General features: G+C 34.5%; 2 protein-coding genes across 10 annotated transcripts in view; both read right to left on the bottom strand.

Annotated features, from left to right (window-relative positions):
- LOC139842835 (uncharacterized) overlaps positions 1-1,488 on the bottom strand; it is a 2,718-nt gene extending 1,230 nt beyond the window's left edge. The window contains exons 1-6 of the mRNA XM_071832936.1: positions 1,339-1,488; positions 932-1,208; positions 708-810; positions 475-602; positions 292-376; positions 57-201 (exon numbers count right to left, since the gene is read on the bottom strand). Coding sequence (XP_071689037.1) covers positions 57-201; positions 292-376; positions 475-602; positions 708-810; positions 932-1,208; positions 1,339-1,488 — 888 coding nt within the window. The remainder of the gene's footprint in view (positions 1-56; positions 202-291; positions 377-474; positions 603-707; positions 811-931; positions 1,209-1,338) is intronic.
- Positions 1,489-35,897: 34,409 nt separating this feature from the next.
- Positions 35,898-64,094, bottom strand: LOC139845486 (uncharacterized). Of its 9 annotated transcripts, none has more exons than XR_011758354.1 (4): positions 63,735-64,094; positions 36,566-36,625; positions 36,379-36,463; positions 35,898-36,095 (listed from the first exon to the last, which is right to left on the bottom strand). XR_011758354.1 is itself a non-coding variant. In XM_071835736.1 (3 exons), the coding sequence occupies exons 1-2, from the start codon at positions 64,090-64,092 to the stop codon at positions 36,591-36,593; spliced, it is 393 nt and encodes a 130-aa protein (XP_071691837.1). In that variant the 5' UTR covers positions 64,093-64,094; the 3' UTR covers positions 35,898-36,468; positions 36,566-36,590. The 9 variants fall into 9 exon arrangements, 4 of the variants coding, with proteins under 4 accessions (XP_071691837.1, XP_071691838.1, XP_071691839.1 ...); XR_011758353.1 differs by having other exon boundaries at positions 36,386-36,463; XR_011758351.1 differs by having other exon boundaries at positions 36,379-36,625.
- Positions 64,095-72,089: the final 7,995 nt, after the last annotated feature.

Here is a 72,089-nt window from a genome sequence, read left to right as displayed (position 1 = left end):
ATTTTGGATTACATGATTAAAGTTAAGTGATAATATAAAAGGTATAAACAACTAACATGATTAATTGACAAGTCATCACACCCGACACAAAGAACGTTCTGAAACCATTCATCCAGTGGTTTCCCTTTAGGTGTCAATGATGGTGTAAAAGAAGGTGCGAAGGAAGACTGAGAATCATTATCATTTTGTACTGCAAGATACCTGCAGCAAATGAGGGATTACACATATGCAAAAATTTCCAAGGTGGTTAAGTAAACAACAATTTTGTACTAATTGCAAAAATGTGTTTACCTCTTCCTGAAATCTTCGATGACCGGTAAGTCACTGTCCATAAACACTCTTGTGTGAGTCCAGTCAGTACCAACAGTTAGCTGGTCTGCATTTGAATGTTGATATTAACAAAGTTTAATTCAGGCCTTAATATAGACGTGCATAATAACCATAAAAAATTGAGTAAGTGTTAAAAAAATGTACGTTGGAATTTCTTTGTGCGACCAAATTGAATAACCAAAATCACACATTGACTTGAGTCTAGTTGTTTCATGTATGCCAAAAACTTAACCATATATGTTCTAAATAAGGTGCAAGACACTATTGAACCGCTACAAAAAAAAAAAAAAAAAAAAAAAAAAAAAGTTAGCATCAATATAGTAATTTAATAAAATTTAAGAAAGGAATTTAGTGTGTATATGAGTTGTGTAGTTTACTCTAAATCCTTGAGCTCAAGGTTGATGTACTTGGACTTTTCATCATTGCTACTCCCATAATATTTTGGTTCACGATCATAGTAATTGACACAACCAATTACATCTGATATATAGCAAATAAATAAGAATGTTACACATGTATACAAATGTTGGTTTCTGCTGCTATTGTGTTGTATTAGTATAAAAGAGTAGACTTTTTCTTACAAAGAATATAATGCAAATACCTGCCGTGTGTTTCTCTGATAATTGACAGGTTATAAGATCAATAAATGGAATAAACTTGAAACCATCACTTCCAGACCATTGAGTGGGAGGAACTGGCACAAATGTGGTCTTGTTTGTGAAAATAAGTTTGCAATCATGAGTCCAATGATTTAGACTATTATGGTTGCTTAGCTTTAATGTACCAATACTTTTAAAAACATAGATTTGTTGCTCTTTCAATAATTCCTCATATTTTTTCTTATGCGTATTTTTCACAGTAAGGCCAATTCTTTCTCCCTATATTAAAAAAAAAAAGTGAAAATAAATAAATTTGGTTGTAAGTGTAAGCAGAATACAATATGCAAAAAGTTATAAGGTAAGGCAATCAACTTATGTACATAAAATGTGAAATGTTTGAAAGTTATACCTGATCATCAGTTGCAATCACATCGAGGAAAGGTAAACCGTGGTCAAAATAGGATCTTGTAAGTGTTTCAATGCTAAGCAATTTCAAACGGGTGTTGACATGAGGAGCTCTAGGAGTAATTGCTCCGACCATGAGTAAATGAGATTCCATTGAAGAGATGACGGGTATGTTAAAGGAGGATTTAAAGGGTATGATTGGTTCTGCAAAAGACAGATAGTTTAGAGAATATGAGAATGATAATGAATTAGTTATCTGTTATGGGGGCTAATTTTGCATTAATATTGTGATAATGGAAACAACTGAAATATGCTGGGAAGTTTAAGTTTATAGAAGGTATATATTATTGTTGTAGTTGCAATGATAACATTAATTGACCCACAACTACAAATGTCATCACCTTTAGATCTCTTTTAACCACTTTATAACTTAAATTTCGGAATGGATTGGAAGTTTGTAGAAGGTATATATTAGTGTTAGTTACAATGATAACTGTAGTTGGCCCACTACTACAGATGGCGCCATTTTTAGTGTAATTTTAACCACTTTATATCCGAATGAAAAAAAGAATAAGGTATAAGTGGTAAATTTGACCATTTATATTTATATTTACTCTAAAATAGATCATTTAAGTGTTACAGTATCTCCAACATGTGAAGCAATGATAACATTAATTGACCCACAACTACAAAAGTCATCAACTTTAGATCTAAACTAATTTATATATTAAAGATCGAAAGGGTTTGGATGTGTACAGAAGGTATTTATTAGTGTTGTAGTTGCAATGATAAATGTACCCACTACTACAAATGGCATCAACTTAACTTTTAGCCACTTTATGTGTGGGAAAAAAAAATAATAAAGTATAAGTGGTAAATTTGACCATTTATTTACTTTAAAGATCTCTTTTAACAACTTTATATATTAAAGATCGAAAGGGTTTGGATGTGTACAGAAGGTATTTATTAGTGTTGTAGTTGCAATGATAAATGTACCCACTACTACAAATGGCATCAACTTTACTTAACTTTTAGCCACTTTATATGTGGGAAAAAAAAGAATAAAGAATAAGTGGTAAATTTGAACATTTATTTACTTTAAAGTAGATCATTTAAGTGTTATCTCCAACATGTGTAGCAAAAATGAAGTAAGAAGAAAAGTAGCTAAAATATAAACTGGTTGAGCTAGTGAACGATATAAAATGTCTACAACTGTAAGAAACTCTAATCTTGTAGGCTCAAGCTGCCAATGATCAAGAATGAACGAACATATTACTAATGTACAACATTAGGAGACAATAACCGACTAAGTCAAGGATCCATTTGATAGGTAACACTATAATTACAGTTGTAAGTAAGTTGGAGCATCTCCAAGGTTGATCCAGCAAAAATAAAAAAATTATAGTTTTCATTACCTTCCAGTAGTATGTGACTTGCCATCCGTCCAAGACCCATAAAAAAATTGTCTGGCGTTATACAACCGTCAATGATACTTCTTGAATGCATCATCAACCTCAAAGCTCATGGTTTGCACCATCAACATTTGGGAAGCCAGTACAGATTGCTGCCCACTGCCAGATGTATGGCATAAAAGTTATTGTTCCACATTTTATACGTTATCCTTGTTTTGACCCAGTGTATGGCATAAAGCTAACATGTTTGTAGTTCTTGAAACAAATAAACGTAAGTCTTATTGAATTAGATGACATTAAATTCTTAAAACTCATAACCATTAACAAACGAATAGTGAAATTTGTAAATTGAAAAAAAAAAAAAAAAAAAAAAAAAAAATCAAAAACTTTTAAGAAATCAGATTGCGTGAAAATTGATTTTGGCTGATATGAAGATTTAAATTCGGTTGATGTACATGAAAATGCAGTTGATGATTCACTATCAACCTCAGATTGAGCGCCACTCTCTTCAAGTGCACCACCACGTTGCATTTTCCGACCCGAAAACACATCCAAATGAACTGAAAATATGTAGAGATAGATCATATTAAATTTCGGGCTTACTCACAATATTTTTACAATCGTGTCAAAGAACATTACTTATGACAGCAAGCTATATTTTTGTCGTCATTTTTCGAAAAAAACATGAACAAATGCAAACCTAAATCAGGAAAGTATATTGACTAAATAAATTAAAACTGAAAAAAGAAAAAACATTAATTTTACCTTCATAGTTGAACGAAACACACGTTGCCAAATTCAGTATCCTATCGCAAGTGCATGATTGTAACCATTATTACCGTTTGCCTCATGAAGTGCATGATTGTAACTGTTTGATAGACTCAAATATCCTGATCAGAGAAGTATTCTTTATGATTTTATAACATAAAATGCAGACATTACAATTTTAAAAGTCAATAATAAAGACAACGTAAACTTTTAAAAGGAAAAATATTTAAAGAAGAGAAAGGCTCAGATATAGGTATAAAATCAACCAACGGAACATGAATCAATATGGCTGCAACCTGTAGGTTACCCCGCCAATATACCAATCCATTTTTCTCATTGATCAACCCAACTCCAAGATAATTATCATCACAGCCTATTTTTTAACCTTGTTTATGTAAACCTCATCCCGGAGTTGTGGAAAAAATCATGCACTAACTTCGCTTGCCTACAAAGAGAAATGCTACCATGTCGAAGGACCACAGATATACACGGCGGAGAGAATGTGATGTCCAACGACGGCAGCAAATCTCTTGTAGACGAAGAGAAGCCGGTCATCAGTTCCAATAGCCGTGAACCCATACAATCAACAACGACCTGCATTTGGAACAATAAATCAGGATATTATGCATTTGGAATAATATGTATGACCCATCTGATTACAAATAGCCACCGCAATTTAATTTACATTAATTTTTATTATGACAACTACATCAAAAGTTTGCAATTGACAGGAAAAAAAAACACATTAGCAACGCAGAGCTGTTCATAAACAATAAATTTGATAATCAAAATACCCAAATTAGATTACACCACAAATTTCATAATCATGCACTAAATTCTCTTGCCTACAAAGAGACATGCTACCATGTCGAAGGACCACAGACATACACAGCGGAGAGAATGTGATGTCCAACGACGGCAGCAAATCTCTTGAAGACTAAGAGAAGCCGGTCATCAGTTCCAATAGCCGTGTGTTTCTCTGACAATCAACAACGACCTGCATTTGGAACAATAAATCAGAATATTATGCATTTGGAATAATATGTATGACCCATCTGATTACAAATAGCAACCGCAATATAATTTCGGTTAAGTCTTATTATCACAATATCATCAAAAGATTGCAATTAACACGAAAAAAAAACACAATAGCAACGCAGATCTGTACATAAACCATAAATTTGATAATCAAAAGTCACAAAATTAGATTACACGACAAATTGAACCCAAAGTACTAATTTTAGTATAATTAGCTCAACGATCCAGTTTTTTATAAACGAATTTCGAAAGCAAAATAAGAATCTAAAGATCCAATTGATTACAGAGTAAACCAAAAAATGTTTAATTAAATTCAAAAGCATCTGCAGTTTATAAACGATTTTAGCATGGGATGATTAAAAAATTAGGCCAGCCATCGTGTTCAACGTACTTGTAATCAAAAGAGAAATTTATGGCAAATAGAACACTTACCAAAATGTAACGGATTCATCAGATCCATGGTTCCTCCGTCCATCATTCCACCATCGATGGAAGGAACTGGAATCATCCGGTTGAAGTTGATGAGACCCAGAATCACCGGTTGATTTTCGTTTTTTGGAACGGAATGACTATTCGGACTGCGGTATTATTAAGCAGTAAAGAAAATTAATGGTGGATGGATTCCAGTTGCAAACAGATCGAACGATGGATCTGAATGGAAGAAGAAGAAGAATTATAGGAGAGAGAGAGAGGGTTTCAAAAATAAAGATAGGTGTTTGGTTTACGTTTTTGAGCGGAAGTTGAACTCAAAAAAGGGGACGCGTGTTGTGTGTATGAGATGTACACTTGTTGTGTAGATAGAGGTGGTTTGTGAGATACCGACACCTAAGCCTTATTAGGCATGCTTTAGGTGGAGAAGAGATACAAATTGATTGAGCTTATTGAGATTTTATAAAGTTGATTGTGTCCATAGTAAATTCCTTAAATCATTTACTTTCCATGTTTACACATGTCTAAAAATCATATTCATTTTTTTTTTCTTTCGAAAAAACGAAAATTTTATTACTAATCATTTTCACGAAAAGATAAAAAAAAAAAAACAAAAAACAATTAGCAAGAGGCAAACGCAGACATGGTCAATATCAACAAACTAAACCTAACGACAAAAAATGAGCAACAACTAACTAAATTCGAGCATCGCCGAAAACCAACGAACAAACTACAATCAATAAAAAGAGAAAAAAAAAATCTACCAACTAACGAAACAATAACCAAACCAATTATACGACATCGTCCCTCCTGTCCGGTATTGTTAGAAACAATTCCATCTTCCACACAATCCTTAAACGAAAAAGTTGATCTATTTTTCGGTCCCATACCCGGTGTTATTACCCGTGGAATTAAACAGTGTTTTCTAAACTCCTAAAAAAATCCATGCTTTTCAAATGATTGACACGATCCTGAACTCACATAAGACCACTTACAAGAACCGTCCAATGGAGCGTTCTTTATTGAATTTTGGATCGCTTTCTCATATGTATCATCATTGTTGCAATCTCGTAAAGAAAATGAGTTATCCACTACATGCTTCTTCTTTCCCTTTTCCTTTACTTGACCTTTATCTTTGGAACCAAATTTCTTCACTCGAGCCCACAAAATATATTCGAATGTATGAACCAACCCCAGCGAAAACCTTTACACTTCATTTTCGGAAAAATACAATGCAACAAATCTTCACTATTACGCGTAGCAACATTAGATAAATTATCTAACAAACATGTCGAGAGGCTTCTGAGTTCCAGGCTTCTGAGTTCCGACCCTGCTACAACATTGATGGTCTCGAACAATTTTCTTTTTTGTTGACATACCATGACTTTCGAAAGCCGCATCTAACTCCGAATATCGAACATCATAAACACTCGATTTCACACCAATCCCGCCCCCCAAACTTTCAACAAACACTTGAATCCCTTTTAACATTAGCTCTGTACTTGAAAGCGAACCCCTCCGTAATTTGACTGACCTAATAGCATGGGTACATGAATAAATAATAAGTGTCAGATCCAAGATTTAAGGTGATTACACACACATATTATTATATATATATATATATATATATATATATATATATATATATATATATATATATATATATATATATATATATATATATATATATAGTGTTTTAATCAACAGAGAAAAACTTTTTTAGGGAGAAGTAATTTTTTTTCGTTTTTTTTTTTGGATTTTTTTTTCAAGCATTAAGATCACATGAAAATATGAATATTTAAAAATGACACTTTGTGATAAATGTTATTATTTTAGCGGAAAAATGCTAGAAGAAATAAATAATAACATTCAATGCAATGGATGTTTTGCATCTGTGTTTTTCTTAAGGGGTTAAAAATTAAGGTTTAGTAATTATGGTTTAGAAATTAGGGGATTATAAATTAGGGTTTAGTTATTAGGGTTTAGAAATTAGGGTTTTGGGTTTAGAAATTAGGGTTTAGGGTTTAGATTGAATTTTTAACACCAACGGTTTAGAGTTTAGGGTTTTGGGTTTTGCGTTTAGGGATTATACCCAAAATACTAAACCCTAAACCTTAAACTCTAAATCGGGCTAAATTTCGAAAAAAAACTTCACACAATATGAAAACAAAACGATGCAAATAAACTCTAATTAAAACATTACTCATGATGAATGTTATCAATTATTTCTTCGATCGTTTTCGCGCCTAAATAATAACATTTGTCACAAAGTGTCTTTTTAAATGTTCATATTTTCACCCAAATTTGATGTCTGGAAAAAAAATTCGAAAAAAGGAAAACAATTTACTTCCCCCCACTTTCCCCGAAAAAGTGTTTCCTACTTAATGATGACTATATATATATATATATATATATATATATATATATATATATATATATATATATATATATATATATATATATATATATATATATATATATATATATAGTGGTAGGATCAAGAGGGAAGTAACCAATCGGGGGGAAGCGGGGGGAAGCAATTTTTTTTTTTTTTGAAAAAACTTTGTTCACGAACATTATAGATTGGATGAAAATAAGAACATTTAGAAAAGACACTTCGTGATGAATGTTATTATTTTGGAGGAAAAACGCTCGAAGAAGTAATATATAACAATTATCGTGTTTTTCGAGCGTATGTTGAGGTTTTAGACATTAGGGTTTAGATATTAGGGTTTAGATATTAGGGTTTATAAGGTTTAGATATTAGGGTTTAGAAATTTAGTGTTTAGGGTTTAGATTTAGGGTTTAGATTTAGGGTTTAGATTGAGTTTTAACACGAACGGTTTAGAGTTTAAGGCTTAGGGTTTAGGATTTAGGGTTTGGTGTTTTGGGTTTATGGAATAAACCGAAAACACCAAACCCTAAACCCTAAACTCTAAATTGGGCTAAATTTTACTTCACAAAACATGAAGAAAAAAAACGTTAACATTCTTCACGAACAATATTATCTCGAATGTTATTTTTGTCGATCGTTTTCCCGCCAAAATAATAACATTTATCACGAAGTGTCTTTTCTAAATGTTCTTATTTTCATCCAATCTATAATGTTCGTGAACAAAGTTTTTTTAAAAAACGAACAAAAAAAAAGTTTCCCCCCGATTGGTTACTTCCCCATTGATCCTGCCCATATATATATATATATATATATATATATATATATATATATATATATATATATATATATATATATATATATATATATATATATATATATATATATATATAGTGGTAGGGTCAAAAGGGAAGTAACCATTCGGGGGGAAGCGGGGGCAAGCAAAAACTTTTTTTTTCTTTTTCGTTTTTTGAAAAAACTTTGTTCACGAACATTATAGATGAGATGAAAATATGAACATTTAGTAGAGACACTTTGTGATAAATGTTTTTATTTTGGCGGGAAAACGCTCGAAGAAGTAATATATAACAATTATCGTGTTTTTCGAGCGTATTTTAAGGTTTTAGCTATTGGGGTTTAGATATTAGGGTTTAGATATTAGGGTTTAGAAATTTAGGGTTTAGGGTTTAGATTTAGGGTTTAGATTTAGGATTTAGATTGAGTTTTTAACACGAATGGTTTAGAGTTTAGGGTTTAGGGTTTAGGGTTTGGTGTTTTGGGTTTATGGAATAAACCCAAAACACCAAAACACTAAACCCTAAACCCTAAACCCTAAACCCTAAACTCTAAATCGGGCTAAATTTTACTTCACAAAACATGGAAAAAAAACGTTCATATTCTTCACGAACAATATTATCTTCAATGTTATTTTTGTCGATCGTTTTTCCGCCTAAATAATAACATTCATCACGAAGTGTCTCTTCTAAATGTTCATATTTTCGTGTAATCTTGATGCCGGAAAAAAAATTCAAAAAAAACGAAAAAAAAAAAAATTTTGTTTCCCCCGATTGGTTACTTCCCCATTGATCCTGTATATATATATATATATATATATATATATATATATATATATATATATATATATATATATATATATATATATATATATATATATATATATATAGTATCCTAATCCAAAATTATTATAAATACGCACGGACAACAAATTAATTATTAATTAGAAATTTATCATTCGATTAGAATACATATATAAATTAGGTTGACTCAAGTTCGACTGTGAACTTGAGTTTGTTAAGATTTAGCGAAGTGTCTAGGGTTCCATGTGGTCGTTATCAATAGTGAATTAATAATAGTACATTATAATTTACGAGATTTTATTTTTCTAACAATTTGCTCGTAGCTTGGTCCATGATATTAGTGGTCTTATTAGTAATTAAATACTTATGGACACCACATTGATGACGATAATAACATAAATAAAACAGCTCAGATCACATACATCATACCTAAATCAATAAGATTTTGAGAAAACAATCTATAAAATTAGGTATATGTAGATAAACCATATCTTATGAATATACATGTATAATGTATACACGTATGTAGTTTATCTGTTTTAGGTATGTGAAAGTGAATGAGTGACGAGATATATGAAATTATGAATGTGTAAGCGTATTGATGTGAATATACTAGTAGTACACAATATGTAAATGTAATAGGTATGTATGTGTTGTCGATGGGGATGGATGTGGGTCCGTATGGAAGAATAATGTAGGTGAAGATCCAACCAAAGCAAAAAAGACCCGGGTCATCAGCGTCAAGTAGTTTTCACTTTAATTGCCTCTTTAGATTTAGATTTCTTTTGTCTCAGTAGTCTTGGATTTTGGCCCACCCCTCCAGATTTCCACCCACATTCCTATTCGCATTTTATTTTATTTAAATGTGATTTTAAATAAATGTATATTTTTATTAACTAGAAAACTCCACATGAATAAGTAAATTGACTTTCTCATAGAGGTTAAATTTCGGTTAATCAAGCTTCCAGAGCGCGAAACCTGGTATCAGGTGAATTGCGCACAAGACGCACCCTCTGATCGCACTCCATTTCTGAATGAAATGACTTTAATAAAATTCGAACTCGGATGGTGTGCTTCATCAACACATAAATATATATAACAATATTAATTAAATTAGTTCATATTTACAAATATATATAGATGATTTTTTATCAACACATTTATTATTCTTAAGATATATATTATACATAAATTACCATTACCATTACCAATAATACTATTTATGATGAGATTTCACTATTTACGATGTCATTACTGTAAGTACCCCTAACTTCGTAGGTATTTTAGTGATCCAACATTTTATTTATTATTATTATTTTCTCTTTTTAGAAACTCTTTTTTCCCGACATTTCTATTCTTTATTTTTAAACGTCCTATTAACTGATCACTAATCGATTAAAACTACCGACCTTTAACCGATCAAAACCACCGAACTTTAACCGATCGAAAACATCTCGCATCAAAGTGTATATTTGTTTTACTCGTTATATAATAATTACTCTATTATACTAAAGGAGATGGACATTTTAACGACAATGACTATATATATATATATATATATATATATATATATATATATATATATATATATATATATATATATATATATATATATGTGTATATATATATATATATATATATGTGATCATCATCATCATCATCAAGAGGGAAACACTTTTTTGGGAGGAATTAATTTTTTTTTTTTTGTTTTTTCTTATTTTTTTCAAATATTAAGATCACATGAAACTATGAACATTTAAAAACGACACTTTGTGACAAATGTTATTATTTTGACGGGAAATCGCTCGGAGAAATAAATGATAACATTCATCATGAGTAATGTTTTAATTAGAGATTATTTGCATCGTTTTGTTTTCATCTTGTGTGAAGTGTTTTTTTCAAAATTTAACCCGATTTAGAGTTTCGGGTTTAGGGTTCAGTGTTTTGGGTTTAGTCCCTAAACAAAAAACTCCAAACCCTAAACTCTAAACCCTAAACTCTAAACCTTTCGTGTTAAAAGTTCAATCTAAACCCTTATTTCTAAACCCTAATTTATAAACCCAAAACCCTAATACCTAAACCGTTATTTTCAACCTCTAATTTCTAACCCCTTAAAATAAACTCAGAAGCAAAACATTCATTGCAATGAATGTTATCATTTATTGCTTCAAGATTTTTCACGCCAAATGTATAACATTTATCACAAAGTTTTTTTTTTAAATATTCATATTTTCATGTGATCTTAATGTTTGAAAAAAAAAAATTACTTCCGCCCACTTTCTTTCAAAAAAGTGCTGCCCCTCTTGATTAAAACACTATATATATATATATATATATATATATATATATATATATATATATATATATATATATATATATATATATATATATATATATATATATGCGCGCACACACACATTTTTACGTTTCATTTAAGTAAAAGGTTTTGACTAATTGTCGATTGTGATAACCCGAACTAATCCATCCGGACGAAGTCCATATCGATTACAAACGAATTACAGTAGTTGATAACATTGCGAGGTACATGACCTCTATATGATACATTTTACAAACGTTGCATTTATTCTAAAAAGGCAATCTATTATTACATCGAGAGTTGTCATGTTCGCCTAACATTTCATAATATCCAAATGACCTAATCTGCCATTTACTTAATAATAATCTCTATGAACTTCAATGACTCGAATGCAACGTCTTTTGAAATATGGCTTAAATGGTCCCAAGTAGTATCCTTAGTATGAGCTAATGCACAGCGGAAGACTTAATTTGTACCTGAGAATAACATGCTTTAAAACGTCAACATAAAGTTGGTGAGATATATAGGTTTGATGCTAGCAGCGTTATAATTATGGACCACAAGATTTCATATACATACATAATACACTCGCAAGTGTATGGAAAAGTCGTTGAGCACTTGGTAACCATACTTAACATTTAAATCACAGCAGCATATTCTTAAATAAACCCTACACCGTACCAAGTGTAGTAACGAAATGAAGTACTGTGCAACCGTTTAAAACTGGTCGTCCAGCCCGGTTGGGGTTGTCAGGCCCGATAGATCTATCAACAGGATTCGCGTTTACGCTCCTCACGTAAATATTAGCTACCAAGTATAAAGAAATATGCCATGGTACAACTCAACGTAGATTTTATTTTTGATCACTTGTGTCCATAACGTAAAACATTTATAGAAACAGCGCATGTATTCTCAGCCCAAAATATTTAGAGTTTAAAAGGGACTATATACTCACCATACTGTATTTTGTAGTAAAAATACATATAACACCATTGAACAAGTGTAAGGTTGACCTCGGATTCACGAACCTATATCATTGGTATGTATATATTAAAATGTATATTCGTAATCGAACAATTTATAATATCTTAATTTATATATCATATATTTAATTTGTGTTTATATTCAAAATAGTTGTTATTTATATAATTATATTAATATATCCATACTTGTTTAAATGTTATATTTAAAAATCGATAGCTTGTTATTTATAAATATTTATATAAATAATATTAGTAGGTTTGATATATATATATATATATATATATATATATATATATATATATATATATATATATATATATATATATATATATAATTATGTGAGATTTTAATATAATTATAGTTTACGTAATAAGTATATTTTATATACAAAATATTTACCTGCTTAAAATGATAGTGTTAATATTAATGATTTAATAATAATAATAATAATAATAATAATAATAATAATAAATATAAAACTACCTTTAAAGGCTTAAAAATAATAAACCGTCAGAGCTGGGACTCGAACCCGCAACCTCTCATAAACCCAACAACAACACCCAACCATTATTCCATATCAATTAATCTGTTTATAGTCATGTTCGTTATGTACTTAACCCTTTTCCTGTTCTTATCCCTTTTCTGCTTCTCTTAAAAAAATATATATATGCTTCAAACCAGAATTGAACCCACGACCTCCTGGTGATCTAACAACACTCCTAACCAACTGCACCATTCTATGTTTCTGTTTAATATTTCGACCCATACCCATATAACCCGTTTTTCTCACATCTTGGCCAAATATTTCAGTTCAACAACAAAATGAAAACTTTCGGCCCAATCCAAAAGAAATGATGTCACGGCCCAACATCTAAAAGACAATACGATTCATTTTTTTTATTCATTTCCTAAAACCCGTTAAACTACATGATTCATTAATCATTTAATTATAACAACACATGGTGGGGTTCTTCTAATAGTGCAGAACTACAAACAAATCACTTTAATCTTTACAACTCATCATCTTCTTCTATAATGTTCGTTCCTTTTCCTTTTTTTTATCTCATAGGAAACGAAGATAGTAGCAGTAGGGTTATTTGGCTTACGTTTGAATTAAGAACAGATGTAGTGTGCAGCAGCAACGGGACAAAGAGAAGAAATAAAATATAGGAGGTGTTTGTGTGATGGTTGTGAGGTTCTCTCGGACCAAAACAGAAAAAAATACGTGTATAATAGTTGAAATGGGTATTGATGGTTTGGGTTCTTGGCCACGAAAGAAACAGTAACAGGTATTCATATGATTTTCTTGTTGGTTGGTTTCGAAATAAACAAGAAAAAGAAACAGTATAATTAAAATAGAAAAACAGAAAAGAATGAAGTAGCAATAACAAGAGTTATGGGTGTGTTAAGGTGGTGATGGTGGAGTGATGAATGATGGTGTTAAGATGGTGATTATGGTGGTCCGAAGGTGGTTCTCAGTTTATGTTTGTTCCACAAAAACGAAGATGATGGTAGTCGAAACAAAACAGGAGACGAGTGGGAGCAAGATCAAACAGTGGTTCCATGGTGAGGTTGTAAAGGTGGTTTGGGTTTGGGTTTGATTGCAACATAAAAACAAAAGGAGAAACAGAAAATAGCTGCAACATATGCTGCAGTTTTGGCGGATGTAAACAGAAAAACAGAAAAGAATTGAAGAAAAAGGTGTGGGTTTGGTGATGGTTTCATCTATCTACCTCTACACTCATATATATATATATATATATATATATATATATATATATATATATATATATATATATATATATATATATATATATATAAAATAGATAATAAGATAAAATAATACATTTAATAATAATAAATCTAATCACAAACGTGATTTTAAACAGAAATCAGTTGAAAATATCTAGATATTTTTACTTCACGGAGTGCTATATCGTGTCCATTGCTAAACAGTTGACGTATGAAAGTGTTCCTAAAAATCTCAAACTTTTAGGTTAAATATAATTTAATTATTCCACTCATCAACTGTTTGAAACCGGATCAAAAAGATTCGATAATTATTTATTTTGTGTTCCAATTAACATGCACGGAGTACTAAAATTTAAACTAAAAAGATAAAAATATTTTTGACAAATCTACAACCTTCGTAATCACTTTACAGTCCAACTTTTGTCTTAATCATTCATGAACATGTATTATATCTATATTAAACCTAACGAAACGTCAACCGAGTGTCACCGACATTTACTAATTAAGCTCGAAATCAATATATTCTCTTCCTACATGCAAACAATTTTAAATAACAAGTTTTAACTATAAATATATTATATATTTTTAAATAATTAGATTTAATATAATTTTATATATTTACAAGAAATATTTATATATATATATACATATATATACATATCTATATATTTATAATAGTAGTTTTCATTTCATCGCATATTATTTTACATATTTATTTCCTAAAATTAAATCATATAACATATCAATTAATATTTCAAATTATAATTATATATATATATATATATTTAAATATATATGTATCTATTTACAAATAGTTGTTCGTGAATCGTCGAGAACAGTCGAAGGGTAAATGATTTCCTAGATATAGATTTCAAACTTTCTAGACTCAACATTACAGATTTTTGCTTATCGTGTCGGAAATATGTAAAGTTTAAAGTTTAAATTTGGTCGGAAATTTCCGGGTCATTACAGTACCTACCCGTTAAAGAAATTTCGTCCCCGAAATTTGATAGAGGTCGTCATAGATAATAATAAGAGTGTTTTCATGACGAGTATGAGGTAATAATGGAGTTTTATCGTCATTGAATAATGTAGATAAAACAATCTGATAACGCGAAGAGTATAAGCGAAGCTATCGTAAAAGAGTGAAATGAGTAAATATGGAATCATTTTAACCGATGACGTGGTTATAATCGATTTCCGAGAATTAAGGGATTTAAAGAAAATCTTACGTAATAAGATTTGGTTCTTCGGTGATCAGAATCTTCTTTGATTTAATGTGGCAATCTGTTTAGATTTCTCTGTCAGATATATTACTATAAATTCACCCCCTTTTCTTCCTTATTTCCACACCTCACATCTTCTATTCTTTCCTCCTTGATTCATACTTTAAAGTATTCATCAATATGCTTCATCCAATCCTGATTCTTGATATACTTCTAACTTTTGTATCTGTAATTCTTCTTTTCTATCTACCACCAGAAGAATCTATTTACTTCTACTATACTCTTGTGCTCATAGTGTTTCTAATTCTCCCGTGTCTTTATATTGCTATATGCATTGATATACACGGTTTGTAATTTTGGGGTTATTATCGAGCTTTATATTCTTCATTATTTTTTTTCAGGGTTTCATGCTTTCGTTTTCTCTTCCCGACTTCGAGTCAAGCGAGTAATGGTCCAGAATTCGTAGGTATAAGTTTCGGAATGAACATATCTAATGCTCTTGGAAAGAAATGGTAATAGCATGATTTTGATTTGTCAAATTACCAGAATATCCTGGAAAGATAGAACTATCATGATGATATGTTCCTAATATGTTTGAAGATTGAATAGAATGTAAGAGCCGTGTAACATGGCACATGATGATGGTACTGTGGATCATCACATTTCATTAGAAACTCAACATGACTTACTGTAATATAATGACATTGATCAAGTGTCATTATATTATACTAATTCATACATCAGTTCCCAACACTACTTCAAAACATTCATATTTTAAACTCAAAGGTTTCAGAATTTAGAAACTAACATAGTTTCTTTTATATTGTAACGCAGATATTACAGTGAGATAAATGATCTCAGATAAGAATAGTTGTGAAAATATCCTCAGAAATATGGAAAATATGTATAACGGAAGATATGATGATATCTTATAATATCTAAGATAATATGATGATGAAGAATATCATCTGGAAAGGTTTAGAATAAGGCGTAATGTGTTTGCTAATGATTTTAGCAGGCACTGAATCATTTGAATTCTTTGAAGGCAGGTTCAGTCCTTGTGATTTATCCACAGCCTCTTTCATACTTTGTTCAATCCGTTTTCCAGTTCCAAACCTTCTTTTTTTCTGAGCTTTTCCAACACACTGTACTTTATCATCAAACTTTTGATTGTTAAAGTCGTTCACAGTTTTTGCTGCTTCATCAGCATTTCAAGAACTACTTCATAGTTCAGGGTGTTTTTCAGAAACTTCACATTCGAAGTAGGTAATTCTTAGGGATAAACGTTATAGGTATAACTGGAAAAGTTTTGCGAGATTTTCAAAATACTGATTGCGGGTTCCGCCAAAGAGACGACGAGCTGCTGGTACATATTCGGATGATGTCGTGGAATATAAAAGGTTTCTCCGGTAAGGACGGCGAAAGAACAACGTGTATATATCGAGGTTATAATAAGAGTAGTCTTACTGAGAAGTCGAAGTTAACTTGCTAAAGCTGTGACAAAATTAGCTACTTTGAAAAGGAGTCATAAGGTTGTTTTTGCTAATAAATGGTAAAGGATTCAACACGGATATGTGTTAAACTACGAATTTGGGTTCGAGAGTTTTTCAGGTGCATAAATCTTTTCTTCCGTAGATGAAGTGCGGCTGATTCAACTTCCCGATCGAGGTGTTTTCAGATATCATGAAAGATTTGAACGCGGATTGTAATTGTTGAAGTACAAATGAGGTTTAAGATGAAATCAAGTGGCAAGCTTGAAGAAATGTTCAGTTTTATATGTTATAATCAATATTTTAATTCATTTTACTTGTCCAAAGTTAGCAGTCCAATAGTCCAATTGTCCAATAGCCCAATATATTCATATATAATTTAATATATAATATTCGAATTAAATAATACGTATCGTGACCCGTGCACCGGTCTCAGTATTGATCACAACTCAAACCATATATATATTTTGGAATCCACCTCAACCCTGTATAGCCAACTATAGAGTGTCTATGGTCGTTTCGAAATATATATATATAGATGGGTCGATATGATAGGTCGAAACCTTGTATACGTGTCCCGTTATTTAAAGTGCGTAATATAAATAAATATATATCATGACCCGTGCACAACGTATTGTCTCAGAATAAATCCGACGTATTGTGTACATGTGTCCCGATGTAAAGTGCGTAAAAGTAAATAACAGAAATTAAATGACAATAAATTAAATTGCGATAATTAAAATGTAATACGGAATTAACAGTTAGCTGGGAACAGTTAGCTAGGAACAGTTAGCGTGGAATCTTAACAATATTTCAATTAGTTAATCCGTTTGTTTCTAACAAATTTTATTATATCCAATGTTTTCTTCATTATGTCACTTGTTGGATTCTGATAGGTCAAAATCCAAATATGAAATTTGAATGGAAATGGTTATTCTGGGGTGAACGGATACGTATATCGGTGGTTGTAAGTAAATGGCCATTGAATCAGATTCGAAGAATGTACAGTGTAACTTATTAATGTGAAATCTAAATATTCCTCGGATACTACCTACCCGTTAAAATATTTTCATCATTAATAGTTTGTACGGAAGAATTTTAATTACAATCTTTATGAAAATATACTTGCATATATATTTTCTTCAGATGTAATTATGAATTTAATGAGTCAATAGGATATTAAACTCATTTGTTTTATCGTTATTACTAGATTACATGATCTCTAAAACATTAGAGATTACATAATCGTCATATCGAACGAAGATAAATGAGGTAGAACGATATGTAAAGCGAAGATAATAGATGAAGAACGATATGTAGAACGAAAATCATACTCGAAGTACAGATAGTGATATTGAGGCGTGTGATGTTAATATCCGGGGCACAGATTATGATGTTGAGGTTTACGACGCGGTTGTGGTTGAGGGTGATAAGGGTACTGTCGGTGTTGATGATGGTGGTACGGATTATGCTGCTGGTGCTGCTGCTGGTGTTTGTAACCTTCGCACCATATTCTCCAAAGTCATCATGCGAGCGCGAAGTTCGTTAACTTCTGCTAGTACACCGGGATGATTGACAGTTGGAGCGAGTGGATGAATAAGATTCGAAATATAGGATAGTATATAATCGTGACGAGACACTCTGGAAATGAGAGAGAAAATGGTTTCTCGAACAGGTTCGCCGGTAAATGCTTCAGGTTCATTGCCAAGAGGACAATTTGATGGATGAAATGGATTTTCGATGTGAAATGATTTTCGGATATCGGATGATATTCTAGCTATATAGAATATCTATATATATAATACCAAAGATTTTGTAGACTACAGAGGAATTTATGGCATATGTCAGGCAAGTCTACAGATGTGCTAAGATATGAATTTTGTCTATACACTATCAATGCAGTAAGTGGAGTAAGATGTGTCTAGACTTAAGAATGATAAGCAGGTAATTTCCTAAGGATGATAAGCAGATGATTTCCGACTAGATGTGATAAGCAAAACTTTTTGACATGTAGACACGGTCAAAGTTCAGACTCACTAATGTATCCAAACAACTACTAGTTAGACACACTAATGCAAGGCTTGGTTCGCTAAGACCACCGCTCTGATACCAACTGTGATAACCCGAACTAATCCATCCGGACGAAGTCCATATCGATTACAAACGAATTACAGTAGTTGATAACATTGCGAGGTACATAACCTCTATATGATACATTTTACAAACGTTGCATTTATTCTAAAAAGGCAATCTATTATTACATCGAGAGTTGTCATGTTCGCCTAACATTTCATAATATCCAAATGACCTAATCTGCCATTTACTTAATAATAATCTCTATGAACTTCAATGACTCGAATGCAACGTCTTTTGAAATATGGCTTAAATGGTCCCAAGTAGTATGCTTAGTATGAGCTAATGCACAGCGGAAGACTTAATTCGTACCTGAGAATAACATGCTTTAAAACGTCAACATAAAGTTGGTGAGATATATAGGTTTGATGCTAGCAGCGTTATAGCTATGGACCACAAGATTTCATATACATACATAATACACTCGCAAGTGTATGGAAAAGTCGTTGAGCACTTGGTAACCATACTTAACATTTAAATCACAGCAGCATATTCTTAAATAAACCCTACACCGTACCAAGTGTAGTAATGAAACGAAGTACTGTGCAACCGTTTAAAACTAGTCGTCCAGCCCGGTTGGGGTTGTCAGGCCCGATAGATCTATCAACAGGATTCGCGTTTACGCTCCTCACGTAAATATTAGCTACCAAGTATAAAGAAATATGCCATGGTACAACTCAACGTAGATTTTATTTTTGATCACTTGTGTCCATAACGTAAAACATTTATAGAAACAGCGCATGTATTCTCAGCCCAAAATATTTAGAGTTTAAAAGGGACTATATACTCGCCATACTGTATTTTGTAGTAAAAATACATATAACACCATTGAACAAGTGTAAGGTTGGCCTCGGATTCACGAACCTATATCATTGGTATGTATATATTAAAATGTATATTCGTAATCGAACAATTTATAATATCTTAATTTATATATCATATATTTAATTTGTGTTTATATTCAAAATAGTTGTTATTTATATAAGTATATTAATATATCCATATTTGTTTAAATGTTATATTTAAAAATCGATAGTTTGTTATTTATAAATATTTATATAAATAATATTAGTAGGTTTGATATATATATATATATATATATATATATATATATATATATATATATATATATATATATATATATATATATATATATATATATATATAATTATGTGAGATTTTAATATAATTATAGTTTACGTAATAAGTATATTTTATATACAAAATATTTACCTGCTTAAAATGATAGTGTTAATATTAATGATTTAATAATAATAATAATAATAATAATAATAATAATAATAATAATAATAATAATAATAATAATAATAAATATAAAACTACCTTTAAAGGCTTAAAAATAATAAACCGTCAGAGCTGGGACTCGAACCCGCAACCTCTCATAAACCCAACAACAACACCCAACCATTATTCCATATCAATTAATCTGTTTATAGTCATGTTCGTTATGTACTTAACCCTTTTCCTGTTCTTATCCCTTTTCTGCTTCTCTTAAAAAAATATATATATGCTTCAAACCAGAATTGAACCCACGACCTCCTGGTGATCTAACAACACTCCTAACCAACTGCACCATTCTATGTTTCTGTTTAATATTTCGACCCATACCCATATAACCCGTTTTTCTCACATCTTGGCCAAATATTTCAGCTCAACAACAAAATGAAAACTTTCGGCCCAATCCAAAAGAAATGATGTCACGGCCCAACATCTAAAAGACAATACGATTCATTTTTTTTATTCATTTCCTAAAACCCGTTAAACTACATGATTCATTAATCATTTAATTATAACAACACATGGTGGGGTTCTTCTAATAGTGCAGAACTACAAACAAATCACTTTAATCTTTACAACTCATCATCTTCTTCCATAATGTTCGTTCCTTTTCCTTTTTTTTTATCTCATAGGAAACGAAGATAGTAGCAGTAGGGTTATTTGGCTTACGTTTGAATTAAGAACAGATGTAGTGTGCAGCAGCAACGGGACGAAGAGAAGAAATAAAATATAGGAGGTGTTTGTGTGATGGTTGTGAGGTTCTCTCGGACCAAAACAGAAAAAAATACGTGTATAATAGTTGAAATGGGTATTGATGGTTTGGGTTCTTGGCCATGAAAGAAACAGTAACAAGTATTCATATGATTTTCTTGTTGGTTGGTTTCGAAATAAACAAGAAAAAGAAACAGTATAATTAAAATAGAAAAACAGAAAAGAATGAAGTAGCAATAACAAGAGTTATGGGTGTGTTAAGGTGGTGACGGTGGAGTGATGAATGATGGTGTTAAGATGGTGATTATGGTGGTCCGAAGGTGGTTCTCAGTTTATGTTTGTTCCACAAAAACGAAGATGATGGTAGTCGAAACAAAATAGGAGACGAGTGGGAGCAAGATCAAACAGTGGTTCCATGGTGAGGTTGTAAAGGTGGTTTGGGTTTTGTTTTGATTGCAACATAAAAACAAAAGGAGAAACAGAAAAGAGCTGCAACATATGCTGCAGTTTTGGCGGTTGTAAACAGAAAAACAGAAAAGAATTGAAGAAAAAGGTGTGGGTTTGGTGATGGTTTCATCTATCTACCTCTACACTCATATATATATATAATAGATAATAAGATAAAATAATACATTTAATAATAATAAATCTAATCACAAACGTGATTTTAAACAGAAATCAGTTGAAAATATCTAGATATTTTTACTTCGCGGAGTGCTATATCGTGTCCATTGCTAAACAGTTGACGTATGAAAGTGTTCCTAAAAATTTCAAACTTTTAGGTTAAATATAATTTAATTATTCCACTCATCAACTGTTTGAAACCGGATCAAAAAGATTCGATAATTATTTATTTTGTGTTCCAATTAACATGCACGGAGTACTAAAATTTAAACTAAAAAGATAAAAATATTTTTGACAAATCTACAACCTTCGTAATCACTTTACAGTCCAACTTTTATCTTAATCATTCATGAACATGTATTATATCTATATTAAACCTAACGAAACGTCAACCGAGTGTCACCGACGTTTACTAATTAAGCTCGAAATCAATATATTCTCTCCCTACATGCAAACAATTTTAAATAACAAGTTTTAACTATAAATATATTATATATTTTTAAATAATTAGATTTAATATAATTTTATATATTTACAAGAAATATTTATATATATACATATATATACATATCTATATATTTATAATAGTAGTTTTCATTTCATCGCATATTATTTTACATATTTATTTCCTAAAATTAAATCATATAACATATCAATTAATATTTCAAATTATAATTATATATATATATATATATTTAAATATATATGTATCTATTTACAAATAGTTGTTCGTGAATCGTCGAGAACAGTCGAAGGGTAAATGATTTCCTAGATATAGATTTCAAACTTTCTAGACTCAACATTACAGATTTTTGCTTATCGTGTCAGAAATATGTAAAGTTTAAAGTTTAAATTTGGTCAGAAATTTCCGGGTCATTACATCGATATACGTGTTAAAATTATAAACTAGTGAAACAAAGTGTCTTATTAACATGCGAGCATCTCTCTGCCCTTAAATCTCTTAAAACTCTTTTGTAACGATCGTTAATGTGCATATTGTTTTTTTTCTTTAAAATGAAATTTGTTTTGTTGGAGTGCGAAGCGAGTTAAACAAGGATTTGAAAAACGAGAAAAAAAAGTTTATGTTTTGGTTTTTGACTTAGAGGCACGACGCGGCTCCTCCTGGGCGCGACGCGGCTATAGTCTGATGAGGAAGTTTCCAAAAACATGTTTTCCTGTTCCCAAAGTTATTTCCTTGTTGAGCTTTGCTTATTTAAGCATCTTATTGTAACTCATACATGTATCAACGAAAATTATCAATAAAAAGAACTCTCTTTGGTGGCCGAGGATTTAAGTAATCATTTGTGATTACATATAACCTTGTTAAATTCTCTTTTCTTTATCGTTTTTGCTAGTTTCTTCATATACATCAACTATTTTCGTTTATTGTAAGTGGGTTTGATAACCTAGGGTTATCAAGTCTTGTTAGGGCTCACGTGCTTTATTACTAACAAGTGGTATCAAGAGCTTCGGTTCGGTTTCACGGGAACAATGGCAAAAAAGAATGATGTGAAGATTGATAAGTTCTATGGGAATGATTTTAGCTTTTAGAAGATGCAAATTGAAGATGTGTTCTATCAAAAGAAGCTTTACCAACCGTTGAAGGGTGTTAAACCGAAAGAGATGACTCAAGGCGAGTGGGAGTTATTGGATAGGAAAGCCCTAGGAGTTGTTCGACTTTCTCTTGCCAAGAACATTGCTTACAACATCGTGGGTGAAACCACTACGGCGGGTATACTTGTGGCTTTATCTAACATGTATGAAAAGCCACCCCGCTTTGAATAAAGTTTTTTTGATTCGGAAATTGGTGAATGCTAGGATAATGGAGGGTTCCTCGGCTGCGGATCATGTTAACGAATTTAATTTGATTTTAACTCGCTTGAAATCAGTGAATATTAAATTTGATGATGAGCTTGAGGCGTTGTTTTTGTTATCTTCATTGCTCGATAGTTGGGCCGGTACGGTTACGGCGGTTAGTGGTTCATCCGGAACTACTAAGTTAACTTTTGAAGGAATCTGGGATTTGATTGTTAGCGAAGGTATTTGTAGGAAAGATTCGAATGAAAGTTTGGGTTCGGTTCTAAGTGTTAGTCGGAGAAGAGCTAGGTCAAGAAGTCCGTCAAGGAGCAAGAACGTGGTGTTTTGGAATTGTCAACGAGTTGGTCACTATAAGTCAAAGTGCCCAAGTCTTAAGTCGGGTGGGAGCGTATCGACTATGGTGATCGAAAATGCGTTGATGTGCCAAAAAGAGGTTCTTGACGAATCTTGAGTTTTAGATTCGGGTGCCTCGGATCATGTTACCCTATATATGAACGAGATGGTAAACTTCAAGGAATACTCCGGTAAGGTTCGAGTTGCGAATGGGAGTACACTTGATATTGCGGGTATTGGTGATCTCATGGTTAGACAGTTGAATTATCCTTGGATCTTGAGGAATGTGCGGTTCGTTCCAAAGCTCAAGAGTCGGTTAATTTCGGTTGGTCAATTGGATATAATTGTCATGTCCTATTTGGAGATCAAAAGTGAGCAGCGTTTAAGGGAGATTATGTGGTTGCTCGTGAGTTTAAAAGGGGAACCATGTATATGGTTGAAGTTCCTAAGGAAGAATGGCTAGGTGATTTTGTGGATGTCAAAAGTCCTAGCATGCTAATGCTTTTCGGAATTGTTGAGGGATCTTGTTTGAGTGGGAGCTCAAAGGAAGTTGAAGCAAGTGAAAATTCGGGTCGAATTGGGTACACTAGAGCTTTCGGTACTTCGAGTAGATCTTCTCCAATGGCAACTTTGTTGTGGTCGACTAAGGAAGATGAACAAGAGGTTTTCTTAAGAGTCATGATTGATGATACATCCGTACAGTGGGAGTTGGCTCGGGATGGAAAATCGGGTTTGTCAAAAGGCGTGCGCACGTATGTGGTCGGTGTTCCAATGGTGAAAGCAAAGGTGGTTATGTGAAAGATCAATGGTGTCATTGCGTTCTCACATGGTTGCCTTGATGGTTTTATCCACATGTTTGATCTAGCGTTGGGTTTATTCTTTGTTGGAAAGTTGAATCGGTTGGATGATATTGTGTACGGGTGGATCGCTTGGGCGATGGGGTTGATTGTAGCGACCCGACAAAATTGTCATTTGACGGCGCCGTCTACTTAGGTCCCGTTACGTGGTCATAAGTCTTTAAAACAACGTTTGACCAAAAGATATGTCGCATTCATTTCAAATGTAAAGATTGTTCAAAGTTTACAAGAATAGTTCCACCACAAGTTACGATACAAAGTTTTAAGTACAAATGAAACTTATGCGACACAATTTAAAAGTAGCCAAAAGACGCTCCATGTATGCATATATACTCGACATCCAATGCAAGTATCAAAACAATGAGCGGAAGCATGTATCATGTATCGTTCAAGGACCTGAGAAAAACATAGAAATCTGTCAACGAAAACGTTGGTGAAATCATAGGTTTAAGTAAGTAAGTACAAGTGAACCACAAGATTTGCAACCATGAGATAATAGTAATACATTCCAAAAGTTTGTTTCACGAGCACCCAATTATCAATGCTTAACATTCCTTCCATAGAACCCCATCACAATAGTGTTAGAACATACACTGTTTCTCGAAAATACATTTCATTCGTAAACGGTAGCGAACCGTTTGAATGAGGGTTTGTCAAACCCATATGGCCATATAACATAAGTTCTCGCTTACACCCGGCAAGTGTAACTAATGATAATCGAATTGAGGATTTTTGTTCAAACTCGTATGTGAAATGTTTGTTTTCCTGTACTTGTGTTCACTTAGTAAAAAGAAACGTTTATGTTTTTCTCATCCCAAATGTAAGTGCAAAAGAGTAAAAGTGGGACTATGATCTCACCTTGAGTGCACGTACGAAAAGTACTTCACAAAATAACGTGTGCGAAGGATAGTGCTAGTCTTGACCTAAACAAATAGGTCGTATCAATAACGGTAAACACGATAGGTCAAAGATGTTCAATTAGTCCTATGGCTCGTTACGACTCGATTATGTAGCATGTGAAATCAAATTGTCAAGTTTCATGCAAGATACAAGTATATAAACAAGTTAGGAAGGTTGCATAATCATTTGGTTAAGTTTGACAAAAAGGTCAAACTTTGGTCGGTCAAAGTCAACAAAAAAGTCAACACATTCGGGTCGGGTCCCGAACTATTTTTTTTTGAGGTTTTTAATCATGTATGAGCATGTTAGAACAAGTTACATGTGAATCGGAGGTGCGTAGCATAGCAAACATTATTCGAAAATTGACAAAGTTGGACAGACCACATTGGCGCGCCGCGCGGGTATATGGCGCGCCGCGCCATTACCTGTGCAGAGAATTCTGGCAGTTTTTAAGTTTTATGCACGAACCTAACTTCAAACAATCACCATTTATGATCCGCAAACAATCAAGACAAGTATCTTATACCGTTGGGAAGGTAATTTGACGAGGATAACAACTAAACACATTTCATCAATCAATCTACCTATTACAACAACCAAAACTTCATCTAATGCTTAACATTAACCGCATACAAGTTCATAAATGCAATTCAATGATTCGGTCAACCAATTTACATGAATGATATGCCGTTTCGAAGGTAATCAAGCATACAATCCAACTAAACACTTACCAATAATAATCCATGGCATTCAATGCATCAAAAGTCCATTTCAAGTTCATCAAACCCTAACCCAAATTCACCAAAATCAATAATATAGTTCATGAAGTTTTCTAAGGCAACCTACACATCAAATTGAAGCTAGTGATGCTAGTAACACAATTAAAACATCAACTTTTAACATCTAACAACATATGATCATCCTAAATTCAAGAACAATACACCAAAATTCAAGTTCATGCTAGTTACACTAAAACAACGAGATCGAGCATATAAATCATATATTCATGTTAGACTTGAGCCATTGACACTAATTAACACTTTTATAAGTTAAAAACATCAAGAACACAAAATCTAGCGATTTTAGAAAGTTACCCAAATGTAATGAAATCGGTATGGAATCGAAGAGGAAGATGCAAGGATCACGAATTTACAATTTGTTTTGTTGCTAGCTTCCTAATCCGAATTTAGATAATGAATTCTTGTTGGTGTTCTTGAGAGAAAAAGGGAGTAGAAGAAAGATGGAGATGTTGAAATGAGAGGAGGAGGTTGAAGGTTTGACTAGTTGACCTAGTCAAATCTTTGGCCTCTTGGCAAGTTTAGTCCCTCTAATTTGGATCGGGTGCGTGAATTACCTAAACGAGATAATTTAAAATGCGTATTAACGGGAGACGTTATAAACATATAACGGAGTTTAAATTAGTATAACGGAAAAGTAAATGGAAAAAGGCGGGATGTTACATTACCTACTCCTTAAAAGAAATTTTGTCCCGAAATTTAAGTAGGCGTAGTAGTCGTTGTTTCTTCCTCGAGATCTTGTGTTTCCGAATTCACGAATAGATGAGGATACTTCCTTTGCATTTGATCTTGCCTTTCCCAAGTAAACTCGGGTCCCCTTTTGGCATTCCAACGTACTTTAACAATCGGGATTCGGCTTTGTTTCAATGTCTTGACGGAGGTGTCCACAATTTCAACCGGTTCCTCCACAAAATGAAGTTTGTCATCAATAGTAAGTTCCTCGAGAGGAATGACGATATCGGGTTCGGCAAGACACTTTTTCAAGTTAGATACATGGAAGGTAAGATGAACGGAGTTCAATTGAGGCGGAAGATCTAAACGATACGCAACGGTTCCAATACGCTCCAAGATTTCGAAAGGACCAATATACCTTGGATTCAGCTTCCCGCGTTTCCCAAAACGGATTACACCTTTCCAAGGCGCGACTTTTAACATTACTCGATCACCGACTTGAAATTCAAGATCGTTGCGTCGTTTGTCGGTATAGCTCTTTTGACGACTCCGGGTCGTCCTAAGCCTATCTCGGATTTGAACGATTTTCTCGGTGGTTTCGTGAATGAGTTCGGGTCCGGTGATTTGTACGTCGCCTACTTCGGCCCAACAAAGAGGTGAACGACATTTTCGGCCATATAGTGCTTCAAAAGGTGCGACTTTAATACTCGCGTGATAACTATTGTTGTAAGAGAACTCGGCGAGAGGTAAGTGGTTGTCCCAAGCTTTTCCGAAATCAACCACGCAAGCTCGTAACATGTCCTCTAAGGTTTGAATTGTACGTTCGCTTTGTCCATCGGTTTGAGGATGATATGCGGTGCTCATGTCTAAACGCGTTCCCAATGCTTCTTGCAAAGTACGCCAAAATCTAGAAATGAAACGGCCATCTCGGTCGGAGATAATCGATAAAGGTACACCGTGTCGGGCTACGATCTCCTTAATGTAAAGTTGTGCAAGTTTCTCCATTTTGTCCGTTTCTTTCATGGCAAGGAAGTGTGCGGATTTGGTGAGACGGTCAACAATAACCCAAATGGTATCATAACCGCCCGTCGTTTTTGGTAGCTTGGTGATAAAATCCATCGTTATCCTTTCCCACTTCCATTGCGGGATCTCGGGTTGTTGAAGTAGTCCGGATGGTCTTTGGTGTTCGGCTTTGACTTTGGAACATGTCAAACACTTGGAAACATAAGTAGCTACGTCCCTTTTGATGTTCGGCCACCAATATAGTTGTTTAAGGTCGTGGTACATCTTATTGGCACCGGGGTGAATCGAGTATCGTGACTTATGGGCTTCATCTAAAATAAGGCTTCGTAGGTCCCCATAACTAGGCACCCAAATCCACCCGGCGAAATATCAGAGTCCGGTTTCTTTAACTTCGAATCGAGAGGTGAGGACGTTCAAGTGTTCGAGAGAGATGTTTTCATCCTTGAGAGCCTCATCTTGGGCTACCCGAATTTGGCTATTAAGGTTTGTGTGGATGGTGATGTTTAAGGCTCGGATACGAAGAGGCACCGCTCTTTCTTTTCGACTTAAGGCATCGGCTACTACGTTTGCCTTCCCGGGATGGTAACGAAGCTCGCAATCGTAATCGTTCAAAGTTTCAATCCACCGTCGTTGTCTCATGTTTAGTTGCTTTTGATCGAAGATGTGTTGAAGGCTTTTGTGATCGGTGAAGATAGTACTCTTGGTTCCATAAAGATAGTGTCTCCACATTTTAAGTGCAAAGACAACGGCTCCGAGTTCGAGATCATGTGTCGTATAGTTTCGTTCATGAATTTTGAGTTGTCGAGAAGCATAAGCAATGACTTTCGTTCGTTGCATCAATACACACCCAAAACCATGTTTCGAGGCATCGCAATATACAACAAAGTCATCATTGCCTTCGGGAAGTGACAAGATAGGAGCGGTGGTTAGCTTCGTTTTCAAGATTTGGAATGCAGATTCATGTTCGGTCGCCCAAATGAATTTCTTTCCCTTGTGAGTCAATGCAGTTAGAGGACGTGCAACGAAAGAGAAGTTTTCGATAAATCTACGATAGTACCCGGCGAGACCCAAGAATTGACGAATGTGAGTAGGAGTAGTAGGAGTCTCCCATTTACTAATGGCTTCGATTTTCGTGGGATCGACTTTAATACCTTGATCACTTACAACATGACCAAGAAATTGAACTTCCTTTAACCAAAATTCACACTTGGAGAATTTGGCATAAAGTCGTTCTTGTCTCAAGAGTTCAAGCACAAGTCGGAGATGTTGTTCGTGCTCTTCTTCATTTTTAGAATAGATTAATATGTCATCGATGAACACAATAACGAATTTATCGAGATACGGTTTGCACACGCGGTTCATAAGATCCATGAACACCGCCGGTGCGTTAGTGAGACCAAATGGCATGACAAGGAATTCATAACTACCATAACGAGTTCGGAAAGCGGTTTTGGAGACATCTTCCCCCTTAACCCTCAATTGATGATAACCCGAGCGGAGATCGATTTTCGAATATACACAAGACCCTTGTAGTTGATCAAAGAGGTCATCGATGCGAGGAAGAGGATATCGGTTCTTAACCGTCAATTTGTTTAGTTCACGATAGTCAGTGCACATTCGTAGGGATCCGTCTTTCTTTTTAACAAACAAAATCGGAGCGCCCCATGGTGAATGGCTAGGTTGGATAAAACCACGATCAAGTAGTTCTTGGATTTGACTTTGCAATTCTTGCATTTCGGATGGAGCGAGTCTATATGGTGCACGTGCTACGGGTGCGGCTCCCGGAATAAGATCGATTTGGAATTCAACCGGTCGATGAGGTGGAAGACCCGGCAATTCATCGGGAAATACATCGGAATAGTCACTAACAATTGGTACATCACCGATGTGCTTCTCATCGGACTCGACTTTCTTAACGTGAGCAAGGATCGCAAAACAACCCTTACGGAGTAGTTTTCTAACTTTAATACACGAAACGAGGTTGAGTCCGGTGCAACTCTTATCGCCATAGACGATCAAAGGTTCACCATTCTCGATAGGGATTCGGATTGCGTTAAGATCACAAAGGATGTGAGATTTCGTTTTGGCTAGCCAATTCATACCGATTATTACATCGAAGCTCCCTAGTTCCATGGGTATCAAGTCAATTTCAAACTCATTACCCAAAATGTTTAACGTACACCCCCGGTAATATGTGTCGGCACTCAATAGTTTTCCGTTGGCCACTTCAATGGTATAAGTGGTATCTAGTGGACGTGGTGGAGTATTAAAAGAATAAGTCAAAGTCTTGGATACAAAACTCTTATCGGCACCCGAATCGAATAAACAAGTAACATAAGTGTTGTTGAGAAGAAACGTACCCGTGACCAATTCATTATCATCTCGGGCTTCCTCGGTGTTGATGTTGAAAGCTCGGCCGCGCGTATTGGTGTTATCTTTCCTTTTCGGGCATGCATTTCTATAATGGCCCGTTTGGCCACATTCATAACAAGTGCCCTTTTTTGGTGCATTGGGCCCCTTTCGAGCGATGGGGGCAACACTTTTACACTCATTGGCCTTATGACCAACTCCTTGGCACCGGTGGTAAATTAACTTGCCACATTCACCAAAGTGATGTTTGTTGCATTTGTTGCAAAGAGGTAGGTTCCCGGCATAACCCTTCTTGCCGTCGGAGGTGTACGGCTTCTTAGCAAAGTTGTTGTTGCTTGATTGGGAGGGTTCCCACTTTCTTTTGTTGCCGCTCGATTTATCCTCGGCCTTAGGTGCCGAAATTACGATTTCGTCAACCGTTTCTATCAATTTGCGGGCCATGTTCAAAGCTTCTTGATGATTAGTGGGTTTGGATGACATTACTCCGTGTTTGATACTCTTTGGAAGGCCATCCATGTAAAGTTCAACCCTTAAAGCTTCGGGGTTCACAATATTTGGGCACATCAAGGCTAGTTCGGAAAATCGTTGATTATAAGCCTTGAGATCGTTTCCGATCGCCTTTAAAGTTCTTAGCTCTTGTTCGAGCCTTCGGGTTTCTTCACGAGGGAAATATTCGACAATCATCTTTTCCCTCAAGTCGGCCCAAGAGAGGGCGTGAGCTTCATCGGTACCCACCGATTGTACATAAGTATTCCACCATGTAAGAGTGACACCGGCGAAGGTGTGAGTGGAGTATTTGACCTTGTCTTGGTCCCGACAACCGCTTATGCTAAAGACGGCTTCCGTTTGCTCAAACCATCGGGTGAGCACGACCGGTCCCCCGGTTCCATCAAAAGTGTGAGGTTTGCACCCCATGAAAGCTTTATAGGAGCATCCCTCGTTTGAGTTTCCGGCTCCATTGTTGTTGTTGTTGTTGTTGTTGTTGTTGTTGTTGTGGTTGTTATTATTATTGTTGTTGGATGAGTGACCGGCCATGGCCGCATCTACGGCGGTGGATATCATCCGTTCGAGAGCTTGTTCGGGAGTTTCATTGCGGCGTACACGACGAGGAGCCATTGTTCCTTCAAGACACAAGAATATCATTGATTAGTATTCTCAATAATACTAACCGTGATATAGAATAAAGATAAAGAGAAGTTTTTCCTCGACTCGCCTTAAATTCTTTATGTCATAATGTTGGAACGTTCATATGAGTCACCGTAATATAATCCCGGCAATTATATTACCCTGATTCATATGTGCATTCAACATTATTCTATAAAGTCAAGGTGGCGTGTCAATCAATTTAAACAACATGAGATTAAGATGAACTAAGAGTAGATATGAGTAGAAGCATTCGAGTATAAATGCACAAGTAGTCAAGTAATTCCTACTTCAAGTCTATATGCCGGTTGTAGTCTAGACTCACCAATGTACCCTATGACTCGAGGTTGACACCAATGAACTCTAAATCCCTACAACCAACGCTCTGATACCATCTGTAGCGACCCGACAAAATCGTCATTTGACGGCGCCATCTACTTAGGTCCCGTTACGTGGTCATAAGTCTTTAAAACAACGTTTGACCAAAAGATATGTCGCATTCATTTCAAATGTAAAGATTGTTCAAAGTTTACAAGAATAGTTCCACCACAAGTTACGATACAAAGTTTTAAGTACAAATGAAACTTATGCGACACAATTTAAAAGTAGCCAAAAGACGCTCCATGTATGCATATATACTCGACATCCAATGCAAGTATCAAAACAATGAGCGGAAGCATGTATCATGTATCGTTCAAGGACCTGAGAAAAACATAGAAATCTGTCAACGAAAACGTTGGTGAAATCATAGGTTTAAGTAAGTAAGTACAAGTGAACCACAAGATTTGCAACCATGAGATAATAGTAATACATTCCAAAAGTTTGTTTCACGAGCACCCAATTATCAATGCTTAACATTCCTTCCATAGAACCCCATCACAATAGTGTTAGAACATACATTGTTTCTCGAAAATACATTTCATTCGTAAACGGTAGCGAACCGTTTGAATGAGGGTTTGTCAAACCCATATGGCCATATAACATAAGTTCTCGCTTACACCCGGCAAGTGTAACTAATGATAATCGAATTGAGGATTTTTGTTCAAACTCGTATGTGAAATGTTTGTTTTCCTGTACTTGTGTTCACTTAGTAAAAAGAAACGTTTATGTTTTTCTCATCCCAAATGTAAGTGCAAAAGAGTAAAAGTGGGACTATGATCTCACCTTGAGTGCACGTACGAAAAGTACTTCACAAAATAACGTGTGCGAAGGATAGTGCTAGTCTTAACCTAAACAAATAGGTCGTATCAATAACGGTAAACACGATAGGTCAAAGATGTTCAATTAGTCCTATGGCTCGTTACGACTCGATTATGTAGCATGTGAAATCAAATTGTCAAGTTTCATGCAAGATACAAGTATATAAACAAGTTAGGAAGGTTGCATAATCATTTGGTTAAGTTTGACAAAAAGGTCAAACTTTGGTCGGTCAAAGTCAACGAAAAAGTCAACACGTTCGGGTCGGGTCCCGAACTATTTTTTTTGAGGTTTTTAATCATGTATGAGCATGTTAGAACAAGTTACATGTGAATCGGAGGTGCGTAGCATAGCAAACATTATTCGAAAATTGACAAAGTTGGACATACCACATTGGCGCGCCGCGCGGGTATATGGCGCGCCGCGCCATTACCTGTGCAGAGAATTCTGGCAGTTTTTAAGTTTTATGCACGAACCTAACTTCAAACAATCACCATTTATGATCCGCAAACAATCAAGACAAGTATCTTATACCGTTGGGAAGGTAATTTGACGAGGATAACAACTAAACACATTTCATCAATCAATCTACCTATTACAACAACCAAAACCGCATCTAATGCTTAACATTAACCGCATACAAGTTCATAAATGCAATTCAATGATTCGGTCAACCAATTTACATGAATGATATGCCGTTTCGAAGGTAATCAAGCATACAATCCAACTAAACACTTACCAATAATAATCCATGGCATTCAATGCATCAAAAGTCCATTTCAAGTTCATCAAACCCTAACCCAAATTCACCAAAATCAATAATATAGTTCATGAAGTTTTCTAAGGCAACCTACACATCAAATTGAAGCTAGTGATGCTAGTAACACAATTAAAACATCAACTTTTAACATCTAACAACATATGATCATCCTAAATTCAAGAACAACACACCAAAATTCAAGTTCATGCTAGTTACACTAAAACAACGAGATCGAGCATATAAATCATATATTCATGTTAGACTTGAGCCATAGACACTAATTAACACTTTTATAAGTTAAAAACATCAAGAACACAAAATCTAGTGATTTTAGAAAGTTACCCAAATGTAATGAAATCGGTATGGAATCGAAGAGGAAGATGCAAGGATCACGAATTTACAATTTGTTTTGTTGCTAGCTTCCTAATCCGAATTTAGATGATGAATTCTTGTTGGTGTTCTTGAGAGAAAAAGGGAGTAGAAGAAAGATGGAGATGTTGAAATGAGAGGAGGAGGTTGAAGGTTTGACTAGTTGACCTAGTCAAATCTTTGGCCTCTTGGCAAGTTTAGTCCCTCTAATTTGGATCGGGTGCGTGAATTACCTAAACGAGATAATTTAAAACGCGTATTAACGGGAGACGTTATAAACATATAACGGAGTTTAAATTAGTATAACGGAAAAGTAAATGGAAAAAGGCGGGATGTTACATTGATTGAGTCAAGTCGGACTCAAACGACCCGTTATCTCCTAAACTAAGTAGGTAGGTGCCATAGCCAAAGAATTGTTCTTGTTTCCCAAGCTAGTAACATAAAGATCGTATTATAGCTCAGCGGTAATGTTTTGGTGTCGAAAGACTTCACTTGTTCGAAGGTTATCGAATGAAGTGCGTCGTGATTCGGGTGCAAATCAAGCGGTATCAAAAGGAGGTATAATTAGCGGGTCAAGTTGTTATTGTGGGATAATGAAGTTGATGATTTTAGGTTAAGATGGATGATGTTTAACATCTCTTCGAGTGGGAGATTGTTCGAGTGCGAAGAGAGTTAAACAAGGATTTGAAAAACGAGAAAAAAAGTTTATGTTTTGGTTTTTGCCTTAGAGGCGCGACGCGGCTCCTACTGGGCACGACGCGACTATGGTCTGACGAGGAAGTTTCCAAAAACGCATTTATCTTGTTCCCAAAGTTATTTCCTTGTTGAGTTTTGCCTATTTAAGCATCTTATTGTAACTCATACATGTATCTACGAAAATTATCAATAAAAGAACTCTCTTTGGTGGCCGAGGATTAAAGTAATAATTTGTGATTATATATAACCTCGTTAAATTTTCTTGTATTTATCGTTTTTGCTAGTTTCTTCATATACATCAACTATTTTCGTTTATTGTAGTTGGGTTTGATAACCTAGGGTTATTAAGTCTTGTTAGGGCTCACGTGTTTTATTCTTAATATGTTTCAACTTTTTAATAAACTTTTATGAAGTATATCTGTATGTATTTTTGACTTTCCATTTGATAAAAGATTTATATCAATAGTTGATATGCGAATTGTATTTATAGACTAGTGAAACTATATTTAAGGTATGAAGAGAAACCATTCCTCACAGCAACGCGCGAAAACTTCCCAATCCTTATTACTAGCGCGAGAACTTCCCAATCCTTATTACTATTATATTATTTTGTACATGCTATCGTTAACATCATAAGCCCGTGTGTGTTTTATACACGTTAAGAAGGTAATATGTAACATAAAATAATTAAGTATCAAAAATGTTATCAAAAGAGTAATTTTTTCAACCTTTTTACATTTATATATATATATATATATATATATATATATATATATATATATATATATATATATATATATATTATAATTATATGAACAAATTAAGGAGCCCGCGCTTCATAGCGGAACTCCAAAGCAGGCCTGATATCGCATAATTTATACACGTTTTCCTTAGCGTTATCGATCATAATTTAGTCCGTTCGGATACGATTTGGTGTTTATTTTGATAATATTGAGAATGTTCGAGTTTGAAGAGCTATTTGTAGAAGAGATGCGGTTTTTGAAGTTTTTGAGGCATTTTGTTGATCGGTTGTTATTATTGGTGCATCGAGGATTAAAACGTTCAGTACTTATTGGTTAATGAGGTGTTGAGGTAGTTAAAGCAAGTAAAAAGAGAAAAATAAACGCGAGAACCAGATTCAGCTTATGGTCGCGGCGCGGAGATTTATGTCGCGGTGCGACGTTTAACGTTTTTCCAGATCAGAACAAGGTTTAAAAAGGGTTTCAGTTTGCGAGCTTTGTCGCGGCGCGACAATTAGTGTCGCGGCGCGACAGTTGGGCAGTCCAGATTAATTTGGCAGGTATTAAAGGCCCGAAAAATACCCTAATTTATCATTCTTCCATCCAGACGAATTGTAGCAGTTTTTAGGCGATTTTTGGTGATTTTTGGAGAACTCCAATGTAACACCGTACTTTTTACATACACATTTTTTTTTTAAAGACACTCACAGCGGAAGACTTCATAATTTACACATCGTATCTTACTACATGGTAATATGATTAAACGATTCACTGGTGTTACGTTATTAATACAGACCGTTTCAAATATATATTATTTATTACAAAACATCAGAGTTATACACTGTGTCAAACATCTTGATTTGCCTTGCAAAACCCACCTAAAGCTGCTAATACACACCTGCAGGGCAAAACACTGTGGGGGAATTAGCATAACGCTAAGTGAATGAAAATATCTAGATGGACATCACTACAAGCATCAAGCACAGCTTAAAGGCACTGGTCACTATTCACTTAAAGCCATACACAAGAGGACCGGCAACCCATAGCTGATCAAGCTGGAATATACCGATAGTCCTCATTACTGAATCACTGGTATAGTCTTCCAGACGTGACGTACTCGTCATTCACACTATACCACCAATCAGTAACGTCTGGACCCAATACTACTACCCGACACCAAAGTAAATAGCATTGACCTCTTACGTCGCACAAAACACCTCGACGCACGTCGCACAAAACACCTCGACGTTTACTGGGTGCGCACATAATCACATATAGTCACTGCACTGGTCAAAAACTCATTACACAGTATAATCATAAGTAAGGCACAAATCACTATACTTGTCACTGTATAATCACATCCATAAAGATAATCCCACTCACCTGGAAGCACAAGCACTCAGTTGTCTTATATCACTGAGCCTTCACCTTCTCGTCTATCACCTGAGAATCACCACAAAATATCTCAAGTTAGTATAGTGTTCAAGTGTTGAATCACGCTTCATATTTAACAGAAAATATTCACAAAACATATATTCACATATTCCTTACTCAAAATCATTAAAATCTAATACTTATACACAAGATTTAGGATCAAAGTACCAAAATCCCCAATTTTATGTAAGCATGAACCCTAAAATCATCATTAGCAAGCTTAACCTGATTATAGCATACATACATCATTTATACATCATAATCAAGCTATAACCAAACTCAATTTAAGCATACAAACACTATATACCAAGATTGATCACTACCCAACATATAACAAAACTTATAAAAACTTATATATTTTAATCAATATAAATCACAAGTAATTAAAAAGATAGTTACCTTGATTTAATCTTGTTGATGATCTAAAATAAATTATAAACACTCCTCCTTTCTTTTGAAATTCACGAATCACAAGACACAAAAAGGTTGTGTAATAATTGCGATGTATGTACTGTATGTGTATCTTTTGTTTTATGCAAAATAAAATGAAAGGATAAGAATCCAAGGAGCATGTGTGTGTAATAAAATAAGATGGATAATATCAATTACTTATGGACTCTTGCAAACCATAAAGGCCACGTGTAATCCCATAACAAAAGCCACCATCTCATATTTTATTATGTATTTAATTAGTATTTTATCCGTTATTTGAAACACAGTGTATTTGTTAGGCAGTCCTAACGAAGTCCAAATCACAAATACAGATATTTTCTGTGACCATCGTCACGAGCACATTAATTTAGTCACATAATAAATTATCAACTCATAATTTATTATTTCACTCCTTATAATTATTTCATACAAATAACTCACAATTTAAATATCATATTTAAATTATAACAAAAAATAACACAATATACCTATTTCATCTAGACCCATAACTAGGATGTCACATCCAAGATCATTCAATCACTTCAATCATTCCAGATTCAACCTTCAATCCGTTCATCATCCACGATTGCTTATTTAATTAGGTTGATTTCTTTGTCATAAACAATGAATTCTTTCCTTTATTTATTTGTGATTTTGGTTTTAGCCATGATTGTTGGCTAAGCTTTTAATGTTTGTCTAGATTGAATATTTGCATGTGTTTGGATGATACTTTAATGTTTTATTGATTAATGCATGATAATTATGAGTTTTGATTAAGAACCATTCTTGTGGGAGTTGATTATTATTACTAGGTTGATTAGTGAATCTTGTTTGAATAAAGGGAACCCTGTTTCAATTTAGTGATCTAATTTCCAATTGATTTATCTTAACCGATTGGGTGCTTACTGGACCAAGGGGGTAAACCGGGTAACATTGATTGAACAAAATAGGGGTGAATTGTGTGGAGCGAACACGTAACCAATTGAATCTTAATCTTATAATTAGCTAATTACTAAGTCATAAACGAAAGAGGTCTTTGGTGAAAGGGAACCCTAAGCCAATAAATCCTAGTTTGACGTGTTTGCTAAAAGAGAACTCTGGGTAAACCGACTCTGTAATTGCGTGCATTGATAAATAGAACTAGTGCTTAATAACAAATCATCCAACACTGCGAATAGGAGATCTAGGCGAACATCCTTTTATCTATTGAATTCAAACTATCTTTACAACTGAGCTAATTTCGTCAACGAAGCTGTTTCACTGGTAGCTAGAAAATGCGCACTTTTGGTTAAACGATCCACTATTACCCAAATCATGTCATTTCCTTTCTGGGTTCTAGGTAGTTTTGTCACAAAATCCATGGTGATATGTTCCCATTTCCACTCTGGAATCTCTAATTGACGCAAAGACCCATATGGTTTCTGGTGTTCCGCTTTCACTTGGGCGCAAATGTAGTGACCCGAACTTTTCCATGTTTATATATATTAATTGAGATTGATATTTACATGATTAAATGTTTCCAACATGTTAAGCAATCAAACTTGTTAAGACTTGATTAATTGAAATATGTTTCATATAGACAATTGACCACCCAAGTTGATCGGTGATTCACGAACGTTAAAACTTGTAAAAACTATATGATGACATATATATGGATATATATATATATATATAGTTAACATGATACTATGATAAGAAAACATATCATAAAGTATATTAACAATGAACTACATATGTAAAAACAAGACTACTAACTTAATGATTTTTAAACGAGACATATATGTAACGATTATCGTTGTAAAGACATTTAATGTATATATATCATATTAAGAGATATTCATACATGATAATATCATGATAATATAATAATTTAAAATCTCATTTGATATTATAAACATTGGGTTAACAACATTTAACAAGATCGTTAACCTAAAGGTTTCAAAACAACACTTACATGTAACGACTAACGATGACTTAACGACTCAGTTAAAATGTATATACATGTAGTGTTTTAATATGTATTTATACACTTTTGAAAGACTTCAATACACTTATCAAAATACTTCTACTTAACAAAAATGCTTACAATTACATCCTCGTTCAGTTTCATCAACAATTCTACTCGTATGCACCCGTATTCGTACTCGTACAATACACAGCTTTTAGATGTATGTACTATTGGTATATACACTCCAATGATCAGCTCTTAGCAGCCCATGTGAGTCACCTAACACATGTGGGAACCATCATTTGGCAACTAGCATGAAATATCTCATAAAATTACAAAAATATGAGTAATCATTCATGACTTATTTACATGAAAACAAAATTACATATCCTTTATATCTAATCCATACACCAACGACCAAAAACACCTACAAACACTTTCATTCTTCAATTTTCTTCATCTAATTGATCTCTCTCAAGTTCTATCTTCAAGTTCTAAGTGTTCTTCATAAATTCCAAAAGTTCTAGTTTCATAAAATCAAGAATACTTTCAAGTTTGCTAGCTCACTTCCAATCTTGTAAGGTGATCATCCAATCTCAAGAAATCTTTGTTTCTTACAGTAGGTTATCATTCTAATACAAGGTAATAATCATATTCAAACTTTGGTTCAATTTCTATAACTATAACAATCTTATTTCAAGTGATGATCTTACTTGAACTTGTTTTCGTGTCATGATTCTGCTTCAAGAACTTCGAGCCATCCAAGGATCCATTGAAGCTAGATCCATTTTTCTCTTTTCCAGTAGGTTTATCCAAGGAAATTAAGGTAGTAATGATGTTCATAACATCATTCGATTCATACATATAAAGCTATCTTATTCGAAGGTTTAAACTTGTAATCACTAGAACATAGTTTAGTTAATTCTAAACTTGTTCGCAAACAAAAGTTAATCCTTCTAACTTGACTTTTAAAATCAACTAAACACATGTTCTATATCTATATGATATGCTAACTTAATGATTTAAAACCTGGAATAACGAAAAACACCGTAAAATCGGATTTACGCCGTCGTAGTAACACCGCGGGCTGTTTTGGGTTAGTTAATTAAAAACTATGATAAACTTTGATTTAAAAGTTGTTATTCTGAGAAAATTATTTTTATTATGAACATGAAACTATATCCAAAAATTATGGTTAAACTCAAAGTGGAAGTATGTTTTCTAAAATGGTCATCTAGACGTCGTTCTTTCGACTGAAATGACTACCTTTACAAAAACGACTTGTAACTTATTTTTCCGACTATAAACCTATACTTTTTCTGTTTAGATTCATAAAATAGAGTTCAATATGAAACCATAGCAATTTGATTCACTCAAAACGGATTTAAAATGAAGAAGTTATGGGTAAAACAAGATTGGATAATTTTTCTCATTTTAGCTACGTGAAAATTGGTAACAAATCTATTCCAACCATAACTTAATCAACTTGTATTGTATATTATGTAATCTTGAGATACCATAGACACGTATACAATGTTTCGACCTATCATGTCGACACATCTATATATATTTTGGAACAACCATAGACACTCTATATGTGAATGTTGGAGTTAGCTATACAGGGTTGAGGTTGATTCCAAAATATATATAGTTTGAGTTGTGATCAATACTGAGATACGTATACACTGGGTCGTGGATTGATTCAAGATAATATTTATCGATTTATTTCTGTACATCTAACTGTGGACAACTAGTTATAGGTTACTAACGAGGACAGCTGACTTAATAAACTTAAAACATCAAAATATATTAAAAGTGTTGTAAATATATTTTGAACATACTTTAATATATATGTATATATTGTTATAGGTTCGTGAATCAACAGTGGCCAAGTCTTACTTCCCGACGAAGTAAAAATCTGTGAAAGTGAGTTATAGTCCCACTTTTAAAATCTAATATTTTTGGGATGAGAATACATGCAGGTTTTATAAATGATTTACAAAATAGACACAAGTACGTGAAACTACATTCTATGGTTGAATTATCGAAATCGAATATGCCCCTTTTTAGTAAGTCTGGTAATCTAAGAATTAGGGAACAGACACCCTAATTGACGCGAATCCTAAAGATAGATCTATTGGGCCTAACAAACCCCATCCAAAGTACCGGATGCTTTAGTACTTCGAAATTTATATCATATCCGAAGGGTGTCCCGGAATGATGGGGATATTCTTATATATGCATCTTGTTATTGTCGGTTACCAGGTGTTCACCATATGAATGATTTTTATCTCTATGTATGGGATGTGTATTGAAATATGAAATCTTGTGGTCTATTGTTACGATTTGATATATATAGGTTAAACCTATAACTCACCAACATTTTTGTTGACGTTTAAAGCATGTTTATTCTCAGGTGAATATTAAGAGCTTCCGCTGTTGCATACTAAAATAAGGACAAGATTTGGAGTCCATGTTTGTATGATATTGTGTAAAAACTGCATTCAAGAAACTGATTTCGATGTAACATATTTGTATTGTAAACCATTATGTAATGGTCGTGTGTAAACATGATATTTTAGATTATCATTATTTGATAATCTACGTAAAGCTTTTTAAACCTTTATTTATGAAATAAAGGTTATGGTTTGTTTTAAAAATGAATGCAGTCTTTGAAAAACGTCTCATATAGAGGTCAAAACCTCGCAACGAAATCAATTAATATGGAACGTTTTTAATCAATAAGAACGGGACATTTCAGTTGGTATCCGAGCGTTGGTCTTAGAGAACCAGAATTTTGCATTAGTGTGTCTTATCGAGTTTGTTAGGATGCATTAGTGAGTCTGGACTTCGACCGTGTTTACTTGAAAAATGATTGCTTAACAAATTTTGTTGGAAACTATATATTTTTAACATGTGAATATTATGTGATATATTAATCTCTTAACGCGTTTGATATTATGTGATAGATGTCTACCTCTAGAACAAGTCCCATTGACTCACCTAATAATAATGAAGAGTCAAATGTAAATTGGAATGATTCGTGGACTGATTCACAAGTTCCCGAAGAGGAACCGGAAGAAGAGTCGGAACCGGAAGAAGAATCGGAACCGGAAGAAGAATCGGAACCGGATGAAGAAATAGAACCGGTGGGGGAAATAATAAAACGGTTAAGTAAAAGAAAATCCTCAACCAACCGACCAAAGTTAATTATGGTCAATGGTGTTTCCGCCAAGGAAGCAAAATATTGGGAGGATTACCAATTTTCCGATGAATCGGATTCCGACGAGAATTCCGATGATGTTATAGAAATTACCCCAACTGAATTTAAAAAGGCAAAAGAAAATAATAAGGGAAAGGGCATAAAAATAGAGAAATCTAATTCCAACCCCGATGAACTTTATATGTATCGTCAACCCCCGAAGTCCTTAAGTTGTAACAATGACCCGGGAACCTCTAAACCACCAGGTTTTTCTAAACCAATGTGGACAACGACGGCTCGTATTAGGGGAACATCATATATCCCTAGAAACTTGGCAAAACGAACCAAAACCGAAGAAGAAGAAACGAGAGAGTCGGAATAAGATAGTTGTATTTGTGTGGTGTAATATATGTAATATAGTGTTCTTATGCTTTATGATATATGTAAAAATTGCTTGTATTAATAAGTATTTTTTTTATGAATCTAACTCTTGTCTATTTTACAGTTTAAAAATACAAAATGGATAGACAACCCAATATTTTAAGAGACCTACCCGGAGACATGATTGATGAAATCTTGTCTAGAGTCGGCCAGAATTCTTCGGCACAACTATTTAAGGCGAGATCAGTTTGTAAGACATTCGAAGAACGTTCCAAGAATGTCTTGGTTTATAAGAGACTTTCGTTTGAAAGATGGGGGATATCACATTGGGAAACCCATAAGTTACGATGTGTTTACTTTGACGCATATATTGCGGGGAACCCAAATGCTATTTTACGCAACGGGTTAAGAAATTATTTTGACTCAATATATCCGAATATTGGACTTCGTGATTTAGAAAAAGCGGCTAACATGCAACATAAAGAAGCATGTTATGTTTACGGATTAGTAATGTTCGCTTCTCACCAAAGTGAGAACAAGAACATCGGGCTACAACTATTAAACAAAACGTTTCCACAAGTGACGGAGTCGGTAATTGGGGTAAGAAATAAGGTTTTTAGATTATTACGGGACTGTTGGATATTACGTAACCCTTGTCCCTTTGATGACGTTACAACACGCTGTCTTATCAACGGCCATAACGGTTATGTTGCACAAGACCAAGGATGGGAAGTAGTCCTAGTAAAACCAGAATGCATGACTTGTTTCTGGACGTATGAATTACGTGTCTTTATTGCCTTTGCTGAACGACTTGTGTACTAGCTAGAATTATCTTCACAACTATCTTGTATCAAAGTTATTGTGTGCTATATTTCATGCTTTATGTAAAATAAGCGGTATTGTAAGTTTGTAAAATATTGTATAAAAGTTTGAACGCGAAATATTATTATAATCAGTTTTTCATATAGAATTGTAGTAGTTGAATTGTATATTAGCAACTAAGTATGAACTTAACGGGTAGGTACTACCCGAATTTAAACTTATAAAACGCTAATATGAAGAAAAAGCTTTTATAAATGAGTTCATATTATGCTACGAAATACTATTAACTACTCTTAATATTCTGTATGATTAACTTGTTCCATTTAACTATTTTGAAGGAAATGGCACCGACTACTCGACACACCGTGAATATGAATGAAGAGGAATTCCGTACTTTTCTAGCTTCAAACATAGCCGCAGTACAGGCTGCGCTACATACCAACAATAACCTTGGATCTAGCAGTACAGGAAATCGTGTAGGATGCACCTACAAAGAATTCACTGCCTGCAAACCTTTGGAATTTGATGAAACCGAAGTACCGATCGGATTGAAACGGTGGACCGAGAAGGTTGAATCGGTGTTTGCCATCAGTAAGTGTACTGAAGAGGACAAAGTGAAGTACGCTACGCATACCTTCACAGGTTCTGCGTTAACATGGTGGAATACCTATCTAGAGCAAGTGGGACAAGATGATGCGTACGCACTACCGTGGTCAGCATTCAAGCACTTGATGAACGAGAAGTACCGTCCCAGAACCGAGGTCAATAAGCTCAAGACAGAACTTAGAGGGTTACGAACCTAAGGATTTGATATTACCACGTACGAAAGACGATTCACAGAATTGTGCCTATTGTGTCCGGGAGCATTCGAAGATGAGGAAGAGAAGATCGACGCGTTTGTGAAAGGATTACCGGAAAGAATCCAAGAAGATATAAGTTCACACGAGCCCGCCTCCATACAACAGGCATGTAGAATGGCTCACAAACTAGTGAACCAGATTGAAGAAAGAATTAAAGAACAGACTGCTGAAGAGGCCAATGTGAAGCAAGTCAAAAGAAAGTGGGAGGAAAACGGTGATAAGAATCACCAATACAACAACAACAGCAATTACAACAATAATCGCAACAATTATCCCAACAATCGCAACATCAATCGCAACTACAACAAACGGCCCAACAACAACAGCAACAACAACAACAACATCAACTACAACAATCATCCCAACAACAATAATAACCGCAACAACAACAACAATCAGAAGCAGCTATGCCAAAGGTGTGAAAAGAATCACTCGGGGTTCTGTACCAAATTTTGCAACAAGTGTAAAAGAAATGGTCATAGCGCGGCGAAGTGTGAGGTCTACGGACCAGGGGTTAATAGAACGAAAGGAACAAATGGTGTCGGAACGAGTAATGGCGGAGCAAGTAGTGTCGGAGCAAGTTATGCCAATGTAGTTTGTTATAAATGTGGAAAACCAGGCCACATTATTAGAAATTGCCCGAACCAGGAGAACACGAATGGACAAGGCCACGGAAGAGTTTTCAATATTAATACGGCAGAGGCACAGGAAGACCAGGAGCTTGTTACGGGTACGTTTCTTATTGACAATAAATCTGCTTACGTTTTATTTGATTCGGGTGCGGATAGAAGCTATATGAGTAGAGATTTTTGTGCTAAATTAAGTTGTCCATTGACGCCTTTGGATAGTAAATTTTTACTCGAATTAGCAAATGGTAAATTAATTTCAGCAGATAATATATGTCGGAATCGAGAAATTAAACTGGTTAGCGAAACATTTAAGATTGATTTGATACCAGTAGAGTTAGGGAGTTTTGATGTGATAATCGGTATGGACTGGTTGAAAGAAGTGAAAGCAGAGATCGTTTGTTACAAAAATGCAATTCGCATTATACGAGAAAAAGGAAAACCCTTAATGGTGTACGGAGAAAAGGGCAACACGAAGCTACATCTTATTAGTAATTTGAAGGCACAAAAACTAATAAGAAAAGGTTGCTATGATGTTCTAGCACACGTCGAGAAAGTACAAACTGAAGAAAAGAGCATCAATGATGTTCCCATTGCAAAAGAATTTCCCGATGTATTTTCGAAAGAATTACCGGGATTACCCCCACATCGATCCGTTGAATTTCAAATAGATCTTGTACCAGGAGCTGCACCAATAGCTCGTGCTCCTTACAGACTCGCACCCAGCGAGATGAAAGAACTGCAAAGCCAATTACAAGAACTTTTAGAGCGTGGTTTCATTCGACCAAGCACATCACCATGGGGAGCTCCTGTTTTGTTTGTCAAGAACAAAGATGGTACATTCAGGTTGTGTATCGACTACCGAGAGTTGAACAAACTTACCATCAAGAACCGCTACCCACTACCGAGAATCGATGACTTATTTGATCAACTACAAGGCTCGTCTATTTATTCAAAGATTGACTTACGTTCCGGGTATCATCAAATGCGGGTGAAAGAAGATGATATTCCAAAGACTGCTTTCAGAACACGTTACGGTCATTACGAGTTTATGGTCATGCCGTTTGGTTTAACTAATGCACCAGCTGTGTTCATGGACCTTATGAACCGAGTGTGTGGACCATACCTTGACAAGTTTGTCATTGTTTTCATTGATGACATACTTATTTACTCAAAGAATGACCAAGAACACGGTGAACATTTGAGAAAGGTGTTAGAAGTATTGAGGAAGGAAGAATTGTACGCTAAGTTTTCAAAGTGTGCATTTTGGTTGGAAGAAGTTCAATTCCTCGGTCACATAGTGAACAAAGAAGGTATTAAGGTGGATCCGGCAAAGATAGAAACTGTTGAAAAGTGGGAAACCCCGAAAACTCCGAAACACATACGCCAGTTTTTAGGACTAGCTGGTTACTACAGAAGGTTCATCCAAGACTTTTCCAGAATAGCAAAACCCTTGACTGCATTAACGCATAAAGGGAAGAAATTTGAATGGAATGATGAACAAGAGAAAGCGTTTCAGTTATTGAAGAAAAAGCTAACTACGGCACCTATATTGTCATTGCCTGAAGGGAATGATGATTTTGTGATTTATTGTGATGCATCAAAGCAAGGTCTCAGTTGTGTATTAATGCAACGAACGAAGGTGATTGCTTATGCGTCTAGACAATTGAAGATTCACGAACAAAATTATACGACGCATGATTTGGAATTAGGCGCGGTTGTTTTTGCATTAAAGACTTGGAGGCACTACTTATATGGGGTCAAAAGTATTATATATACCGACCACAAAAGTCTTCAACACATATTTAACCAGAAACAACTGAATATGAGGCAGCGTAGGTGGATTGAATTATTGAATGATTACGACTTTGAGATTCGTTACCACCCGGGGAAGGCAAATGTGGTAGCCGATGCCTTGAGCAGGAAGGACAGAGAACCCATTCGAGTAAAATCTATGAATATAATGATTCATAATAACATTACTACTCAAATAAAGGAGGCGCAACAAGGAGTTTTAAAAGAGGGAAATTTAAAGGATGAAATACCCAAAGGATCGGAGAAGCATCTTATTATTCGGGAAGACGGAACCCGGTATAGGGCTGAAAGGATTTGGGTACCAAAATTTGGAGATATGAGAGAAATGGTACTTAGAGAAGCTCATAAAACCAGATACTCAATACATCCTGGAACGGGGAAGATGTACAAGGATCTCAGGAAATATTTTTGGTGGCCGGGTATGAAAGCCGATGTTGCTAAATACGTAGGAGAATGTTTGACGTGTTCTAAGGTCAAAGCTGAGCATCAGAAACCATCAGGTCTACTTCAACAACCCGAAATCCCGGAATGGAAATGGGAAAACATTACCATGGATTTCATCACTAAATTGCCAAGGACTGCAAGTGGTTTTGATACTATTTGGGTAATAGTTGACCGTCTCACCAAATCAGCACACTTCTTGCCAATAAGAGAAGATGACAAGATGGAGAAGTTAGCACGACTGTATTTGAAGGAAGTCATCTCCAGACATGGAATACCAATCTCTATTATCTCTGATAGGGATGGCAGATTTATTTCAAGATTCTGGCAGACATTACAGCAAGCATTAGGAACTCGTCTAGACATGAGTACTGCCTATCATCCACAAACTGATGGGCAGAGCGAAAGGACGATACAAACGCTTGAAGACATGCTACGAGCATGTGTTATTGATTTCAGAAACAGTTGGGATCGACATCTACCGTTAGCAGAATTTTCCTACAACAACAGCTACCATTCAAGCATTGAGATGGCGCCGTTTGAAGCACTTTATGGTAGAAAGCGCAGGTCTCCGATTTGTTGGAGTGAAGTGGGGGATAGACAGATTACGGGTCCGGAGATTATACAAGAAACTACCGAGAAGATCATCCAAATTCAACAACGGTTGAAAACCGCCCAAAGTCGACAAAAGAGCTACGCTGACATTAAAAGAAAAGATATAGAATTTGAAATTGGAGAGATGGTCATGCTTAAAGTTGCACCTTGGAAAGGCGTTGTTCGATTTGGTAAACGAGGGAAATTAAATCCAAGGTATATTGGACCATTCAAGATTATTGATCGTATCGGACCAGTAGCTTACCGACTAGAGTTACCTCAACAACTCGCGGCTGTACATAACACTTTTCACGTCTCGAATTTAAAGAAATGTTTTGCTAAAGAAGATCTCACTATTCCGTTAGATGAAATCCAAATCAACGAAAAACTTCAATTCATCGAAGAACCCGTCGAAATAATGGATCGTGAGGTTAAAAGACTTAAGCAAAACAAGATACCAATTGTTAAGGTTCGATGGAATGCTCGTAGAGGACCCGAGTTCACCTGGGAGCGTGAAGATCAGATGAAGAAGAAATACCCGCATCTATTTCCAGAAGATTCGTCAACACCTTCAACAGCTTAAAATTTCGGGACGAAATTTATTTAACGGGTAGGTACTGTAGTGACCCAAACTTTTCCATGTTTATATATATTAATTGAGATTGATATTTACATGATTAAATGTTTCCAACATGTTAAGCAATCAAACTTGTTAAGACTTGATTAATTGAAATATGTTTCATATAGACAATTGACCACCCAAGTTGATCGGTGATTCACGAACGTTAAAACTTGTAAAAACTATATGATGACATATATATGGATATATATATATATATATATATATATATATATATATATATATATATATATATATATATATATATAGTTAACATGATACTATGATAAGAAAACATATCATAAAGTATATTAACAATGAACTACATATGTAAAAACAAGACTACTAACTTAATGATTTTTAAACGAGACATATATGTAACGATTATCGTTGTAAAGACATTTAATGTATATATATCATATTAAGAGATATTCATACATGATAATATCATGATAATATAATAATTTAAAATCTCATTTGATATTATAAACATTGGGTTAACAACATTTAACAAGATCGTTAACCTAAAGGTTTCAAAACAACACTTACATGTAACGACTAACGATGACTTAACGACTCAGTTAAAATGTATATACATGTAGTGTTTTAATATGTATTTATACACTTTTGAAAGACTTCAATACACTTATCAAAATACTTCTACTTAACAAAAATGCTTACAATTACATCCTCGTTCAGTTTCATCAACAATTCTACTCGTATGCACCCGTATTCGTACTCGTACAATACACAGCTTTTAGATGTATGTACTATTGGTATATACACTCCAATGATCAGCTCTTAGCAGCCCATGTGAGTCACCTAACACATGTGGGAACCATCATTTGGCAACTAGCATGAAATATCTCATAAAATTACAAAAATATGAGTAATCATTCATGACTTATTTACATGAAAACAAAATTACATATCCTTTATATCTAATCCATACACCAACGACCAAAAACACCTACAAACACTTTCATTCTTCAATTTTCTTCATCTAATTGATCTCTCTCAAGTTCTATCTTCAAGTTCTAAGTGTTCTTCATAAATTCCAAAAGTTCTAGTTTCATAAAATCAAGAATACTTTCAAGTTTGCTAGCTCACTTCCAATCTTGTAAGGTGATCATCCAATCTCAAGAAATCTTTATTTCTTACAGTAGGTTATCATTCTAATACAAGGTAATAATCATATTCAAACTTTGGTTCAATTTCTATAACTATAACAATCTTATTTCAAGTGATGATCTTACTTGAACTTGTTTTCGTGTCATGATTCTGCTTCAAGAACTTCGAGCCATCCAAGGATCCATTGAAGCTAGATCCATTTTTCTCTTTTCCAGTAGGTTTATCCAAGGAAATTAAGGTAGTAATGATGTTCATAACATCATTCGATTCATACATATAAAGCTATCTTATTCGAAGGTTTAAACTTGTAATCACTAGAACATAGTTTAGTTAATTCTAAACTTGTTCGCAAACAAAAGTTAATCCTTCTAACTTGACTTTTAAAATCAACTAAACACATGTTCTATATCTATATGATATGCTAACTTAATGATTTAAAACCTGGAATAACGAAAAACACCGTAAAATCGGATTTACGCCGTCGTAGTAACACCGCGGGCTGTTTTGGGTTAGTTAATTAAAAACTATGATAAACTTTGATTTAAAAGTTGTTATTCTGAGAAAATTATTTTTATTATGAACATGAAACTATATCCAAAAATTATGGTTAAACTCAAAGTGGAAGTATGTTTTCTAAAATGGTCATCTAGACGTCGTTCTTTCGACTGAAATGACTACCTTTACAAAAACGACTTGTAACTTATTTTTCCGACTATAAACCTATACTTTTTCTGTTTAGATTCATAAAATAGAGTTCAATATGAAACCATAGCAATTTGATTCACTCAAAACGGATTTAAAATGAAGAAGTTATGGGTAAAACAAGATTGGATAATTTTTCTCATTTTAGCTACGTGAAAATTGGTAACAAATCTATTCCAACCATAACTTAATCAACTTGTATTGTATATTATGTAATCTTGAGATACCATAGACACGTATACAATGTTTCGACCTATCATGTCGACACATCTATATATATTTTGGAACAACCATAGACACTCTATATGTGAATGTTGGAGTTAGCTATACAGGGTTGAGGTTGATTCCAAAATATATATAGTTTGAGTTGTGATCAATACTGAGATACGTATACACTGGGTCGTGGATTGATTCAAGATAATATTTATCGATTTATTTCTGTACATCTAACTGTGGACAACTAGTTATAGGTTACTAACGAGGACAGCTGACTTAATAAACTTAAAACATCAAAATATATTAAAAGTGTTGTAAATATATTTTGAACATACTTTAATATATATGTATATATTGTTATAGGTTCGTGAATCAACAGTGGCCAAGTCTTACTTCCCGACGAAGTAAAAATCTGTGAAAGTGAGTTATAGTCCCACTTTTAAAATCTAATATTTTTGGGATGAGAATACATGCAGGTTTTATAAATGATTTACAAAATAGACACAAGTACGTGAAACTACATTCTATGGTTGAATTATCGAAATCGAATATGCCCCTTTTTATTAAGTCTGGTAATCTAAGAATTAGGGAACAGACACCCTAATTGACGCGAATCCTAAAGATAGATCTATTGGGCCTAACAAACCCCATCCAAAGTACCGGATGCTTTAGTACTTCGAAATTTATATCATATCCGAAGGGTGTCCCGGAATGATGGGGATATTCTTATATATGCATCTTGTTATTGTCGGTTACCAGGTGTTCACCATATGAATGATTTTTATCTCTATGTATGGGATGTGTATTGAAATATGAAATCTTGTGGTCTATTGTTACGATTTGATATATATAGGTTAAACCTATAACTCACCAACATTTTTGTTGACGTTTAAAGCATGTTTATTCTCAGGTGAATATTAAGAGCTTCCGCTGTTGCATACTAAAATAAGGACAAGATTTGGAGTCCATGTTTGTATGATATTGTGTAAAAACTGCATTCAAGAAACTGATTTCGATGTAACATATTTGTATTGTAAACCATTATGTAATGGTCGTGTGTAAACAGGATATTTTAGATTATCATTATTTGATAATCTACGTAAAGCTTTTTAAACCTTTATTTATGAAATAAAGGTTATGGTTTGTTTTAAAAATGAATGCAGTCTTTGAAAAACGTCTCATATAGAGGTCAAAACCTCGCAACGAAATCAATTAATATGGAACGTTTTTAATCAATAAGAACGGGACATTTCAGTTGGTATCCGAGCGTTGGTCTTAGAGAACCAGAATTTTGCATTAGTGTGTCTTATCGAGTTTGTTAGGATGCATTAGTGAGTCTGGACTTCGACCGTGTTTACTTGAAAAATGATTGCTTAACAAATTTTGTTGGAAACTATATATTTTTAACATGTGAATATTATGTGATATATTAATCTCTTAACGCGTTTGATATTATGTGATAGATGTCTACCTCTAGAACAAGTCCCATTGACTCACCTAATAATAATGAAGAGTCAAATGTAAATTGGAATGATTCGTGGACTGATTCACAAGTTCCCGAAGAGGAACCGGAAGAAGAGTCGGAACCGGAAGAAGAATCGGAACCGGAAGAAGAATCGGAACCGGATGAAGAAATAGAACCGGTGGGGGAAATAATAAAACGGTTAAGTAAAAGAAAATCCTCAACCAACCGACCAAAGTTAATTATGGTCAATGGTGTTTCCGCCAAGGAAGCAAAATATTGGGAGGATTACCAATTTTCCGATGAATCGGATTCCGACGAGAATTCCGATGATGTTATAGAAATTACCCCAACTGAATTTAAAAAGGCAAAAGAAAATAATAAGGGAAAGGGCATAAAAATAGAGAAATCTAATTCCAACCCCGATGAACTTTATATGTATCGTCAACCCCCGAAGTCCTTAAGTTGTAACAATGACCCGGGAACCTCTAAACCACCAGGTTTTTCTAAACCAATGTGGACAACGACGGCTCGTATTAGGGGAACATCATATATCCCTAGAAACTTGGCAAAACGAACCAAAACCGAAGAAGAAGAAACGAGCGAGTCGGAATAAGATAGTTGTATTTGTGTGGTGTAATATATGTAATATAGTGTTCTTATGCTTTATGATATATGTAAAAATTGCTTGTATTAATAAGTATTTTTTTTATGAATCTAACTCTTGTCTATTTTACAGTTTAAAAATACAAAATGGATAGACAACCCAATATTTTAAGAGACCTACCCGGAGACATGATTGATGAAATCTTGTCTAGAGTCGGCCAGAATTCTTCGGCACAACTATTTAAGGCGAGATCAGTTTGTAAGACATTCGAAGAACGTTCCAAGAATGTCTTGGTTTATAAGAGACTTTCGTTTGAAAGATGGGGGATATCACATTGGGAAACCCATAAGTTACGATGTGTTTACTTTGACGCATATATTGCGGGGAACCCAAATGCTATTTTACGCAACGGGTTAAGAAATTATTTTGACTCAATATATCCGAATATTGGACTTCGTGATTTAGAAAAAGCGGCTAACATGCAACATAAAGAAGCATGTTATGTTTACGGATTAGTAATGTTCGCTTCTCACCAAAGTGAGAACAAGAACATCGGGCTACAACTATTAAACAAAACGTTTCCACAAGTGACGGAGTCGGTAATTGGGGTAAGAAATAAGGTTTTTAGATTATTACGGGACTGTTGGATATTACGTAACCCTCGTCCCTTTGATGACGTTACAACACGCTGTCTTATCAACGGCCATAACGGTTATGTTGCACAAGACCAAGGATGGGAAGTAGTCCTAGTAAAACCAGAATGCATGACTTGTTTCTGGACGTATGAATTACGTGTCTTTATTGCCTTTGCTGAACGACTTGTGTACTAGCTAGAATTATCTTCACAACTATCTTGTATCAAAGTTATTGTGTGCTATATTTCATGCTTTATGTAAAATAAGCGGTATTGTAAGTTTGTAAAATATTGTATAAAAGTTTGAACGCGAAATATTATTATAATCAGTTTTTCATATAGAATTGTAGTAGTTGAATTGTATATTAGCAACTAAGTATGAACTTAACGGGTAGGTACTACCCGAATTTAAACTTATAAAACGCTAATATGAAGAAAAAGCTTTTATAAATGAGTTCATATTATGCTACGAAATACTATTAACTACTCTTAATATTCTGTATGATTAACTTGTTCCATTTAACTATTTTGAAGGAAATGGCACCGACTACTCGACACACCGTGAATATGAATGAAGAGGAATTCCGTACTTTTCTAGCTTCAAACATAGCCGCAGTACAGGCTGCGCTACATACCAACAATAACCTTGGATCTAGCAGTACAGGAAATCGTGTAGGATGCACCTACAAAGAATTCACTGCCTGCAAACCTTTGGAATTTGATGGAACCAAAGTACCGATCGGATTGAAACGGTGGACCGAGAAGGTTGAATCGGTGTTTGCCATCAGTAAGTGTACTGAAGAGGACAAAGTGAAGTACGCTACGCATACCTTCACAGGTTCTGCGTTAACATGGTGGAATACCTATCTAGAGCAAGTGGGACAAGATGATGCGTACGCACTACCGTGGTCAGCATTCAAGCACTTGATGAACGAGAAGTACCGTCCCAGAACCGAGGTCAATAAGCTCAAGACAGAACTTAGAGGGTTACGAACCCAAGGATTTGATATTACCACGTACGAAAGACGATTCACAGAATTGTGCCTATTGTGTCCGGGAGCATTCGAAGATGAGGAAGAGAAGATCGACGCGTTTGTGAAAGGATTACCGGAAAGAATCCAAGAAGATATAAGTTCACACGAGCCCGCCTCCATACAACAGGCATGTAGAATGGCTCACAAACTAGTGAACCAGATTGAAGAAAGAATTAAAGAACAGACTGCTGAAGAGGCCAATGTGAAGCAAGTCAAAAGAAAGTGGGAGGAAAACGGTGATAAGAATCACCAATACAACAACAACAGCAATTACAACAATAATCGCAACAATTATCCCAACAATCGCAACATCAATCGCAACTACAACAAACGGCCCAACAACAACAGCAACAACAACAACAACAGCAACTACAACAATCATCCCAACAACAATAATAACCGCAACAACAACAACAATCAGAAGCAGCTATGCCAAAGGTGTGAAAAGAATCACTCGGGGTTCTGTACCAAATTTTGTAACAAGTGTAAAAGAAATGGTCATAGCGCGGCGAAGTGTGAGGTCTACGGACCAGGGGTTAATAGAACGAAAGGAACAAATGGTGTCGGAACGAGTAATGGCGGAGCAAGTAGTGTCGGAGCAAGTTATGCCAATGTAGTTTGTTATAAATGTGGAAAACCAGGCCACATTATTAGAAATTGCCCGAACCAGGAGAACACGAATGGACAAGGCCGCGGAAGAGTTTTCAATATTAATGCGGCAGAGGCACAGGAAGACCAGGAGCTTGTTACGGGTACGTTTCTTATTGACAATAAATCTGCTTACGTTTTATTTGATTCGGGTGCGGATAGAAGCTATATGAGTAGAGATTTTTGTGCTAAATTAAGTTGTCCATTGACGCCTTTGGATAGTAAATTTTTACTCGAATTAGCAAATGGTAAATTAATTTCAGCAGATAATATATGTCGGAATCGAGAAATTAAACTGGTTAGCGAAACATTTAAGATTGATTTGATACCAGTAGAGTTAGGGAGTTTTGATGTGATAATCGGTATGGACTGGTTGAAAGAAGTGAAAGCAGAGATCGTTTGTTACAAAAATGCAATTCGCATTATACGAGAAAAAGGAAAACCCTTAATGGTGTACGGAGAAAAGGGCAACACGAAGCTACATCTTATTAGTAATTTGAAGGCACAAAAACTAATAAGAAAAGGTTGCTATGATGTTCTAGCACACGTCGAGAAAGTACAAACTGAAGAAAAGAGCATCAATGATGTTCCCATTGCAAAAGAATTTCCCGATGTATTTCCGAAAGAATTACCGGGATTACCCCCACATCGATCCGTTGAATTTCAAATAGATCTTGTACCAGGAGCTGCACCAATAGCTCGTGCTCCTTACAGACTCGCACCCAGCGAGATGAAAGAACTGCAAAGCCAATTACAAGAACTTTTAGAGCGTGGTTTCATTCGACCAAGCACATCACCATGGGGAGCTCCTGTTTTGTTTGTCAAGAAGAAAGATGGTACATTCAGGTTGTGTATCGACTACCGAGAGTTGAACAAACTTACCATCAAGAACCGCTACCCACTACCGAGAATCGATGACTTATTTGATCAACTACAAGGCTCGTCTATTTATTCAAAGATTGACTTACGTTCCGGGTATCATCAAATGCGGGTGAAAGAAGATGATATTCCAAAGACTGCTTTCAGAACACGTTACGGTCATTACGAGTTTATGGTCATGCCGTTTGGTTTAACTAATGCACCAGCTGTGTTCATGGACCTTATGAACCGAGTGTGTGGACCATACCTTGACAAGTTTGTCATTGTTTTCATTGATGACATACTTATTTACTCAAAGAATGACCAAGAACACGGTGAACATTTGAGAAAGGTGTTAGAAGTATTGAGGAAGGAAGAATTGTACGCTAAGTTTTCAAAGTGTGCATTTTGGTTGGAAGAAGTTCAATTCCTCGGTCACATAGTGAACAAAGAAGGTATTAAGGTGGATCCGGCAAAGATAGAAACTGTTGAAAAGTGGGAAACCCCGAAAACTCCGAAACACATACGCCAGTTTTTAGGACTAGCTGGTTACTACAGAAGGTTCATCCAAGACTTTTCCAGAATAGCAAAACCCTTGACTGCATTAACGCATAAAGGGAAGAAATTTGAATGGAATGATGAACAAGAGAAAGCGTTTCAGTTATTGAAGAAAAAGCTAACTACGGCACCTATATTGTCATTGCCTGAAGGGAATGATGATTTTGTGATTTATTGTGATGCATCAAAGCAAGGTCTCAGTTGTGTATTAATGCAACGAACGAAGGTGATTGCTTATGCGTCTAGACAATTGAAGATTCACGAACAAAATTATACGACGCATGATTTGGAATTAGGCGCGGTTGTTTTTGCATTAAAGACTTGGAGGCACTACTTATATGGGGTCAAAAGTATTATATATACCGACCACAAAAGTCTTCAACACATATTTAACCAGAAACAACTGAATATGAGGCAGCGTAGGTGGATTGAATTATTGAATGATTACGACTTTGAGATTCGTTACCACCCGGGGAAGGCAAATGTGGTAGCCGATGCCTTGAGCAGGAAGGACAGAGAACCCATTCGAGTAAAATCTATGAATATAATGATTCATAATAACATTACTACTCAAATAAAGGAGGCGCAACAAGGAGTTTTAAAAGAGGGAAATTTAAAGGATGAAATACCCAAAGGATCGGAGAAGCATCTTAATATTCGGGAAGACGGAACCCGGTATAGGGCTGAAAGGATTTGGGTACCAAAATTTGGAGATATGAGAGAAATGGTACTTAGAGAAGCTCATAAAACCAGATACTCAATACATCCTGGAACGGGGAAGATGTACAAGGATCTCAGGAAATATTTTTGGTGGCCGGGTATGAAAGCCGATGTTGCTAAATACGTAGGAGAATGTTTGACGTGTTCTAAGGTCAAAGCTGAGCATCAGAAACCATCAGGTCTACTTCAACAACCCGAAATCCCGGAATGGAAATGGGAAAACATTACCATGGATTTCATCACTAAATTGCCAAGGACTGCAAGTGGTTTTGATACTATTTGGGTAATAGTTGACCGTCTCACCAAATCAGCACACTTCTTGCCAATAAGAGAAGATGACAAGATGGAGAAGTTAGCACGACTGTATTTGAAGGAAGTCATCTCCAGACATGGAATACCAATCTCTATTATCTCTGATAGGGATGGCAGATTTATTTCAAGATTCTGGCAGACATTACAGCAAGCATTAGGAACTCGTCTAGACATGAGTACTGCCTATCATCCACAAACTGATGGGCAGAGCGAAAGGACGATACAAACGCTTGAAGACATGCTACGAGCATGTGTTATTGATTTCAGAAACAGTTGGGATCGACATCTACCGTTAGCAGAATTTTCCTACAACAACAGCTACCATTCAAGCATTGAGATGGCGCCGTTTGAAGCACTTTATGGTAGAAAGTGCAGGTCTCCGATTTGTTGGAGTGAAGTGGGGGATAGACAGATTACGGGTCCGGAGATTATACAAGAAACTACCGAGAAGATCATCCAAATTCAACAACGGTTGAAAACCGCCCAAAGTCGACAAAAGAGCTACGCTGACATTAAAAGAAAAGATATAGAATTTGAAATTGGAGAGATGGTCATGCTTAAAGTTGCACCTTGGAAAGGCGTTGTTCGATTTGGTAAACGAGGGAAATTAAATCCAAGGTATATTGGACCATTCAAGATTATTGATCGTATCGGACCAGTAGCTTACCGACTAGAGTTACCTCAACAACTCGCGGCTGTACATAACACTTTTCACGTCTCGAATTTAAAGAAATGTTTTGCTAAAGAAGATCTCACTATTCCGTTAGATGAAATCCAAATCAACGAAAAACTTCAATTCATCGAAGAACCCGTCGAAATAATGGATCGTGAGGTTAAAAGACTTAAGCAAAACAAGATACCAATTGTTAAGGTTCGATGGAATGCTCGTAGAGGACCCGAGTTCACCTGGGAGCGTGAAGATCAGATGAAGAAGAAATACCCGCATCTATTTCCAGAAGATTCGTCAACACCTTCAACAGCTTAAAATTTCGGGACGAAATTTATTTAACGGGTAGGTACTGTAGTGACCCAAACTTTTCCATGTTTATATATATTAATTGAGATTGATATTTACATGATTAAATGTTTCCAACATGTTAAGCAATCAAACTTGTTAAGACTTGATTAATTGAAATATGTTTCATATAGACAATTGACCACCCAAGTTGATCGGTGATTCACGAACGTTAAAACTTGTAAAAACTATATGATGACATATATATGGATATATATATATATATATATATATATATATATATATATATATATATATATATATATATATATAGTTAACATGATACTATGATAAGAAAACATATCATAAAGTATATTAACAATGAACTACATATGTAAAAACAAGACTACTAACTTAATGATTTTTAAACGAGACATATATGTAACGATTATCGTTGTAAAGACATTTAATGTATATATATCATATTAAGAGATATTCATACATGATAATATCATGATAATATAATAATTTAAAATCTCATTTGATATTATAAACATTGGGTTAACAACATTTAACAAGATCGTTAACCTAAAGGTTTCAAAACAACACTTACATGTAACGACTAACGATGACTTAACGACTCAGTTAAAATGTATATACATGTAGTGTTTTAATATGTATTTATACACTTTTGAAAGACTTCAATACACTTATCAAAATACTTCTACTTAACAAAAATGCTTACAATTACATCCTCGTTCAGTTTCATCAACAATTCTACTCGTATGCACCCGTATTCGTACTCGTACAATACACAGCTTTTAGATGTATGTACTATTGGTATATACACTCCAATGATCAGCTCTTAGCAGCCCATGTGAGTCACCTAACACATGTGGGAACCATCATTTGGCAACTAGCATGAAATATCTCATAAAATTACAAAAATATGAGTAATCATTCATGACTTATTTACATGAAAACAAAATTACATATCCTTTATATCTAATCCATACACCAACGACCAAAAACACCTACAAACACTTTCATTCTTCAATTTTCTTCATCTAATTGATCTCTCTCAAGTTCTATCTTCAAGTTCTAAGTGTTCTTCATAAATTCCAAAAGTTCTAGTTTCATAAAATCAAGAATACTTTCAAGTTTGCTAGCTCACTTCCAATCTTGTAAGGTGATCATCCAATCTCAAGAAATCTTTGTTTCTTACAGTAGGTTATCATTCTAATACAAGGTAATAATCATATTCAAACTTTGGTTCAATTTCTATAACTATAACAATCTTATTTCAAGTGATGATCTTACTTGAACTTGTTTTCGTGTCATGATTCTGCTTCAAGAACTTCGAGCCATCCAAGGATCCATTGAAGCTAGATCCATTTTTCTCTTTTCCAGTAGGTTTATCCAAGGAAATTAAGATAGTAATGATGTTCATAACATCATTCGATTCATACATATAAAGCTATCTTATTTGAAGGTTTAAACTTGTAATCACTAGAACATAGTTTAGTTAATTCTAAACTTGTTCGCAAACAAAAGTTAATCCTTCTAACTTGACTTTTAAAATCAACTAAACACATGTTCTATATCTATATGATATGCTAACTTAATGATTTAAAACCTGGAAACACGAAAAACACCGTAAAATCGGATTTATGCCGTCGTAGTAACACCGCGGGCTGTTTTGGGTTAGTTAATTAAAAACTATGATAAACTTTGATTTAAAAGTTGTTATTCTGAGAAAATGATTTTTATTATGAACATGAAACTATATCCAAAAATTATGGTTAAACTCAAAGTGGAAGTATGTTTTCTAAAATGGTCATCTAGACGTCGTTCTTTCGACTGAAATGACTACCTTTACAAAAACGACTTGTAACTTATTTTTCCGACTATAAACCTATACTTTTTCTGTTTAGATTCATAAAATAGAATTCAATATGAAACCATAGCAATTTGATTCACTCAAAACGGATTTAAAATGAAGAAGTTATGGGTAAAACAAGATTGGATAATTTTTCTCATTTTAGCTACGTGAAAATTGGTAACAAATCTATTCCAACCATAACTTAATCAACTTGTATTGTATATTATGTAATCTTGAGATACCATAGACACGTATACAATGTTTCGACCTATCATGTCGACACATCTATATATATTTCGGAACAACCATAGACACTCTATATGTGAATGTTGGAGTTAGCTATACAGGGTTGAGGTTGATTCCAAAATATATATAGTTTGAGTTGTGATCAATACTGAGATACGTATACACTGGGTCGTGGATTGATTCAAGATAATATTTATCGATTTATTTCTGTACATCTAACTGTGGACAACTAGTTATAGGTTACTAACGAGGACAGCTGACTTAATAAACTTAAAACATCAAAATATATTAAAAGTGTTGTAAATATATTTTGAACATACTTTAATATATATGTATATATTGTTATAGGTTCGTGAATCAACAGTGGCCAAGTCTTACTTCCCGACGAAGTAAAAATCTGTGAAAGTGAGTTATAGTCCCACTTTTAAAATCTAATATTTTTGGGATGAGAATACATGCAGGTTTTATAAATGATTTACAAAATACACACAAGTACGTGAAACTACATTCTATGGTTGAATTATCGAAATCGAATATGCCCCTTTTTATTAAGTCTGGTAATCTAAGAATTAGGGAACAGACACCCTAATTGACGCGAATCCTAAAGATAGATCTATTGGGCCTAACAAACCCCATCCAAAGTACCGGATGCTTTAGTACTTCGAAATTTATATCATATCCGAAGGGTGTCCCGGAATGATGGGGATATTCTTATATATGCATCTTGTTATTGTCGGTTACTAGGTGTTCACCATATGAATGATTTTTATCTCTATGTATGGGATGTGTATTGAAATATGAAATCTTGTGGTCTATTGTTACGATTTGATATATATAGGTTAAACCTATAACTCACCAACATTTTTGTTGACGTTTAAAGCATGTTTATTCTCAGGTGAATATTAAGAGCTTCCGCTGTTGCATACTAAAATAAGGACAAGATTTGGAGTCCATGTTTGTATGATATTGTGTAAAAACTGCATTCAAGAAACTGATTTCGATGTAACATATTTGTATTGTAAACCATTATGTAATGGTCGTGTGTAAACAGGATATTTTAGATTATCATTATTTGATAATCTACGTAAAGCTTTTTAAACCTTTATTTATGAAATAAAGGTTATGGTTTGTTTTAAAAATGAATGCAGTCTTTGAAAAACGTCTCATATAGAGGTCAAAACCTCGCAACGAAATCAATTAATATGGAACGTTTTTAATCAATAAGAACGGGACATTTCAGCAAATATGACACTTTTCCACGTATTGCGCGATGTCTGCTTTCATAGTTGGCCACCAATATAACACTTTCAGATCATGGTACATTTTTGTAATACCGGGATGCACAGATAATCTCGATTTATGTGCTTCATTTAAGATTAAATCCCTCAATCCTCCAAGTAACGGCACCCAAACTCGTTCACGATAAGTTTTTAATCCTCGCGAGTCATTCATCAATTCTACTCTTCTTTTCACCATTAGCTCAGATTTCAAATGTTCATCTTGTAATGCTTCAAGTTGAGTTATCTTTAGTCGATCAACTAAATCGGACACAATCTCAATTCGCATAAACTTTACACTGTCAGCGGATTTCTTACGACTTAACGCATCAGCCACAACGTTTGCTTTGCCAGGATGATATCTGATCTCACAGTCGTAATCCTTGATTAGTTCTTGCCACCGTCTCTGGCGCATGTTCATCTCTTTTTGCAAAAAGATATACTGTAAACTTTTATGATCAGTGCAGATAACACAGTGCGTACCATAAAGATAATGTCTCCACAACTTTAACGCAAACACTACTGTAGCCATTTCTAAGTCGTGTGCTGGGTAATTCTTTTCACTTGGTTTTAACTGTCGAGACACATACGCAATTACACGATCTCTTTGCATTAATACACAACCCAAACCGGATAAAGACGCGTCACAATACACAACGAAGTCGTCTGATCCCTCAGGTAAAGCTAACACTGGTGCTTGACATAACAAACTTTTCAAAGTCTGAAACGCAGTTTCCTGTTCATTACCCCACTGAAAAGACACATCCTTTCTAGTTAACTTTGTCAAAGAACTTGCAATCTTTGAAAAATCTTTAATAAACCGTCGGTAGTAACCAGCCAGTCCTAGAAAACTCTTAATTTCTGTTGGATTCTTTGGTGAATTCCAATTCATCACAGCTTCAATTTTAGACGGATCTACTTTTATACCTTCTGCACAGATAATATGACCCAAAAATTGAACTTCACGTAACCAGAACTCACACTTTGAAAACTTTGCATACAATTGCTCACGTTTCAACAGTTCCAACACTTGTCTTAAATGCTCAGCATGCTCGGATTCGGTTTTGGAATACACTAAGATGTCATCAATGAACACGATAACAAACTTATCCAAAAACGGTTTACACACCCTATTCATAAGATCCATGAAAATTGCAGGAGCGTTGGTTAACCCAAAAGGCATCACTAAAAACTCATAATGACCATAACGAGTACGAAACGTAGTCTTAGGAATGTCAGATTCAGCAACACGAACCTGGTGATATCCCGAACATAGATCTATTTTCGAAAAGTACGAAGCTCCTTGAAGCTGATCAAATAAGTCATCTATTCTAGGAAGCGGATACTTATTCTTCACTGTTCTTTTATTTAGTTCACGATAATCTATACACATTCGGAGCGTACCATCTTTCTTTTTCACAAATAACACTGGTGCACCCCACGGCGAAGAACTCGGACGAATGAACCCGCGATCTAACAGTTCTTGAATTTGAGACATCATTTCACTAATTTCTGAAGGAGCTAATCTGTATGGAGCTTTAGCAACCGGCGTAGCCCCTGGCACTAACTCGATCTTATATTCAACTTCCCTGATCGGCGGTAAGCCTGGCAATTCATCTGGGAACACTTCTGGATACTCAGACACCACCGGAATATCGGACACTACTTTCTTTTCCTTCTTTACATCGATCACATAGGCTAAGAAAGAATCACACCCCTTGGCCAAAGATTTCTGAGCTTTCATCATCGACAATAATGGACAACGGAACCCACCGCGATCACCACGAGCCACTACTCGTTTCCCACCAGCCACCGGAAAAGAGATAACTTTCCTATCGCACTTAATACTGGCCTTATGGTCACTAAGCCAATTCATGTCTAACACTACATCAAAGCTTGGTATAGGCATCACTAAACAAGTCACAGTGAAAAGACTACCCTCTATGTCAATAGTAATTCCAGACACTAACTTCGTGACTGGAACTGTCCTACCGTCACCCACTTCGACACTTAATGGTTCATTTATTACACTAACAGGCACATTTAACTTAGCACAAAATGTAGTTGACACAAACGAGCAATTTGCTCCACAATCAAATAGTACACGAGCCGGCAAAGAATTAACTAAGAACATACTGGTGATTGCATCGTCAGTAGCAGTGGCAGCGTCTACTGACATCTGAAAGGCTCTAGCTTCAGGTTGTGGAGGATTCTTGCGCTTCTGCCCCACAAAGGAAGCAGATGATCCCCCAGCTGACACAGCACGTACCCCTGACCCGGACCCCACCCCGGAATAACTCTTTCTTACAGCTGGACACTCTGCAGATCTGTGACCCTCTTTTTGACAATTCCAACACACATTATTCTTAAATGAACAATCTTGAGGCTCATGTCCCACTGTACCACAACGCAAACAACGTTTCGTCAAGGTTGTACACTGCCCACTATGCGAAGACTTACACATCCTACACCATGTCTTCTGACTGCTTGACATTGATCCACCCTGGCTAGATTGCCCTTTTGGATTAAACCAACTTGATTTCTTTGATTGCTGGCTAGACTGACTTGCCGCTGGTTTCACTTGCGACACACTTTCAGTTTTCACACTTTTGGCCGACTTAATGTCACTTTCATTTACCTTTGCTAACATATGCGCTTGTGACAAAGTAGTAGCAAGTCTTGCAATCGTGCGATACTCAGGTCGCAAAATTTCTACAAACCTTTGCACTCTGGACTGTTCGTCAGGTATCCACTGATGCACAAACCTTAACTTGTCCATAAACTGCTCAAACGCTTCATCGACTGTCATTTCTTCAGTCATCGTCATTTGCATGAACTCTTGCTTCAATCGGTTGATATCAAATGCGGTGCAGTACTGCTCCTGGACCTTTGCAGAAAATTGTTCCCACGTGACCTGATTGAGTTGCTCTTCGGTCAACGGAGCAGTAATTGTATCCCACCAAACCATAGCTTGATTCTTTAACAGTCGGCTGGCATAAGTTACCCGCAATTCTGGTTCACATTGACAGGCTTTCAATGCCCGTTCAACTTCCCTTAGCCAATTCATTGTCACAATCGGATCGCGATGACCCGAATACTCAGAGGGCTTGCAGTCCATAAACTGTTTGAACGTACACTTTTTCTTCTCCTTTACCACTTGCTGAAACATAGGAGTTTGAAATGGATTCGTTGTCGCATACTGATATTGAAGAGGGTACTGGTATTGTTGAGAAGATTGATATGGCACTTGAGGTATAATTTGAGGTTGAGACTGGAATGGTTGAGAAGCACTACCCGATGGGTCAGATGTATACTGAGTACCAGTAAACCCTGGAGGTATCGGTGGATCACTTGCTTCAGACACCACAGTTGAATGCCTAATATGGGCTTCCAATTCCTTTACCTTTTCTCGAGTTTCCTGTAGCTGGCTTTCTAACTGTAAAACATACTCATCTGGATCACGTTCCGGACTATGCTCTACTGACGGCGCTCTAAATATTCCGGGTCCGGGAGTCAAAGGGGCATCGTTATTTCTGGTCTGATTAGCCATACCTGTCTGCAAACACATCATCTCACAAAAGCTTAGTTGATAACCCGTTAGCACCTATCACTAAGCACAATCACCTAGGCACATATCCCTACATTCACCTATTCCCCACTCGGATGTTTGACACAACACATTCATAAGTTTGGGAGTAGGTCACGTACACAGTGCACATACTGCCAAACCTACGCTCTGATACCAAATTGTAACACCGTACTTTTTACATACACATTTTTTTTTTTAAAGACACTCACAGCGGAAGACTTCATAATTTACACATCGTATCTTACTACATGGTAATATGATTAAACGATTCACTGGTGTTACGTTATTAATACAGACCGTTTCAAATATATATTATTTATTACAAAACATCAGAGTTATACACTGTGTCAAACATCTTGATTTGCCTTGCAAAACCCACCTAAAGCTGCTAATACACACCTGCAGGGCAAAACACTGTGGGGGAATTAGCATAACGCTAAGTGAATGAAAATATCTAGATGGACATCACTACAAGCATCAAGCACAGCTTAAAGGCACTGGTCACTATTCACTTAAAGCCATACACAAGAGGACCGGCAACCCATAGCTGATCAAGCTGGAATATACCGATAGTCCTCATTACTGAATCACTGGTATAGTCTTCCAGACGTGACGTACTCGTCATTCACACTATACCACCAATCAGTAACGTCTGGACCCAATACTACTACCCGACACCAAAGTAAATAGCATTGACCTCTTACGTCGCACAAAACACCTCGACGCACGTCGCACAAAACACCTCGACGTTTACTGGGTGCGCACATAATCACATATAGTCACTGCACTGGTCAAAAACTCATTACACAGTATAATCATAAGTAAGGCACAAATCACTATACTTGTCACTGTATAATCACATCCATAAAGATAATCCCACTCACCTGGAAGCACAAGCACTCAGTTGTCTTATATCACTGAGCCTTCACCTTCTCGTCTATCACCTGAGAATCACCACAAAATATCTCAAGTTAGTATAGTGTTCAAGTGTTGAATCACGCTTCATATTTAACAGAAAATATTCACAAAACATATATTCACATATTCCTTACTCAAAATCATTAAACTCTAATACTTATACACAAGATTTAGGATCAAAGTACCAAAATCCCCAATTTTATGTAAGCATGAACCCTAAAATCATCATTAGCAAGCTTAACCTGATTATAGCATACATACATCATTTATACATCATAATCAAGCTATAACCAAACTCAATTTAAGCATACAAACACTATATACCAAGATTGATCACTACCCAACATATAACAAAACTTATAAAAACTTATATATTTTAATCAATATAAATCACAAGTAATTAAAAAGATAGTTACCTTGATTTAATCTTGTTGATGATCTAAAATAAATTATAAACACTCCTCCTTTCTTTTGAAATTCACGAATCACAAGACACAAAAAGGTTGTGTAATAATTGCGATGTATGTACTGTATGTGTATCTTTTGTTTTATGCAAAATAAAATGAAAGGATAAGAATCCAAGGAGCATGTGTGTGTAATAAAATAAGATGGATAATATCAATTACTTATGGACTCTTGCAAACCATAAAGGCCACGTCTAATCCCATAACAAAAGCCACCATCTCATATTTTATTATGTATTTAATTAGTATTTTATCCGTTATTTGAAACACAGTGTATTTGTTAGGCAGTCCTAACGAAGTCCAAATCACAAATACAGATATTTTCTGTGACCATCGTCACGAGCACATTAATTTAGTCACATAATAAATTATCAACTCATAATTTATTATTTCACTCCTTATAATTATTTCATACAAATAACTCACAATTTAAATATCATATTTAAATTATAACAAAAAATAACACAATATACCTATTTCATCTAGACCCATAACTAGGATGTCACATCCAAGATCATTCAATCACTTCAATCATTCCAGATTCAACCTTCAATCCGTTCATCATCCACGATTGCTTATTTAATTAGGTTGATTTCTTTGTCATAAACAATGAATTCTTTCCTTTATTTATTTGTGATTTTGGTTTTAGCCATGATTGTTGGCTAAGCTTTTAATGTTTGTCTAGATTGAATATTTGCATGTGTTTGGATGATACTTTAATGTTTTATTGATTAATGCATGATAATTATGAGTTTTGATTAAGAACCATTCTTGTGGGAGTTGATTATTATTACTAGGTTGATTAGTGAATCTTGTTTGAATAAAGGGAACCCTGTTTCAATTTAGTGATCTAATTTCCAATTGATTTATCTTAACCGATTGGGTGCTTACTGGACCAAGGGGGTAAACCGGGTAACATTGATTGAACAAAATAGGGGTGAATTGTGTGGAGCGAACGCGTAACCAATTGAATCTTAATCTTATAATTAGCTAATTACTAAGTCACAAACGAAAGAGGTCTTTGGTGAAAGGGAACCCTAAGCCAATAAATCCTAGTTTGACGTGTTTGCTAAAAGAGAACTCTGGGTAAACCGACTCTGTAATTGCGTGCATTGATAAATAGAACTAGTGCTTAATAACAAATCATCCAACACTGCGAATAGGAGATCTAGGCGAACATCCTTTTATCTATTGAATTCAAACTATCTTTATTTTCCGTTGAGTCTGCAATTTGATTTATTTAAACTTAAAAACCCAAAAATATTGTCTTTTACTTTTGATCTATCTTTGATTTGGCTAATCATTAAATAGCCACAAAACAAATATTCTCATACTTTCGATTTTCATAGTTTAACTTAGTTTACTTTTATTAGTTGCAAACTTAATTCTCACTTAATAATGTCCTTGGAACGATCTTGGATTTTACCAATATCTATACTGCTACACGATCGGGTACACTGCCCCGTTAGTGTGTAATCTTTTAATAACTGGTATTTTCCATTGATAAATAATATACACGATTATACACATCATGGCCCTAATGGAAAACCAAGTGTTTGGGAAAAAAACAATGTGTATGAAAGGTGGTCAAAACCATTTGACGTTTTTTAAAAGGCATCCGTTTTGTGAGTAGTTAGTTGCGTTGTGTTCATAAAATTATTTCGAGTTCAACGGTATTGTTGGAAAAATTTAACTCGCGGCGAGCGAGAAAATATGTCCTGTAAGATTTTTTTTTTGGAAATTCTGGTTGGGGGCCGATTTGTATTTTGACCAAAGTTGGGGGGTCATTCGATTTGTATTTTGAGCAAAGTTGAGTGATTATTTTGAAAAAGTGGATTTTGGTAATATAATAATGTTAGGAATAGTGAATTCATAGTTTCGGGTTGGGGCCGATTTGTATTTTGACCAAAAGTTGAGGGGGTCACTCGATTTGTATTTTGAGCAAAGTTGAGTGGTTATTTTAAAAAAAGTGAATCATGATAATATAATAATGTTATGAATAGTGAATTCATAGCTTCGGAGGCGGATTTGAATTTTTCAAAGTTAGGGGTTATTTTGAAAAAATAGATTTTAGTAATATAATAATGTTAGGAATAGTAAAATCATACTTTCTATTGAATATATTTATAATTATAATGTATGAATATATGAAGTATAATAAATTGCAAATAAATACAGTCGTATATAGTAGGTTATGAGTGGAATAGTACAACTGTACAAGAGTAGATATTAGAAGAATTGTCTTGTATAAGGTTGGAAGTATAGCATCGGGATTCTTTATGATTCAATCGGGAAGGAACTTAACAAGCAGTAACATTGTAAAAACACCCCCGTGAACCTCGTTATTAATTATCTATATCTATCTATATATACTTATATAAAAGAGTGTTTAAAATAGGTAACATGTCATTGTGTGCTTAATTATAGGATATTATGCCAAGTGTTAATTCCACATGTTCATACCACAATTATTATGAATATTAATTAACTTTTAATAATTTGATATTAGTAACTAATGATTAATGAAATTAATTAAATCAAGGGCCGTAAATCTATCCCTAACTTGGAACAGTCAACAAAGATTGGTAAAGTCATACGTATTTTTAGATAAAGAAAATATAAATATGAAAATTTTACAATTATCAATCCGAACCCATATGAAAAAGTAAGTGAAGCTAACCCTTTTAGAAGAAGGAATAGACAAATTTAGTTTATGGTATTGCATATCTCAACATCCTAGAATGGTGAAGTATTTATTTAGATCCATTTATCAAATATACTTGCTTAAAGTTCTCAGATTGTTATACTTGCATAATATAATTCATGTTATAATTTTAATGTACAATTTAATATAACTAATTTGAAACGATTTTTGAGCAGTCGTGCAACGCACGGGCTCAAAACCTAGTATCATATATAAGTAAAAATCTACTTTTACTAAATTTATTAATTAATAATTTAATCAACATTAATATTATCAATTATCAATTATCGTTATCAATTAGGGAGTATCAAATAATACTAAACTTGATGAGATTGTGAATAGTAGCGGGGCGACACGAGTCGGTTGGGTCAATCCGGTTCGGTTGACCCGACCCGACCTTACCCGTCTTTTATCTGAAAATTTTTTTTTTGTTTTAATTTTTTACAACTTTTTTTTATTTTTTTAACGTTTAGTTAACCGATTGTTAAAAGTTTTTTTTACTGTAAAATTTACTGACCATTAACCGAGAAAAACATCTCACAACGAAGTTATTATTTATAACTTTTTTTACTTCTTTCTATCATTCCTTTCTCATCCCTTTATTTTTTACCGCTTAATATCCCAACTATTAATCCTTTTATTTTAAATGTTCAATTAACCAAACGTTAACTGACGAAAATCACTCCGCAATAAAGCACGACTTTTTATACTCGTCACACACAACGAAGAAAAAAAAAATCTCGGTATTAAATTAAAGTTACAAAATATCATGAAATGATTATATATTTGTAATAAGGTTAGTTTCAATTCAAAAGTTAGTGATAGAAATAAATGAGATGATATTCTAAAAGTAACGCAAAGTGGGAAAAAAATCATCAGGATGTAGTATTTACCAAAATGTCGTATGTATGATATTTCTCAGTGTTTCTAATACAAATTCACAATATATTCGTAATCTTAAGTGAACATAATTAAAAAAGTTACTGTACATAACAAAATTTAAATTTAAAAAATAAGAAGAAAACTCGAGTGAATTATTATATACTCCTATGTAACATATAAAGCATGGGCTTTCTTCTAGTCAACAACATTGTTAGTACTCAGTATAACTTTGTAAATAGTCATCACTCATTGTCAAACTCATTGTTAAAATATGTAGAATTAACCACATTAATATTAATATAAATATTCTAAGAATTTTTATATTCGAGTTATTAGGGATGGCAAGTAGGGATAACAATGGATGTTTCATTCATGGGCATTCACCCGATCGGATTCATTTATAATGTATATGAATATTTCGGACGTTAAAAAAAATAATGTATGTGGATTATGTAAATGGAGAATTAACAGATATGGATATGAATATGAATATGGATGATCTGAATATTTTGTATATCGTATATGGATGACAATTTATCATCCACAGATATATCCAATTTTACCCGAAATACATCTATATATACATATATACGTACTAAAATATATGCATATACATCTATATATCGATATACATATACATATAACCTCCAAATTCTTAAATTATTAAAGAAAATAAGGGTTGTGATAGTCACAATTATTAAATTATTACTAACAATATTCAAAGTTACATATTTAGATTAGTTTAAACGTATATTTACTTATATTATAACGTACTTTGCTCAATTAAATTCACACTAGGCGACAAATTACAACAAAAAAAACGTGTAACAAATCAAAAACATAAAGATATAATATTTGCATTTGTTATAATCTATATTAAATTGATAAATTCGTCGTTAGATTAACATTTCATTTGATATCCAACGGATATCCATTAACCCGCTTAATCCATTGGATATGGATATGGACGGATGAACTGAAATTAAATGAATATGGATGATGAAAAATTAAATGGATATGAATCTGGATATAACATCATCCGATCTATTGTCAATAGTAACTGTTAATATTGTTTATTATAAAATTAAGATAGATTCTTTAATTAATATGGTAGTGGAGTAGCATATGTGTAAGCTTCTATACAATATAAAACAAAACGAAGAAACAAAGGAGAAAAAGGTAAACGCAAAGATCATCAATGGAAGAAACCATGGAGTCAAAGCCAAACCTTTTTTTCTATGCTCCAAATGATTCTTCCATTCTTTAATATATTGCTTCGATTTATTTACTTTTTAGTGTATATAATATAAATAAATATAAATTAACATTAACATTAACATTAACATTAACATTAACATTAACACTTATATACTAAATGTGGTGGAGATGTGTGTCGTTTCAGTTATATCGGATTGTCGTTTTAGTTTGCCTTCACATTACAAACGGTCTCTCAACTTCGGCTATATTTACACAACGGCCCCTCAAGCTTACACGTTTTTAGGGGTTAAAAGTGTAAATATATAATTTTATTAAAATATAAGAAGTTAATTCCATCCGAATTCATAACGGGCCCTATCTACTCGCTCGGTGCGAGTTAAATTTTTTCGAGACCACCGTTCAACTCGGAAAACACTTACAAACCCAACGGGACTAACTATACGTGAAACGGACAATTTTTTAAAAAACGCTAAACACAAAGACAACCCGTATCTTCCCGCTCGCCACGAGTTAAATTTTTTCGACGGCAGCGTCAGGCTCGAAATAAATTTATGAACAAAACGAAATTAACCACGTTCGAAACGGACACTTTTTAAAAAGCCCGTATCATTCTGTTCGCCACGAGTTAAATTTTTCCGACAGCTTCGTTACACTCGGAAAAATTTATTGAACAAAACAAAACTAACTACGTTCGAAATAGATACTTTTTAAAAAAC

The sequence above is a fragment of the Rutidosis leptorrhynchoides genome, chromosome 4 (assembly GCF_046630445.1).
Source record: "Rutidosis leptorrhynchoides isolate AG116_Rl617_1_P2 chromosome 4, CSIRO_AGI_Rlap_v1, whole genome shotgun sequence".
Classification (NCBI taxonomy): Eukaryota; Viridiplantae; Streptophyta; class Magnoliopsida; order Asterales; family Asteraceae; genus Rutidosis; species Rutidosis leptorrhynchoides.
Note: the sequence above shows the minus strand (reverse complement) of the source record. Positions and strands in the feature narration are given on the sequence as shown.

Excerpts from the sequence above, each read along its gene's own strand:
- LOC139845486 (XM_071835735.1), bottom strand. The coding sequence starts at position 64,092 with ATGTCAAGCAGTCAGAAGACATGGTGTAGGATGTGTAAGTCTTCGCAT. Across the intron at positions 36,626-63,734 it reads TACTGACGATGCAATCACCA|GTGATAGACGAGAAGGTGAA; the intron begins GTATGTTCTTAG and ends GGTGATTCTCAG.